Here is a 72,089-nt window from a genome sequence, read left to right as displayed (position 1 = left end):
CTCAGGTTATTGTTCAATCCCCATAATTAAAATATATAGATATATATTATTAAGTTGAGTATTCTAGCATGAATACTTGAATTTATATAGGCAATAATGTTAGCAGTAGGTCATTGGGATTGAACTCACTCACACACTCCTCCCGGTACAGTTAAAAAATGGGCTACAACAACATAAAACATCAAATTGTTGTTTCAGTTTTTAGGCCAAATAATAGATTTGTTTTGAAAGTATTCTGGTACTGTTGAAAATGAAACAAATTGGCCCAAACATATTTTGTTTTCAAAATGGGCTATTGTAGCGGGCCTGGAACATTACAAAACATATAGAAACACTTTCCAAATAGGCCCGTTGAGTATGCTTACACGATCTAATAATTTTAGCACTCAGGTTATTGTTCAATCCCAATAATTAAAATATATAGATATATATTATTAAGTTGAGTATTCTAGCATGAAAACTTGAATTTATATAGGCAATAATGTTAGCAGTAGGTCATTGGGATTGAACTCACTCACACACTCAATTTGCCTAGAAAACTTGATTTCTGGACCTTTTAATAATGTAAAAATCAGATCATTGTTAAATCTCGCTAATTGAAAAGATTGATTAATTTGGTGCGTTTAGTATTCTAACATGATGACTAAAAATAAAGAATAATTGATAAAAATAATAATGATTTGTTAAAAATGATTTGTTCCGTTGAGTATGCTAACATGACCTAATAATGTCAAAAATAGGTCATTGTTCAATCTTAATAATGGAGAAAAATGATTTGTTGGGTTCAATATGCTAACATGGCCTAATAATATTAGAAATTAGGTCATTGTTCAATCTTACTAATTGAAAATAAAAAATTGTGAAAATTAGACAACTGAACTAAATAGGTTCGTATTAATGAATAAAATAGTTAGCACTCTTTTTGCGTGTAATTTCGGCTATTTGTCTAGATCAAAATAGCATGATTATAGCAATTGGGATCAACACCGCCTAATCAAATCACCCAATTGTTACTAATTTAGTAATTTTACAAATAAAGTTGGACATATGAAACCATATAGGATGTAGTCTAATACTTTATCACCTTTCAAAAATAGAAGGTGTTCAAGTACTCTTAGTCCTAACGGCTAGGCCTCACCATGTTTTGCAGAAATTTAAAAATAAACTATTTCATGAAATTCTTTTGAAAAATATATAAGATAAAAGGAAGACAACAACTATATAGTTAAAAATCTAAAAAATCGTGGAAAAAATGAGAACAAGAAAATAATAATTATTAGGGATGCATACAACTACTCAAAGTGGGTTCAAAATAAGCTGGATTTTTTTAGGTTGCGTTTACTAACCGAAAACGTTTTTTGTTTTATGTTGTCAGCCCCTAAAAAGACAAAACAAAAACAAAAAACATGTTTAATAATATGTTTTTGTTTTCCCGTAACAGAAAACGTTTTCTATTTTTGTGAAGAAATGAGAAAACATAAAAAGGTGTTTCTCATGTTTTTGACACTGTTGAGCAAAAACGTTTTCACTATTATTATTACATATATACATTGTTCATTTCAAATAAAATGTATGTTATTCATTTTATATACTAATGCTACATATTAAATACTAATAAAAATATATTTTTAATATATAATTATATATATATATATATATATATATCAGTGTAAATTATTTTTTATTTAACAAAAATATATTTTTAAAATATAATATATTATATAATAGTGTAAATTATTTTTTGGGACAAAAAAAAATGATATATTATATATTTATTATTTATTTTATATAATATTATTAAATTATTATGTAACAGATCTAATATATTATTATATACCATATCTATATTATATTATAATATAGTTATATTATTTAATATTTTTATTTATTATAATATAATATATGTTAAATATATTGTATATTTTATAACAAATGTATAAATGATGCATATGCATGCACTTATATACATAATTGGTGAGATTGTTTTTGTCCTAATATATCTTATTTTGTATTTATGTATTGGTTATTATTAAGATTCATGATTTTAAATTGAATATTATATTTTATTATCATGTATTATATATTTTTAATATTTGTGAATTAATTGAATTGCATACATATTTAACATTTTTTTGTATTAATGAAAAAATTAAAAGTAAAATAAAATAATTAAAAAATGTTATGTAAATTTATAACAAATATGTATTATTAAACACTATTATTATTTCTTACTTTCAAAATTGTGACAACAACAAATGTTAATAAACGTTATTTTTACTTTTTATTGTCACTCAAGAAAACAAAATTATGTTTCTGCTTTCTTTAGATTACAAAAGCAAAAAAAGGAAATGTTAGTAAACACATTAGTATTTTTCCTAAGATAGGTCTAATCACTCAATTAGCATACACTAAAAAAAAAAAAAAAAAAAACAAAATCCACCTAATATAGATGATGGGTAAAGTGCAAAAAACCTCCTGAATTACGTTTGAATTTACAAATAACCCCCCTGAACTATATTTTGTGTATAAAACCCCCTAAACTATTTTATTTTGTTACAACATACCCCAAAGGCTATATTATATTTTATTAAATAATCATAATGCCCCTTCTTATTGAATTACATTTAATATTTTTTTATCTAAATAAATTATGAAAAAATTCATACTAATTTTGATGAGATATTTTTCATTAAATTTGCATAAAATTTATCTTTAATTTTAAATTAATTATTTAATTTTTTTAAAAAAATTTAATTAATTTTTTTATTTTTAATGAATACATTACATGAAAATAAAGTATTTTTCAAAAGTACTTTATTAATTTTCCATCAATATATTGTATGAAAAAGATGATATTTTTTTTTTTTGTACAAGAAAACGTTTAAATTGGTTATAATACATTTTATTATAAATAATAAAATTTTAATAATAAATTAATCAATTTGGAAAATAGTAGTTACAAATTTATTTATCTATTTAATTTTTTAATTTTTATTTTTATGATAAATTGATACGAATAATAAAATTAAGGTAAATAGTATAATTAATATTTACACAAGAGAAAAGATAATAAAAATGATTTAATAAGAAATGAAAATTTTAAGAGAAAGGGTAAAAATAGTCTTTTGTAATAAATTTGTCCTTAATTACAACAAATCAATAGTTCATGGGGGCATTTTTTAGTTCAAAGGTTATTTGCAAAAAAGCAATAGTTTAAGGAATTTTTTTGCACTTCATAGTTAAGATGGAAAGGGCAGTGCTGGCATCTTAGATGTTTTCATAAATATGTTTATTTCTAATTCATGAATTCAGGAGATTCATTCATTCCAAGTCCCAACTATGAACTTGAATAAATTTATTCATCTATCACATCATAGGAAGCAAGAAACATCACATAATTTTAGAACCTTTCAGAGAATTAAAATGCTTATATATATGTCAACGCATTCTTCGTGTGTACATGTAGTTTTTAAATTCGAAGAGTTATGAATCAGAATTATTTGTAGTATGCATATAAATACTTGTAAAGTACTTATGAATGTAAAAATTAAAAGGTTCTAACAATTGAAAGAAATATAAAGAATTTTATTAACAACAGATTTGCCTCCACAACAAAGGGTAGTTGTTCTACATCGGATCCGGATGGAAAGTAAAATGAGTATAAATGAGTGGGTATGCAGCACAACCCAATAACTTAAATTTTTGAATAAATAGATAAACGGCCACCTATTAAAGTTGGTATCAGAACCAGATTCAGTCCTTGATCCATTATCACCCCAAATCTCAGGCCTGGAGACATCCAGGTGAGCCCACCCGAGTAGCCATATAGAGCTAACATACCATTTTCATTCACCTTCTTTTCCCCAACTTCCTTTAATTATTTAAGTTCACAAAAGGAGTGATCATCACAGAAGCTACAAAAATAACACCCAACTGTAGCATCCAAAACCCAAACAAGATACGCACCACAGCTGGGAATAACATTAACACCCCAAAGCATATATTACAAACACTTCTAGCATGCTACCACATCTCTGCCTAAGAACTGATCTCGGCAACAACCACTCAGCTGCAATTTAACAAGCCACAGAAGATCTCCAAACCAGCAAGCTGTACAGATATTTTTCACTAATGTACGGATTATAATTTATCAAGTTCACTTGCTTACGAGGACATTACCCAGTGGCCTAGTTGGTAGAGCACCCATCTCTCCGATCAGGTGCCCGTGTTCGAGTCCCTGCGCTTCACTACTAATAGGTGTTGTGTACATATGAATGGATGTCTTCCAAACATTTCACTGGTAAAAAAGTCCGAGTTGGTTCAATCCCTAATCAAATTACAAAATTAGATTATAAGGGAACTAGATAGAAAATAGGTTAGCAGCAACCATTCAAAAATCAAGAACTGTATAGTCTGTAGTGCCGGCAATTTTCCAGTATGGTTGCTGTAGAAGCAAGCTCGGTTAAATTATTTTGTTTATATAAATGACGAAACCACATCTAATAATACCAAAACAAACAATATCAAGTATATGAGAATAATTAAAATATAGTGCAAGAAAAAAATAGAAAAGACTTACTGAGATTAATGAATAGGATAACAAATAATTAGTGACTCTTCAAGGGTCATTTTCTCCGTGCATCATCTTATTTAGCAATTCCAAACGCCGGTCAAATGGAACACCAAAAAATGCGCTTTTGTGCTGAGAACATTTGAGAAGGAACGAAAATGCATCCGACTGAATACAATCAGGAACTCCAATGTTTATCAGTTCCGCAAATACTTCTTCGTCTGAATGATAATCAGCTCGTGCTTTCTCAGCTATTGCAACTATCTTTGCTGCAATTTCGAGTCCCCTCTCAGCAACAAGATTTCTTTTTTCAATTGCCTCAGCTACCTTGTTAATTCCAGATTCAATGACTTCAATCTCTTTCCCAAATAAATCAACCATTAGATCATTTCTTTTTGTACCTTTTGAAGACTCCCCACACTCTGAATTTGACTCATAGTTGTCTAAATTACAACCAGTTGAGGTGCCAGTATCCATTGCCCATTTGAGAACTTTTTCCTTTGCACTAACAAAACCTTGACCATTAGCTCTATCTTTTGCAAAAAGTTCATACAACTTACCATAATGGTTTATTTTGGTATGCCTCCATTTTGAAGCTGATGGTTTCTCCTAGAAAAGTAAGAAACGTATAATAGGCATTCAAATATATATAAATATATATAAAACGATTAAATGAACTAACAATAAAATAATTAAAATAGAAGTCTAACAAAATTCCTACGTACCTCTATGAGGGCCTTCCATACTTCTGGCTCAGCCTCAAACAATTTTGTTTCTGGACTCCATGATATCCCACTTAAATTTTTGAATAATTCAAAACATGTGTTAAATTTCGTTTTCAAATAATAAATACGATTTTTCAACTGACGTTTAGTAAACGGATAGGCAAGTTTTTGAGAGCATATCTTCATAGCATTTAAATATGCAACAGAATACAAAGTTCCATCAACTATATTCCCATTTTCTTGTTGCTCCAGTAGTGCATCAAATAATACGTCATCCATTTCTTCAGTCCATTTTACTGCATTGTTCTTAATTTCATCCACATTCATATCTTTATTTGATTTCTTCATTTCCACAACCTGTAATTTTTTAATATCAGATAACAATAAATTTTCTATACCATCACCCCCTTTTTTTTAAAAAGGGTAGAAATATAAGCCCACAAATGACAGAAATTTTTAATTTGAAATATGCATCTAATATAATAAAACAAAGTAATTACAAATAAAATGTCATAATTATTCAGTAAGTTAAAGACATGAAAGTACTGTTACAAATAGAAAAAGGAAAAAGAAACATTATGGTTCCTAATCCTCCCACATGTTAGCTGCTATGGCATTCCCTAAAATCGATCCTTGCTTAGCCTCATCATCATTAGCAAGTGTGTCTCTCTCCTCGTCAATATGTATATCAATGTTCATGAGGTCTCGATCAACTTGTTCAATCAATATTTCATCACGTTCTACACCCATTAGATAATTATGCAAGATACAACATGCTACAATCTTTTAAACTGTATCAAATGGGTAATGAGCCTCTGCACCAGTTGAAATAATTGGAAATCGTTTTTTAACCACATCAAATACTCTTTCAATTACATTGTGCAAGGAAGAATGTCGGAGATTAAATAATACTTCAGCATTTTCTCTCCTCGGCAATATGTATATCAATGTTCATGAGGTCTCAATCAACTTGTTCAATCAATATTTCATCACATTCTACACCCATTAGATAATTATGCAAGATACAACATGCTAAAATCTTTGTAACTGTATCAAATGGGTACTGAGCCTCTGCACCAGTTGAAATAATTGGAAATCGTTTTTTAACCACATCAAATACCTTTCAATTACATTGTGCAAGGAAGAATGTCGGAGATTAAATAATACTTCAGCATTTTCTAGTGCACGTGTTGTGTATTCTTTCAGATGGTAGCGATTAGTGAACACCTCTATATGGAGTTATTAGCCCATTCTTTAACATATAACCTCCATCCACTAGATAATATTTACCTAGAAGAAATAAGAAAATTATTTGTTACTCTTTTTAACTTATGAAATCACAAACTTGATAGAAATTACTATAAGTTACCTTTAGGGATTATTACTTTATTTTCTCGATCTAAAAGAATTTTTTTTATTACCCTTGAATCAGATGCAGATCCTTCCAATCCCACCGAGGCAAAACATATGTAAATTTCATGTGAAATGAGCATGCCGCGAAGACATTTTTGTGTTGGATAGTCTTTTCTTCATAGATATCTTGGTGTATCTATTTTAGACACTTTCATACGAATATGAGTCCCATCAAATTGATCCTACACAATCCTGAAATTTATAAGAAGTGTATTATTATTGTTTTATATGTAGAAAATATTTAAAAAATAATATTAATGGTATAAGATTTATTTTTACCTTGAAATATAGATAGAATCTTACTATTGCGTATTTGTGGAGGGTCTTCCGAAGCACTTGGTTGTTTTAGGTATAAAGTTTCTAAACTGATTGTTGCTTTTAGCACATCATGAAAATGGTAACAAACAGTCCCGCCAGATTGAACAAAGAAGAACTGGATGGCACGGTTTTTCACGTTATGCGCTCAGACATAAAGAAACTTACTTTCTCCTCAACCAAAGCATTTCTATTGTCCTTGCAATGACCGGTAAAATGAAGTAAGTTACACAATTTAGTAAATGCATATGGTCCCATACGTTATATGTCACTATAATTCTCACCAGAAGCAAGTTTTTTCATTAGTTGTTCATGTACACTAAGTTTTTCCCCATCAATGTCATCTATTGCCCTTTTCACATAGTGTCAATGCAATGTCATTCCCATCATCTAAAGTACGTGAACATAATAAATAAGTTGAACCACCTCCATTTTTCATCTCCATTTCCAACTATTTAAATATTCTACAATATTTTTGCACAAAGTTTCTTCTTCACAGTCTTCCAGTTCATCTGCATCATTCTTATCCCAACTATCATTTAAATCTCCGACTATTTCCATCTAGCAAATCTATGTAATCAATAAATAATTTGTAACACAAATGATGAGAAACTAAAGTTATTACGTAGTAACTAACGGGTCTCCAAAATTTTTAGCTAATTATTATTCGGTATATATATATATACACACACACACACACACATATTAACTCACTAAACCATATTTGACATAATGGTAAAAGTGTAGCATGAGAGCTTTTTTGCCATTTAATCATCTCCAGGGTACTACTTAAGAAGGCATTCGGGCCTAGCCTTCTTGACTTTCATTAAGTGCCAAATTGGAGAGGAAAGGTGGTCGACCTTTGTCTATGTGGAAGCTGGCGTGGCTAAAATGCTATGAGCTTATATATGCAACCCACTAAACCGCTAAACAAATAAAGTTCTAGAGTTCTTAAAGTACACACATTCACCCTTATTCAAAATCACAAAAATGAAGGTGGTAGATAGATTGGTATTAAATTCCTTAAATGATTCCATTGGAGGTAGGCAGATTTTGGATCTGACACTGAAACAAACGAACATGTGACTTTGAGAATCAGAAAAAATTGTTGTTACAAGTAAGCTTCAATCTCGAGAAGGTACATGTTCATGTGCTCTAAGGGACCTCACGATGAATTATTGATGTAGGACAAGAGAGCAACCTTAAATAGCTAAGAACTCAAAGAATTCAGAGTCTGAAAGTTCTAACAACTAGGGCTGAAATTTGGAGGTTCGATGGTAGAAATGTAGAAAAACAAAGGAGAAGTGGCTGGAAATTCAAATAAACAGAGCTATGGTAGTAGAGAGAGGATTGAAAACAACAAAAACCTATTGAAATCACACGAACAAGGCCTAGGCATCACACCCCTAAAGAAGGCCTCACACCCTCAGAATTTGTGAATCACTCACAAAAAAATCTCCAAGATTTTTATTCATTCATTGACTGCCTCACCAAGTTTATATCATACCCTTCTTATAACAACTTATGACCCTCAGATTACCCCATGATTGAGGTAATCAGAAGTTGACTCTATAGCATAATAAAAGTAATCACCCCGTAATTGAGGTAATCAATATTTGACTCTATGATTACCCCATAATTGAGGTAATCAATATTTGACTCTAGCAAAATAAAAGTAATTACTATGGACGGATGCAATTTGACTGAAATTGATGCAAGCTACAATAATTATGCAATTTGACCAAATCCCCCTAATTATGAACGACTCCAAGTGGACCCCCCATCATCTAGCATGTGCCAAATTAAGGCTTGAGCCATGTAACTTTCCTTTTTGCGCCTTTTGTATATCCTTAAAGATGTCTGCAATTGATCTCTATCACTATCAATTCTCCCAGGCTTGGGAAAACTCGAACCCAACGAGTTAAAAGGATAAAATTGCTTATAAAGGTAAGGAGGTAGGCATTGGAACTCATTGTCGTTAATCCAAGTACAATAAAAAAGTGGACATCCCCTCCCGTTACCAAGGAACGTTTGATAACCACATCCGCTTGTTGAAACAAGTTGGTGATCAAATAACTGATTAACAATTGCATCGAGGAAAAGGAAGCGCCTTCCAGTATGAAGTTTGAAAATCAGCGTCCAGGCAATATTCATAACAGCACCCATAAGGTATTCCAAGGAACCATTATGGACCATCTGTTTTGCTTTCATAGCAGCATCAACCTCTGAGAAAACACATGCCGATTGGTTGACCTCTGCAAGCAAATCAATCTTCAAGTTAGGAGTAGAAAAATTAGAAAGCCTCATATTGCGTAGATGTGCGCCCAAGAAGATTTTTTGAATCTGGATGCAGCCGGAAGGTATGACATCACAAAAGCTGAAATGACAATCGCAAAGGAACCCTAGGAAATCATAAAGTAGAACTAGCAACACCTCGAGTGTAACTTTATAAAGAAAATGAACCGGCTCCCTGAGTTCAGCATTTCTCAGGAATGGTTCCAGAAATTGGAACAAATTTACCAGCGAGCCTTGAAAATAAGGCCACCCCTTTTGAGAGTTTCCTGGCAACAATTTTGACATGAAATTTTTGTGCCTCACCAGCTCAAGCCACGCAAAGCTGAATGCATGAACTGTAAGGGGCTACAAAGCGTGGAATGCACTAGAAAAAGCAGTCAAAACCTGAAATTTTCCACCATCAAAGACAGGTTCAAGGGAACCCTGGTCCAGCAGCCAGTTCAGGAACAACCTAAAATATGGCCTTGGATTAACAAATGCTTTCTTCTTCTCTGCATCTTCCTGAATAAATTTTACGGTTATTATCAAAACCTTAGGTAGAATAGAGAGTTTAATAGGTCCATGGTCGACAGAGCAGAACTTGAGGATTGCAAAGACCAGTTTTGCATATCTATCAAAGGCAAGGAAAGACAGCGGCTGTACTTGTTGAGATGATTGCAAAGCATGTGATACGGAAAGTTCCAAGAGGTGGCGAAAAAAATGGTCTGGCATATCATCCCCTTTCAGAAATCCACTGTGCTGCAATTGCAAGACATAATGGGCACAACCAGCAGCATTTGCACCAGGAAGTTCACATATCTGATACCACTTTGCAAACAACATGGACACCTGCTCACAAAAGCCAGCAGGATCTGGTTCCACTGGCTCAGGGACAGTATATTCTTCCCTACCAGCTGCTGAATGATCAACAACCTTTTTGTCTCTCGGTGGTCTGTATATCCTCCTTTTTGACAATTACACAAGCCAATGCGATAGCAATGGCAGAAGGATTCCTTGCATCCTTAACCATCCGTAGAAATGACTTCGGAGACCCAGGTCTAGCCACAAGTGTTGCCAGTGCATGAACGAGATTATGAGGTTCCGAAATGACGCTGGAATCATTGATCACCAACGCCTGAATAAGGGAGACTGCAAACTCAGTAGCAGACTTATTCCTTTCAACATTAATAAGCTTTGCTATGGGCATGTTATATTCCGACATGTATAGCAAGTCTTGGCGAATAAGACTGTTAGAAGTTTTATATATATATGTTGGGTCATTATGTAATTACATTTAGTTAATAGGACCCTCGTGTTATTATGCAAAACTTGTACCCTTTATATATAAGCCTACACAGGCTTATTAGGTTATTGTGTTGAATATACAATTTTAGTGTTTTGCTCTCTCTCTCTCTCTCTCGATTCTGAACATGGTATTAGAGCAAAATGATTATGGGTGTGAGAGTCAGTAGGTGGGTTGTTTTGTATAAGATCTGAGTTCTTGTATACGATCTGAATTGCAATTGGAATCACGATTGTGTTTTTGGTGTCTCTACCGGCAACTTCTCCTTCGTCGTCGTCGGCAATTCCTTGTTCACCGTAGTCGGATCTGAAGCTTGTTCGTCGTCGTCTCTGCTTTCTTCGTTGTCGCCGGCAGCTCTTCTTTGGTTGTCAGCGAGCTCGCCGACATCTGCCGTCTCGATTTGCAGAGGTGAGGTTGGTTTTTTGGCCGGAAGTTGCAGCCGCTGCTTGTGATTGGGTTGCCGTCGCTTCCGCCGTGTTGTACACCGGTGTTTGTGAAGGTGTGAAGAAGAAGACCCGTGTTTGGCTACACGGTTATGCTATTCCTACCCAGGTTTAGTAAACCTGGGATAGCTATTCCAATTCCGGTTTACTAAACCAGGGATAGCCCAGATCCAGCCTGTTTGCCCAGGATCCGACCCGTTTGCCCAGATCCGACTCGTTCCCAGGTTCGGTCAGAATACAAATTCTGCATTTTTTTTTTCCCCTCTTCTTCTCTGTTTTCCTGGATTAAATATGGCGTCCAGTTCAGATTTGCTTTCTCCCACATTAAGTCTTCATTCTCCCATGACTTCAGTTAAACTCAATGGGAAGAACTACATACTGTGGGCTAAATCTGTTGCCATTTTTCTCAAAGGCAGAGGTCTGGGCAATCATCTGACTAAAGATAAACCCAAGGAAACTGATACTTCTTTTGATACATGGGAAAAGGAAGATGCTCAGATCATCTCTCTACTGTTAAACAGTATTGAATCCTAAATTAGTTCAACTTTACTTTACTTGGATACTGCCAAGGAGATATGGAACAGATTGCAGCAATTGTATTCTGGGACAGGTAATATCACTCGTGTTTATGAGCTATGTAAGCAGTACTTGCATCTTGAACAAGGTAATCATAGTATAGAGGCGTATTATTCCACAGTTATGGGAGTCTGTGAGGAGCTGAATATGTATTAGCCCATTACTGCTGATGTTCGCAGTATGCAACAACAACGTGAGGACTTTAATGTTGTCCGTTTTCTCATCGGTCTGTCATCAACATATGAGCCTTTTCGTGCACAGATTATGGGCAGTCCCACCCTTCCCTCTCTTGCTGAGGTGTTCTCCCGACTTCAACGCGCTACACTTGCCAATGACACCTCAAATTTGAATTCTGGGCAGAGTGGTAAAAGTTTAGCTTTGGTAGTGTCAAAGGGAGAACATAATGCTTACCATGGAGGTCGTGGGGGACGCTTCACCCGTGGTGGTCTTGATTCACAGGGAGGACGTGGTCGTGGTAGGGAACCACGAAAATGTACTCATTGTGGCTTTCTAATCATACTGTGAACTATTGTTGGGACCTTCATGGCAAACCATCTAGTTATGCCAATCAAGTTTCCTCCTCTCCGAATGATGTTGCTTCTCCATCTCACAATGTATCTGAATCAGCAACAGTCCCGGTTCCACGGGATGAGTATAATCAGTTTTTGTCTTATAAGCAAGCATCTAATTCATCTTCCACGTCTACCTTTGCCCAATCAGGTAATGCGCCCACGTGTCTATTGTCTTCCACTAACAGTCCTTGGATCATAGACACTGGAGCATCCAATCATATGACTGGATGTTCTTCTCGTCTATCTGATTTTAATTATGTACCTTCTTCTCAACGTGTTACTCTTGCTAATGGTTCATCCACTCAGGTTTCAGGTTTGAGGACTACTCAGCTTAGTGATTCCTTGTCTCTCTCATCTGTTTTATATGTTCCGCAGTTTCCCTTTAATTTAATGTCTATCAGTAAGCTTACTAAATCTCTCCAGTGCTCTGTTACATTTGATCCTACTTCTTGTGTGTTTCAGGATCTCAAGACGAAGAAGAAGATTGGTACGGGGCATGAAGCCAGTGGCTTATATTATTTTGATTTGGAACCTTATCTTATGGCTCTTCAGTCTTCTCTGTCTCCATTCCAGTTGCATTATTGTCTTGGTCACCCGTCACTTCAAGTTTTGAAGCGTCAAGTTCCTAGTCTTCGTCATTTGAAATTCTTGTCATGTGAAGTTTGTCAACTTAGTAAGCACCATCGCGTGTCTTTCAAGTCTAGGGTTAATAATCGTGTCTCTAGTCCTTTTCATTTGGTTCATTCAGATGTATGGGGTCCAATAAAGCATTCTTCAATTAATAAATTTCATTATTTTGTGACTTTTGTGGATGATTATTCTTGCCTGACTTGGTTGTTTCTATTAAAAGATCGTTCTGAGTTATTTTTAATTTTTCAAAAATTTCGCAAAGAAGTCAAAACTCAATTTGGATGCCCAATTCGTATTCTACGTTCTGATAATGCTAAGGAATATTCCTCAAACCCCTTTGATACATATCTTAGTGATAAAGGAATTATTCACCAAAATTCATGTGTTTATACTCCTTAACAAAATGGAGTTGCAGAACGTAAGAATCGACACCTCTTAGAAGTAACCCGTGCTCTTTTGTTTCATATGCGTATGCCTAAACGGTTTTGGGGTGATGCTGTTCTTACTGCCTGTCATCTTATTAACCGTATGCCATCATCTGTATTAGATGGCAAATCTCCATATTCTTTTCTCTTCCTCCTAGAGTTTTTGGATGTGTATGTTATGTCCACAATCTTGGTCCTGGTTTTGATAAACTAGACCCTCGTGCCACAAAATGTGTCTTTCCTGGCTACTCTCGTTCTCATAAAGGTTATTGCTGCTATAGTCCTGTTTCTCAATGATACTTTATTAGCGCGGATGTCACCTTTTGTGAGTCCATCCCATATTTTTCAGCTAATGATTCATTTCTTGATATCACTCCTGAGTCGCCTCTTCCTGCGGTTCCTCTTCCCTCACTTTCTCTTCAACCCAGCTCTCCTTCACCTGCCCCGTTACAGGTGTACAAAAGAAGACCAAAGCTATCTGCTGTCGTGCCTCCTCCATCATCTTCAGAGTCTTTGGATCTTACACCTTCCAATGTGTCTAATTCCTTGCCGATTGCACTTCGTAAAGCTCCTCGCTCGTGTGTTACTAAACATCCCATTGCTCATTATGTCTATTATAATTCCTTGTCGCCATCATTCTCATGTTTTTCCTCTAAGTTGTCTACTACATTTGTTCCTGAGACTGTGCAGGATGCTTTGTCTGATTCAGGCTGGAGGAAAGCCATGCAAGATGAAATGGATGCTTTGCATAAGAATGGCACATGGACTCTTGTTCCATTCCCTCCAGGTGCCAAACCTGTTGGTTGTCGCTGGGTATATACTGTGAAGTATCTTCCAGATGGGTCTGTTGAGCGTTTAAAAGCCCGTCTTGTTGCCAAAGGTTATACCCAAACTTATGGTATTGGCTATGATGAGACGTTTGCCCCTGTTGCTAAGATTTCTTCTATTCGTGTTTTGATTTCTCTTACTGCAAATAGACATTGGCCTCTGTTTCAGTTAGACGTTAAAAATGCCTTTTTGCATGGTGACTTAGCAGAAGAGGTTTATATGGAGCAACCACCTGGGTTTGTTGCTCAAGGGGAGTATCTTCACACTGTTTGTCGCCTTAAAAAGGCCTTGTATGGATTGAAACAATCTCCACGGGCTTGGTTTGGAAAATTCTCTGAGGCAGCATTAAAGTTTGGTCTTCACAGGTGTCAGACTGACCATTCGGTATTTCACCAGCGCACTAAGCTGGCTTCATAATTCTTGTGGTGCATGTAGATGATATTGTGATCACAGGTGATGATTCTGAAGGCATTGCTAAGTTGAAGTTGTTTCTGCAATATCGAATCCACACTAAAGACTTGGGTAAACTTAGGTATTTCTTGGGTATTGAAGTTGCTAGATCCAAGATAGGTATAAGTTTATCCCAACGAAAGTATGTGTTGGACTAATTAGAAGAAACAGGTATGTTAGGTGGTCGTCCGGTTGATACTCCTATGGATTCAAATACAAAACTTGTAGCTGATGTGGGTGATCTATTTAATGACCCAGGCAGATTTCGTCGCCTTGTTGGGAAATTAATTTATCTCACTATCACTCTACCTGATATTTCATATGCTGTTAGTGTTGTAAGTCAGTTCATGGGAGCTCCTAAAATGCCATATTGGATTGCTATTCTTCGGATTCTCCGATATCTCAAGTAAGCTCCGGGTTTTAGGTTACTATATAAACCAAATGGTCATCTCAGGGTGGAAGGTTTTACAGATGCCGACTGGGCCGGTTCTCCTTTAGATAGGAGATCTACTACAGGCTACTGCACATTTGTAGGAGGAAATCTAGTTATATGGCGAAGTAAAAAGCAAACGGTGGTAGCTCGATCTAGTGCTGAAGCTGAGTATAGGGCAATGGCCCATACCACTAGCGAGTTGACATGGATACAACATTTTCTAAAAGAACTTGGGTTGACAGTTGAAGCTCCTACTCCATTGTTCTGCGATAATCAAGCAGCAGTTCACATTGCATCGAATCCTGTGTTTCATGAGAGGACCAAACATATTAAAGTTGATTGTCACTTCATTCGAGAAAAAATATTGCTTCTCTACTCCATTTGTTAAATCTGAAGATCAATTAGCTGATATGTTTACCAAAGCATTGGGTCATAATCGGCTAAGAACTATCTGTTTCAAGTTGGGACTATTTGATATATATTCTCCAGCTTGAGGGGGAGTGTTAGAAGTTTTATATATATATGTTGGGTCATTATGTAATTACATTTAGTTAATAGGAACCTTGTGTTATTATGCAAGACTTGTACCCTTTATATATAAGCCTACACAGGCTTATTAGGTTATTGTGTTGAATATACAATTTTAGTGTTTTGCTCTCTCTCTCTCTCTCTCGATTCTGAACAAAGACCAAGAATTATAACCTTGTTAAACTTCCTCTCCTCACCTGAATAAATCCTTGGAATATAAGTACGATCAATCCAAGCCACTTTGAACGGTTGTGGATATGGTTGGATGGAAAGTTTGAGACGCTTAACCGTGGTTGTGAAGACAACACTTGGGCTGCCACTGCCATCAATAATAGGCTTCCGAGCTTGGTTTCCGCAATGAACTTGCATCTGAAAATTAGAGGTGAGCCACCCATCTTCGTCTTCAACATTAGGGGATGCAAGGATGTGCCTCCCAATAGACATGGATGGAACATTCTCTTCATCCTCTTCCGGATAATCAGTGTTGTAGGTTCCATGATGAAGCAGGTTCTCATTAACCTTGCTAGCCATAGTACTCTTTCCTTCAGGATCATCTATGTTAGATAAAGATGGTTTTGATCCCTCATTTGGCTCCATTATTGCTGTCCAAGTGCTGCAATTTCCATCACTCAACTTCTTCGTAATCTCTCCAGCAGTATCATGTGTCTCATGATGATTTACCTCTAACCGCTTTTTTGGAAACTCTAGCATGGGATGTAGTGGTGGGTCAGCCTTCAAATCACGCCTTTGCTGGGAGTGTAAAGGCTGTTGTTGCTCGCGGTTTCTGCCATCATTAGTACCAAATGCATATTCTTCTTTAAGGGCTACCGATTTGTTAAAAGGCTGCGAAATTCGAGCTACTATCTTATCGCATCGAGCATTCAGCCCTTTAAGTTGTTCCACAATATGAGACAACAATTCAATCTCCTGATTATTATCCAATGTTTCATTGCCCGATTGAGTAAACATAACATCTACTTAGGCTCTGATACCAAAAACTGATATAGGACAAGAGAGTAGCCTTAAATAGCTAAGAACTCAAAGAATTCAGAGTCTGAAAGTTCTAACAACTAGGGCAGAAATTTGGAGGTTCGATAGTATAAATGTAGAAAAACAAAGGAGAAGTGGTTGGAAATTAAAATAAACAGAGCTATGATTCAAGATATTAGTAGAGAGAAATGATTGAAAACAACAAAAACCTATTGGAATCACACCAACATGGTCCAGGCAACACACCTAGAGAAGGCCTCACACCCTCACAAATTGTGAATCACTCACAAAGAAATCTCAAAGATATTTTTATTCATTCATTGACTGCCTCACCAAGTGTACATCATACCTTCTTATAGCAACTTATGACCCTGAGATTACTCCATGATTGAGGTAATCAAAAGTTGACTCTGTAGCTTTATAAAAGTAATCACCACGTAATCGAGGTAATCAATATTTGACTCTAGCATAATAAAAGTAATTACTACTAACGGATGCAATTTGATCATAATTGATGCAAGCTACTACCATAATTATGCAATTTGACCAAATCCCCCAATTATGCAAGACTCCAAGTGGACCCCCCATCATCTAGCATGTGCTGAATTAAGGCTTGAGCCTTGTAACATTCCTTTTTGCGCCTTTTGTATATCCTTAAAGATGTCTGCCATTGATCTCTATCAATTATAGATGGGAGGATTTGGTGTCAGACTGCTGGTGGTACAATAATATGGAGCTGGCACATTAGTAAATTCGTCGTATAAATTGGTCAGATATCACAATGTCAACACAACATGCTCGAGCTTTCAATAATCACAATTTTTTCATGTCGAGAAAATGTGGTAATGAAGGTTGTACTCTAACAAGATTTAGAAACAAACCTTGATGACAACATCAACATACAAACCTAAAAATAGAATTATAGATGCATGATCTCAAAGTATACATTGAATGGTATTATGATGCACAATCTTAAATTTTTTCAATGCTTGACAAATAAATGACATCTTGATTTGGATTGATGACAGACTTCAGCAATCTTGCTCAATCTGAAATATGTTTTTAGATTTCAGTTAAAGGAACCAAAGAGAACAAGATTCTCAATTTGGTTTGAAGCATTGGGTTTCAACATGTTAATCCCCTTCCTACCAACACAAAACCCCACCCCCCCCCCCCCCCCCCAAAATATATATATATGTGCGCGCGCGCGCCTGTGTGTGTGTACATACACAATCTGAGTATATTTTGATATTGTCACTCAAAATATGATGATTTGATTGATAAATGTACTTTTAAGGGTGGTCAAATTTGACCTATTTGGAATTACAAGGTCAACACCTGACCTGACGTAAAAAAATATATATATATTTATAGGGCAAAATGTTGGGGGCAGCGGAAGCGCACAAATACAAGATCCAATGAAAGGTAAACAAAACAATCACAAACACAAGATATACATGGTTCAGCCAAAACCGGCTTACGTCCATGGATGAGAAGAGATTTCACTATGATTCGTAGAGATATTACAACAATAAAGTACCAATACCACCACTCCACGAGCCTATTTCCTCGCTACCAGCGTCACCGGTGTTTTTCCTACTCTAACAACCCGCGTACTACCTCTATCCATCAACTCCCTCATGAGACTACATCGCTCTCAATCTCATAAATATCAACCCAAAGTCTATGTATCTATTAATAGAGTTCCAAATCCAATTCCTTGTTGGACAAGGATTACAATTTCTTAGAGGCCAAGACTTGCCAAACAAGAAATTACCAAACATAATACAACTCTAAAATAAAAACATAATTAGAATATGAATTTGAGACACAATTTCCAACACAAAACAAATGTCTAGAAGACTCGGATAGCTAGCAGACTAGCACCAAATGTCTGAAAACAGGACTTCTACCATAGCTTTTAAGTAGCACTGCAGCATTTTCTAAGAAATAAAAACATTTTTCAGTAGGCTTGACTCATTAATTGAACGAGCCTAAAAGGTGAGGTCAAGCTCTAATAATTTATTTAATGATTGAACATGATCTAAGCCTTTAACGAGTCAAAACTGAATTCTTCTTCAATAGTTTGGTTCATTTGTAGTCCTATTAGCAACACCTTTTTCAAGAAATCGAGAAAACCTATAATCTTGACATTCAAATTTTGTCATTGGAATGATGTATCATAAACAATGCACCAAAGCGGTCATATACTCTTCAAAAAACATGTTATGTATGATAATTGATAAATAAGAGTTCAGAGGACAAACAGCTTGGAGCATTTAAGAAAGCAAATTTAACTACAAGGAAGAGGGTATACCAAAAATAAAAAATAACTACCTCATCACGCAGCGGTTCCAACTCCAAACTCTTTTCTGTAATTTCTCTCTTGTGCTTAATCTTTGGGATCTGATTCATGCTTCCATAGGTTGACTTACCATCTGCAAAGGCCTGAAACCAAAGGGCCGCACTTGAAAAGGGGAATCTCAAATAAAATAAAGAGTCTGAATGTTAATGCATAAAATGAAAACTAAAAACAACAGAAAGTTACCCGTATACTACCCTTCCATCCACAATTTGCCCCAAAACAATTCCAAACTGCTGAACTCCTGCACATATTTAAATAACCAGAATAGATATTACTGGCATAAGGACAAGTAATAAGACAAAAAAATAGAGTGGCTTACCAATTTGGAGAGATCAAAAGGGCTACGCTCTTCTCGCTGGAATCCCCACCTTTGCACTATGGAAAAAAAAAAAAAAAAAAACAACAACAACATATTTTGCATTGGAAAACCAAGGTTTTAATTTTATCCCAAAAACCAAAATGCTTAAATGAGTTGGTAAATTTTTTTTTTTTTTACATGTAAGTATTTCTTTTGACAAGTTTTTTTACATGTAAATATACTACTACATAGTCGTATTTATAAATGATATATACACATATGAATTCAATATAACATCTTTAATATAGAATAATATGTGTTTATCAATTTTTTTATGCACTGGATGTGTTAACAATTTCCATTTGCTGCACTTAGATGTCACAACATGATCCCATCTGATTCCAGGCACCTGGAAGCATTTCAAACCACAATATGCAAGTCCGAACACTTAAACGTGAAAATTTTAGACAACACACAAACGTGAAAATTTTAGACAACACACAACTTGCGAGAATCTTAATATTGTTGAAGATGAGGCATTCCCATTTCAAGCAGCATAAATATTAAAAGTCTCCTGCTGGACAAGCGCAGCATAAAATAAAAAACTCTGAATATATCAATCGATGGAACCCAATAAAAAAGAAAAATGGTACCATGGAAGAAGATTGTTGACCCTGATTTTAAGCTTATGTACCACGAGGTTTAACATTTCAAAATTTTTGGGACGGACAAGCATCCATATTGATTAGGCTATATTTCAAACTTCATTTGCGCATAAACGAACATTGTAAGAGCCTTTCTAACTGACACCCCAGTCATAATGCCACCCACATCTTCTTCTTCTTCTTCTTCTTTTTCTTTTTTCTCTTTTGTACAAGCCTGAAAATTCCTTGCACAATCAAACATATTTTTAAAGAGCATAATCGAATCATAATTTAAGTTCCTAAAATTCCTTGAATATTTTATTAGGCATACACTTGAAGATGCAAATCATTATCAAAGGGGTGTTTTATGCACTTCATAAATGGCTTAAAAGACATGCATGACTCATGTTTTATCAATTACGACTTTTAATTATTTCTCATCTCTAGTAACCAATCACATCCATTCCATTATTTCGTTATACACATTTCAGTTTACGCGAGGCAACTTGAAGAATGGAAGAGCTCCGACGAATTACAAATGACACAGTAATTACATAACCATATATATATCTACGCAAAGACATGCATAATTTTTATGGAAAATTATTGTCTTGTTCAACAGATGCCTTGAGTATCGGTATCATTGACACGAGTTTGAGCCTCAGAGCAGCCACTTTCTGAAATAATAAATGTTAGGTCAATCTTAAGTCATATCTCCCCAGGACAGGCTACAGCAGGACTAAAACTGGGTAATACCCTTTTTACATGCACACTTGTTATATTCAATAACATTTCCTAATTGATCCACTGCTGCTCTCTCTGTGTGTAATCTTTCTATAATTAAAAAAGTGGTGGAATATTAAGTATTTTCTTTGCTTAATTATGCTAATAAGCTTCTACAATGTCTATATAAAAATTATAGATTAGGCATTATTTTATAATCATTTCGAATATAAAAATAAATTAATCAAAAGGCTCACCAAGGATGCCTTACACCTTAACTTGCAAATTGTTTTATACTATCACCTTTAAAGTTGGTTCTTACCACCAGTTGTTTGCTTAAGTAGTATCTCCTACCACAACCAAAAGGGAAGTGAGTGCGTGTTTAATCACCAAAAGAAAAGAACAAAAGGAATAACTTGGTCTCTGACTCTCTGTTAAAATAATTATTTATATTCCTTACATTTGCAAATTCAAATTTCATAAATTTTACACCTCAGTGCCTAGAAACTACCTATTACTTATAAAGTAAAAGGCCTCACTCATGCTTGCACTTCGAAAATTATGAATGAAACGGACCCAAAATATAGCTATTTTTTTCTTGGTAAGTTAGTTTTGCATTAAATAAATCCAGACTAATTTAGATTGAATTTCACTTTTATAAATTTACATTATTTTGTAACAACAGTTCTTACTACCTGGGCTGCAGAAGCAGCACCCTTTTGCAGTAAGACAATAGTAAAGCATGAGCCATGTAAAACTCGGAAAATGATCCACTTAAGCAAAAGTGTCTAAAGTTTACCGGCTAAAACACCACCAAATACTGGGTGAATGTCATGATATACTCTGCACAAGTGGAACAAAATTATTTGACATATAGAAAGAGTTCAGATGGAAGTGGATTACGGTTACCCAAAGCTCTGAATTATCCAGTACAAAACTAATCATACTCACCCCTTAAAGCTCTGAATTTTAATATGGCATGGGTTACACATTTACCCATCATATGAAAACAAATATTGATATTTAAAAATTAATTTTTTGTTTATAAAATTGATATTGTATTAAAGATTTCATATAGATATAACCAAACTACCACAATTTACTCAAAGTATACATACCTCAGGACAAAGTAAGCTATACTCCCCAGGTTCACAAAAATCATTATCAAATCCAAACTCCTCCAGCTTCCGCCTCATAACCCCCATTTGAACCGAATCGAACCCTTGATCTTTTGGGTTCTCCAAATACACTTCAGAAAACAATGTAAAATTAAAAAACAGTACCATGTATAAGCCTTAACATAAAAAAGCATTACACAATACAAGAAAAGTGTAAAGGGAAATACCTGGTTGAGGAATACTGACATGAGAGTCAGATGAAATCCAAGAAGTTCTGAGAGCTAAAGGGTGAATCTTGGAGGTGGGTTTTGAAGGGAGAGGAGAGAAGAGGAGTCTATTGGTGGGTGAAGAAGGGGTTTTTGGTAGTACTGTGAAAGGTGTGGATTCGAGAAATTGTTTGGAACCCCTGGGAACTTTTGAGTTGAAGAGTTTCTGGAGAGGGCTGTGATGAGGAAAACGCATGTCTGATAAACGAAAGAGGTTGGTGCTTCCGTTAACAACCTTCGAAGGCTTTAGGTGAGCTAGAGAAAGTGCAAGGGTTTAAGGTCTGTCTCTTAGAAACGGGGGCAACACGATATAAGTTTTTCTTTGTGGGTCTAAAATATGATATAAAAGGGACTTCATTTGGACGGACTTTTAGATATATATATATATATTGATTAATTTCACTCACACTTCCACTTCAGGTTTGGTTAAGTGACACCCTCAAAATTTTTTCAAAAATACCCATTCTGTATCATTTATATATTGTTTGAATATAGGTATGTATATATATATATGTATGTGTATATATCTTTAAGGATATTTTAGTCTTTTTATTTAATTTTTTTTTTTTTTTAAGACTAAAGAGTTGTTTTTGACAAAGTTATAGAATATTTAAATTATAATATATATATATATATATAGATACATATCCATTTTGTTTAAGTCCATAATAGGACCAAGAAGTTCTATTTTTAAATTTGCTTCCAAATTAGTTTAAATATATATATATATTTCCAAAAATACCCTTATTATTACTGTTCAATCATCTTCTCCCTTAAACATGCCGCCGCCACCTCCCCCACCACCATGAACACTACCCATCCCTCCATCACCCACCGCCCAGCTCCACCCCAGTTCGCAAACCCCACATACCAAAGTCTGCATCACTTAAATCTAACCAAACAACCACAAAACCCACTAACCCAACACCACTCACATCACCAAAATCATAACCACAGACCACCATCCAAACGACTCCTAACTGGTGCCACTCATCACCACCTATACAAATTACAACCAAGTTCACCATATTTATTGAACAACCCCACAATCAATTTTTCCAAGCTAAAAGCACAAAAGAGCAGCCCCAATTTCAGTTCTAAAGCACCAACCTGAACCATCAATTAACTGTTTCCCGCACATAAACCCAATATCTAAGCATCCAAACCAAAACCAAACCCCACCACCGCAAAAACCAAACTGCCACCATCTACACGGAGACTCAACCCAGTCATAACCAAATCGCCCTCAACCCCAAATGGAGCTAACGCCGCAGTTTAGGTGGCGATATATATTTGCGATTAATATATATATATACACACACGGTATTTTGGAATAAATAGGATTAAAAAATAAGGGATAAAGTTGTCTTTTTATATTTATTAACGGAAAAATAAAAATAAATCTAAATAATAATTATTTTCGAAACATAAATGAAAATGATATTTGGTCAAATTTAAAAGAATGTCAATAAAATTAATCCTATATTTTGTCATTGTCAAAAAATGAAAAAACACCCGTTTGTTCTTTTAGACGCTTAAACTCAGAGAAAAAATCACCGGCTCTATTGTCATTTATATTCATTAGTAAAAGACAGTTGTTTGTAATATTAAGTTTAAATTTTTTTTTTTAATTTATAGAATAATAAAAAATAAAATATTCTTTTATAAATAATTAACTACTTATTTTGAGTAATTAAATTTTAAATACTTATGAAGTCAATTGTAATGTCTTCTTATATATGAGTATTTAGAATCCACTACAAAAGGTTAATTAAAATTTACTCTTTCTAGTTATTTTTTTAATAATAAAATAATAAACTCCAAATTACATAAGGTAGCTTTTTTAAAAAATAATAAAAACTCTTTGTAAAAATAAATAATAATAACTCCAAATTATATAAGGCAGCTCTTTTTAAAAAATAAAACTCTTGTTTTAAAAATAAATATCTAAATAAAAACTCAGATTTTTTAATAATAATAACTTCAAATTACATTAGGCAACTCTTTTATAAAAATAATAAAATTCTGTTTTAAAATATAAATATTTAAATGAAAACTCTTTTGAAAAAATAAAGATCTAAATATATGACTTCTAAAAACTCTTTTAAAAAAGAGTTTTTTTAACAAAAATAAATATATAAATATACCATAGAGTTTTAAAGAAACTCATCTAAATAAACTCTTTTTAAAAAATAAATATGTAAATATGTGATAAAGAAATTCAAAATTGGATATAAACCTTTATACTTTTTCTAATATATAGTATAGATCTTTTTCTTTTTCTTTTTTCTTTTTTTAAATCTAATGCCCTTTGACTCCCCTTTTGGTTCTATCCAAATGCCTGTCCCATATAGTGTATTAAAAGGTCCTTAAGCTGTTTGTTACCAAAGAAAGAAAATTGTATGGCAAAAAGAGAAAACAAGATATCTCTAGGGAAGAAATTGTGCCTGTTTCTTTTTTTATTTAATTGGATGAAAGAAAATAAAATAATACCTTATTTTATTTGTTAAGAGAGAAGAAAGAGAGAATGTGGTAGTTATAAGGAATGTTTTATAATTTAAAAACTTTCATTAGTCGCTTGTCTTTTTTCCTTCATGTCTTTCACCCATATTTAAAGGGACAAAAATTTGTAAAGAAAGAATACTCATCCATCCTCTTATTTTTTCTCTCATTACCTTCTTTCTACCAAACAAATAAAATTTATTTATTCCTTCCTATCTTTCCTCCACACTTCTTCCTTCGTTCCTACCAAGCGAAAGCGGTCCCCCATCAAACAAAACACTCATACATACACCAATACAAAAATGCACGCTGAATTCCGTGATCATAAGTGATTATAATTGAAATCTTAATAGTTAATACAAATAATATTGCATTTATCCATTGTAACATCTAAAAAGAACTTTTTATCCCCCTTTTCAGGACCTCTTTAGCCATCTTTACTGAAGAAACCGCAAGGGTTGGAACGAAACCGAGTTGAAGGGTCATGAGAGGGCCATATTTTGTGGAGAGTTGCCATAGGTACTGATGTGGAGCTGAGTTATCAAGCTCGCGTAGGTTACAGTAACAGGATTTGCTCCATGTTTCTTTCTGTAATATTTTTTATGAAGAAACAAGAGCAGACTGAGAGTTAGAAGAAAGAGAAACAATGGCAAGTGGCAAGAGCTTCCTCCCTGTGGAGAATGTGGTCACCATTATCATTCACCTTTTTTTTCCCTAGCTTCTTTAATTATTTAAGTTCACAAAAGGAGTGGTCATCACAGAAGCTACAAAAATAACCCCCAATTGTAGCATGCAAAACCCAATCAAGATATGCACCGTAGCTGGGAAAAACAGCCCCCTCATACGGAGAAGGAACAAACATAAACACACCAACTTAGAGCATATATTACAAATACTGCTAGCATGCTACCATATCTATGCCTAAGAACTCGGCTAAAATTTGACGACCCATGGCAGAAACCACATTCTCCATAGGGAGGAAGCTCTGAAAAAAGGTACAATGTCTCTGCTGAGGCCCAGAAACTTGTTGGTCAGCACCAAGATTGCTTCTAAGAGTATTGAATTATCTCATCCTACAAAAGAAGCAAAAGAAAACAATTAAACTAACTCATGCTACAAGCATCGGAGGCAAAAAGTTAAATAAATTAACTCATTCGACAAGGACAAAACAAAACAATGTAACCACGTCTAGAATCAAATTTAATGAGCCCTATAAATGCGACCAATTTATTTTATTTATATGAATGAAGAAACCAAATCTGAAACCAAAACAAACAATATAAAGTATATGGAATAATTAAAATATAGCCCAAGAGAAAAATAAAAAAGACTTCATGAGAATAATGAATAGGAAACAAACAATTAGCGACTATTCAAGAGTCATTTCCTTCCTACATCATCTTATATAGCAATTCCAGACGCCGCTCAGACGGAACACCAAAAAATGCGCTTTTGTGCTGAGAAGAATTGAGAAGGAATAGAAGTGCATCCAATTGAATATAATCAGGAACTCCAATGTTTATTAGTTCCGCATATACTTCTTTGTCTGAATGACAATCAGCTCGTGCTTTCTCAGCTATTGCAACCATCTTTGCTGCAATTTCGAGTCCCCGCTCAGAAACAAGATTTCCCTTTTCAATTGCCTCTGCTACTTTGTTAATTCCAGATCCAATAGCTTCAATGTCTTTCTCAAATAAATCAATCATTAGATCCTTTCTTTTTGTACCCTTTGAAGACCCCCCACATTGTGAATTTGACTCATCCTTAATTAATTTCTTCATTTCCACAACCTGTAATTTTTTAATATCATATAATAATAAATTTTAAAATCATCACACAGGTTTCAAAAAAAGAAAAAAGAAAATAGTAGAAATATAAACATAGAAATTTTAATGTGAAATAAGCATCTAACATAATAAAACATAAATGTCATAATTATTCAGTAAGTTAAAGACACAAAAGTACTGATACAAATAGAAAAAGGAAAAATAAACAGTATGGTCTGTAGTCCTCCCACATGTTAGATGCTATGGCATTCCTTACAATTAATCATCACTTAGCCTCGTCATCATTAGTAAGTGTATCTTACTCCTCGTCGATATGTATATCAATGATCACGAGGTCTCGATCAACTTCTTCAATCAATCTTTCATCAGGTTCTACACCCAGTGGATATATATGCAAGATACAACACATTAACACAATCTTTGTAACTGTATCAACTGGGTAATGAGCCTCTGCACCAGTTGAAATAATGGAAATCTTTTTTTACCCACACTAAATACTCATACAATTACATTGCGCAAGGAAGAATGTCGTTCAAATAATTCTTCAACATATTCTAGTGCATGTGATGAGTATTCTTTCAAATGATAGCGAACACCTCTATATGGAGTTATTAGTCCACTCTTTAACATGTAACCTCCATCCACCAGATGATATTTACCTAGAAGAAATATGAATATTATAAGTAACTCTTTTTAATTTACAAAATCATAAACTTGATATGACTATAAGTTACTTTCAGGGATTATTAGTTTATCTTCTCGTTCTAAAAGAGCATTTTTTTATTACCCTTGAATCACATGCAGATCCTTCCCACCTAGGCAAAACTAACGTAAATTTCATGTCAAACGAGAATGCCGCTAAGACATTTTGTTGGATAGTCTTTTCTTCCTCAATATGCTGGTGCATCTTTTTAGACACTTTCACACGAATACGAGTCCATCAATGACTTATAAAAATTTATTATTATTATTTTTAATTTTTTTTTTACCTTGAAATATAGATAGAATCTGTTACTATTGCGCATTTGTGGAGGGACTTCGGAACCGCTTGGTTGTTGTAGGTATAAATTTTCTAAACTGATTATTGCTTTTAGCACATCATGAAAATGACCACTAATAGTCTCGCCAGATCGAACAAAGAAGAATTGAATGGCATGGTTCTTCACGTTATGCTCCAAGACATTTGGAAACTTGGCTACTTTCTCCTCAACCACAACATTTCTATTGTACCGACCAGTAGAACGAAGTATGTTACATAATGTAGCAAAATGCATATGGTCCTATATGTTATATATTACGACAATTCTCACTAGAAGCAAGTTTTTTCATTAGTTGTTCACGTACGCTAAGTTTTTCCCCATCGATGTCATTTATTGCTCTATTCACATAGTGTGAATGGAATGTCATACCCATTATGTAAACTATGTGAACACCATAACAAATAAGTTGAGCCACCTGGCGTAGCCCTCTAGGCATCCTGCATGATAGCCCCAACAGAGACACCTCTCTAAGCCTCGATCAACCCCTCAGGAGTAACAAGGCATAACCCAAGAGACACCAAATAAACCAAGCATCAAATCCCAACAGTCTCTGGCTAAGCTACAATGCAAAAGAAGGTGATCAACTGTCTCCTCATCGCACAAGCACATATAGCATCGATTGATCACCACTTGATTCCTTCTCCTCAAATTATCCTGGGTTAAAATCTTACCCAGGACGGAAGTCCAAGCACATAAGGCTACTTTAAGGGGAGCCTTAGAACGCCAAAGAGACTTCCAGGGGAAAGGGCCTCCGGTGCCGACCGAAAGACACCTAAAAAAGGACCTAACCTTGAAATGGCCCTGAGAGTAGGAACCCAAAACCAATTCTACAACATTCTTCCACAAAGTTTCTTCTCCACAGAGTCTTCCAGTTCATCTACCTCATTCTTATCCCAACTCTCATTTAAATCTCCTTCTATTTCAATCTTGCAAATGTATTTAATCAATAGCTAATTAGTAACACAAATGAATTAAAAACTAAAGTAATTAAGTAGTAACGGTCTCCTAAATTTTGAGCTAATCATCATTCAAAATATATATATATATATATATATATATATATATATTTTAACCCACTAAACCATATTTGACATAATGGTAAAAGTGTAGCATGAGAGCTTTTTTACAATTAATAGAATTTCTGTTTGTCTTCTTGAACATTAGTTTATTCTATACTTTTAAAAACCTTCATCACTTTTCCAAGTGTCAACTTTATAGGACCCACGTCTATTGAGTTGGTGCAAGCACAACACCATCCTCGATGGTCATATTCCATCCATACCACTACTAATTATATTCCGAAACAAATTAAGAAATGAAAAACCTCAAGCTAAATGTGGATTACAGACTCAAATTACAAATTTTTTAAAACATTACAATAATATATGAACTTTTGGGTTGGGGGAGAAAGAAAAAACATAATATTGATTCACAAATTTGATCACAAAAATTGACGACCGGTAGCAATTTGCCAATATCTCCTTGACCACACTTCTCGTACCATGCTTCATCACTCAATTACTCCAAGATGCCATTTAATCAATATTCCCTTTTAAATGAAAGAAAGAACAAAAGGGAGCTAAAGAAATGAGTTGAAAATTCAAGGCAAAAAGCCAAACATACTTACATTTCAATGATGATATGCATCAATCTCATCAGAGTCATCTTTAAAGTTGAACAATCCCCTTATAGGATATAACTCAGCCTTCTCAATGACTTTTTTCAGCGCATCAGGTCCCATAAACATGAGCACCTATGAGCATACATTTAACATATAGACACAGTTACAACAATAGTCTCAGCAAAAATTGATGAAGATTTGACAATGCAAAAGGTCTTCAGGACAAAACTTACATGGGCAGACCACCTATGAGACTGGTATAACTGTTTTATGCTAATGAGTTGCATGGCAGGATGAATGGAAATAAATCACAAAGAGTGATAAAATGACAAACAAGTTTTCATAAGTCAGATGTGTAAATGTATACTGAACCTCATTTGCATCTTTGAAATTCTTTGGCCAACTGACTTGCCAGCATCTACAAACCCAAAAAAGTATGGTTAGCAAATATATCTTTATAAGGGCATGAAGATTTTCCAAAGGGAATGTCAGTAAATAGTATCATCGGGAGAAAATAATGTGAACCTTTCTCTTCCAAGACGGCGTGCAAGCTCTTCAGCTAAGGCTTGACCAGGTCGATCCCCATCAGTGGCAAGAATTATGCGAGATGCCTATCAAATTTTCAAACAACCAAGGCGTTTGTTTTCTGCAATAACTCTACAATTAAAGAAGGGGTCAAAAAAACCAACCTTCTCAAGGTACTCTTTGCAGTTCCACAGATACTGATACTTTGTGTCCTAGCTTTACAAAATACATAAAAGGAGCATTAGATTCAAGATTTGAACCAGATATGACAATCATGCAATGATAAGAGGACAGTTCTGCAATTCTCCATTTTTCGCTTGTGATCAACAATAAAACTATTACTAAAGCCTACCCAAGTCTTAATGTGGGCACAAGCAACTAAAAAGGTGAGGGAATATTGCAGAGATACGAGGGAAAAAAGAAACATGCCATATATTGAAATTACAGTAGAAAAAGGAACTAAATTACAGAAAATTTCAGCCAAGAGAAAATGACAAACCATGATAAAGAATGCATTTAATTAATCATCAGAGAAAAATGTAAAGCTGATGACCATTTCCGTTGCAGCAAAGATCAACCAAGCCTTTGAGTCTTAAATTTTGATTTTTGGCTCTCATTTTTAGTTTGTTTTGGGTAACTTCAGTTGTTCAACATGTTCATTATTGTTCTTTTTTATGTTATTGGTTTTAAATTTTTTATTTTCGGGGCTTGTTCAGTCGTTCCTTCTTGTTCTGACAGTTCTGTAACTACTGAATCCGTTCTTGATTTGCTAATTTTTTTCAGACTTCCGCATTTAATGCTTCTGTGAAATTACAAGGGCTGGCCTTCAACTTGATATATAAAGCTTTAGAGCAATAAACTCCAAGCTTTTCTATACAAGAATTAGCTAATTAAAGCTTATTTCAGTTACGCCTATTAATTAGGTTGTTCAAATTTATTGTAGGTATTTTGGAGTGCAGATGTGTTTGAATAAAAGCAATTGGTCACTCACTAGTCGGTATCCTTGTTTTGTAATTTGAGAGAGAATAATTATGTGTCCTTATTTCATTAAGGTTGTGTAATTCTGGTTACCAATTTAAGCGCAAATTTAGATTTCTTTCCACAAAAACATTTTTTTGCCTTTTTTATTTCACATGAATTAGCTTGAGCACTTGCATAGCTGTCATAAGAGCTCTACCTTTTGAGCCATATTCTCTTTTATATTATATTTCGACTTTGGAGTGGTACTTTTATACTTTTTTTGTGTTTTGGACTTATTATTGCTATACTTTAGAGATATTATTGTTTAAGAAATAGTTTTTTTACTAGTTTGGTAGAATCTTACGATTCTGAATCCAATTCTACGATTTTGATTCTATGGAGCCCAAAACGATCCTCCATAGAATCCCGATTTTAAAAACCTTGCTTAAAAATCGTTTGTAGGTTACACATTCATGCGTGTGTGCTTATAACTTGCAATTTGTAATCCAAGGAGATGGAACTCTCTATTCATGTAAAGAACATCATTGTCATGCAGTTTAATACAAAACACCATCGAAACTATTGAGCATCACTAAAAATGTATTATAGTTTTTTTATGACAAAAAAATTTACAACATGGACATATAAATTTTAAAGAAATTGAAATTTCAATAATTCATAAGTTGACAAAGACCTGGTCTGCAGATTGAAAAAATTCTTTAGTGGAAACTGGAGGTGCTGCACCATCAGGGACCGACACACAATTCCGGAAACCAGCTTCTTCCATTGCAAGTTTGTCTACTTCACCCTCAACCTACAACCAGAATTATAAAAAACATCAGATAGAAACAAAATTTCAAGGAATATTCCATAGACAGCAGAACACTAAGAAGGTATGACATTATGAGTGCAGTACAATGATTATATCACTCGTGTTGCTTATATCATCAAGTCCATAGAATATCTTTTCAGTATCCTTTTCCTGCAAATTAACAAGAGAGTAGTGACAAGAGTGATATCAGAGTGGTATTAAAATTTAATTACATTTTAACAATTAAAGTAGAAACAAATATAATAAGAGTTCACTGCAAGGACTGTTTACTAAAAGAACAAAAGTATAGACACAACACAAATATATACATCCACAGCCAATTGACTTAAAGGTCAATGAAAGGCACAGCCACAAAAATGGCATTTATCTAAAAGAACAGGACCTACACTTCAATTATTATGTTGGAGACATTTCTCTTAGAAATCCCTCTGATCAGAATATCAGTGTCAATAGATTAATTTCACAGATCTTTGGCACAATTTAAGGTCTAATCATCCAATCAAGAAATTTCTGTGCAAGTTTAATCACCCGCAATGGGTTGAGGATTCAACTGAAGGATTTAAAAGACAGTTAATGAAAAAATCATTGCCATTGTTTCCAGCTTCGCTTGTTAATTACTTAATTTAAATTTCTACAGTAACATTAATCATAAGAACCTGCCAAAACTTTTTGTTGACATCACGGTATTTGCAACTCACAAGTGCTCCATTTTGTCGATAAGTAAATGCAATGACAATCTGTCAATAGAATTTCAATAGTTAGTTAAGGCAAAACTAACATTCACGTTCATACTTAAGAACTGAAACAGAAAATGCACAAAAAGGGAAATAATCCTTGCACTGTTAAACTTAATAAAGGAGCTTACTTTACTACTTCGCATGACTGAGAAGAAGTGAAGCACCACACAGTTTAAGATGGGTAGTAGATGTCAATTTAAACATTTTTCTTTCCAATTTTTTAATTGTTTGCATAGGAATCAATTTTGTTTCACAATAATATAATGGATAACAAAATCTCAAGGTTCAAGACATTTAATGTTCACCAGATGTTCATCAAGACATTTAACTTTTTTAAGTCATTTTTAATAACCTCATCCCACGTTATCTTTTGGTCACTCTCTCCTTGTCTTACCTTCTATTACAACTAGTCTCCCCATGATTGAATAATAAAAATAGGTAGTGGTAGTAGTACTTAAGGATTCAGAATGGTTGTTGACCTTATCATCCAATTTTCTTTGCATTACACAATTTCTTCTCAATGTTTCCCCTGATATCTTTCTTTCAGCAAAATAGTCAAGTATCTGAAACAACATCAAAAACAAAACATTAATAATGCTAATTAACAATATAAATGTGTGGAGGATATCCCTCAAACTTGAATGAAAACAGCATGATAAGGAAATGATTTTTTATTTTTATTTTTCAAGCGGGAAAAAAATCTTGGTTTTCGCGTTCAGCAACATGCATGCAGCACAGTCTTGTTAGTGAAAGCGGTAGAATTCATAAGCTTCCTAAACATGACATATTACAAAAACTAAAGTGATCAGAGTACATCAATTTTGATGGGGGAAAAAAAATCAGCTTGACATGATACACAATTTGCCCATCCACAATGTGCAATTTTATAAGGCTTTCAGGCTTAGGATGCAGTTCTCAAGACGCGTCTAATAAGTGTATCATTTTCACTTATCAAAAAAAAAAAAAAAAAAAGGTGTGCATCATTTTCTTTTATTTTAAGAACGAAAGTTTTGCCTCCCACTGCCACCAAATATAGGGGATTTTAAGCCTTTTATTACAAAACTGGCACTTATTACTGTTTAAACTCTTTCATTTATTCTTCTTTCTTTCATTTTTTATTATTATTTTTTTTTTACTTTTTTATTTATTTATTTATTTTTTGTGATAAGTAAGATTGTTTTAGAACTCGAAAGCATTCAAACAGGGAACACATCCCGGAAACCCCTCAAAGAGTCCAAAAAATCAACTATCTCCCCCGTGGATTTACAATTTCTCCCAAGAACCCAACAAAAAAAAGAACTAAGAATAGGGAACTTCGGCACCCCAATAAGAGTATCCTCTCCATCAAAGAATCTCCTATTCTGTTCTGTCCATAAGCTATAGGGAACTTCCGCACCCCAATAAGAGTATCCTCTCCATCAGAGGATCTCCTATTCTGTTCTGTCCATAAGCACCACCAGACACACAAGGGCGCTACCCTCCAAAAGTCACAGGCTTGGGCACCCACTGTAGACCCTCTCCAAGCCTCAATTAACCCTCTCGAGGACCTAGGCATAACCCACTGGACACGAAACAAACCCAACAATAAGTCCCGACTGTTTTGGGTCACTGGGTAATGCAACACAAGATGATCTACAATCTCCTCATCTCTCTTGCACACGCAGCACCAATTGACAACAACCTGTCTCCTCCTTGTCAGGTTAACCAATTGACAAAAAGATTAACCAACGCATAAAGGAGATATCTCATATTAGAATAATTGTTATTGAAGAGGGAGTTAGAGGTGAGGGTAAATCAGTGTATGTATTGTGCAATAGTACATAACACAGTATTTGGATATTGGTGTATCGAACTAGGCATTAAGAAGATGACAAAGAAATGGTTATGTGTCCTTTATATGAGGATTTTTTCGTCTTTATAAAGTTATCTTACTTAGCAAACAAACAAGCAAGCAAGCAAACAAACAAACAAAAGGAGAAAAGGAAATTCCTTTATATGAGGATAATTTGATGAAAGCTTTGAGTAGTTTAAATAGGGAAAAAGCTCCAAGTATGGGATGACTAATGCTTGCTTCCAAGAATGTTGTGGGATTGTCTGTAAGGATGTTTCTAAGTCACTTCATCGTCTCCAAGCCACTGCTAAACTTGAGAGGAATTTAAGTGATGGTAACTTCATTTTTGTGATTTTGAAGAAGGGAGAAGTGACTCTAGAACTCTATTTGTTTAGCGGGTTGCACATATAAGCTCATAGCATTTTGAAGGTGGTTGATAGAATGGTATCAGATTCCTTAACTGATTCCTTTGGAGGTAGGCAGATTTTGAATCCGATACTTGAACAAACGAACATGTGACTTTGAGAATCAGACAAATTCATTGTTGTAAGTAAAGCTTCAATATCCAGAAGGTACACATTCATGTACTCTAAGGGACCCCACAATGTATTATAGATGGGAGGATTTGGTGTCAAACTGCAGGTGGTACAATAATATGGACCTGGCGCATTGGTAAATTCATTGTATACATTGGTCACATATCACAATGTAAACACAACATGCCTGAGCTTTCATTAATCACAATATTTTCATGTCCCGGAAGAAGAGAGAATATGTGGTATTGAAGGTGGTACATTAACAAGATTTAGAAATAAAGCTTGATGACAACAGCAACGTACAAACCAAAATATAGAATTATAGATGCATGATCTCAAATTATACATTGTAAGCTATTACAACGCACAATCTCATACTTTTTCATTCTTGATTTGGATTGATGAGACTTGTTTGTTAATTTGTTGGTTTCTGTGACAAAATAAATTGTTGGTTACTGTGACCAAAAAAAAAAAAAAAAACCCACTATGCTTTCATCTAGTTATGTGATTGTCTTGTTGCAAAAACAAAAAAATTTGGTGCCATGAGATTTTATTGTTTCATGCCTATTGCGATGTGTATATTCAAAGGGTTGAATATTTACTACTTGGCAACCGTGCTAATTAAATATGTTTTTAGATTTGAGTTAAAAGGAACCAAAGAGAACAAGATTCTCAAATTGGTTTGAAGTTTCAAGTTTCAACGTGTTATTCCCCTCCCCACCACCACCACCCCAATATATATATATATATATATATATATATACATATATATATATACAAACTGAGTATATTTTGATATTGTTAATCAAAATATGATGATTTGGTTTTTTGGAATATTATGTGAGATTTTTTTTAAAGAATTTCATTAACATAATGCTATATACTCATGGACATTCAGACTTTATCATGTATATTTTGTTCTGATTTTGTGATGAAAAATGGTAGTGTGCCTGTAGATTTAAGCGTGGTCAAATTTGACCCATTTGGAATTACAAGGTCGACACCTGAAATAAAAAACTAAATTTATTTATACTGCAAAGCAAGTTGGAGCTTTTTAGAAGACTCAAATAGATAGCACCAAATGACCGTAGCTGTACTGCAGAGCATTTTCTAAGAAATAAAAACATTTTCAGTAGGCTTGAATCATTAATTAAACGAGCTCATATTGAATGAGCCTAAAAAGTGAGGTCAAGATCTAACAATTTACTTAATGGTTGAAAATGATCTGAGCCTTTAACGAGTCAAAACCGAAATATTTCATCAATAGTTTGGTTCATTTGCAGTCCTATCAATAACACTTTTTTCAAGTAATCTAGGAAGACTGTAACATGGAGATCCAAATCTTGTTAAACATCGAATTGATGTAACATACACAACACGCCAATGCAGTAATGTACTCTTCCAAAAAAAATTATGTATGATAAATAAGAGTTAAGAGGGCAAACTGCTTAGAGCATTTAAGAAAGCAAATTTAACAAGAAGGAAGAGGGTATACAAAAAATATAAATAAACTACCTCAGCACATAGTGGTTCCAACTCCAAACTCTTTTCTGTGATTTCTCTCTTGTGCTTAACTTTTGGGTTCTGAATCATGCTTCCTGACTTACTATCTGCATACTGAAACCAAAGGGTGAAACTTGAAAAGGAGAATCTCAAATAAAATAGAGTCTGAATGAAAACTAAAAGAAAACAAAAAGTTACCTGTGTACAGCCCTTCCATCCACAATTTGTCCGAAAACAATTCCAAACTGCTGAATTACTACACATATTGAAATGACCAGAATAGATATTACTGGCATAATGACAAGTAATAAGAGAAAAAAATAGAGTGGCTTACCAATTTGAAGTGATTAAAAGGGCTAAGGTCTTCTCGCAAGAATCACCACCTTTGCACTATGGAAACAAGAAAAAAAAAAAAAAAAAAAAAACCTAGATACATATTTTGCATTGGAAAACCAAGGTTTAAATTTAAACCCAGAAACCAAAATGCTTAAATGAGTTGATCTTCTTCTTTTTTTTAACTTGTTAATATTTCTTTTAATAAGTTTTTTTACAGGTAAATATGCTACTACAGAGTTGTATTTATAAATGATATAAGCATATACGTATTATATATAACATGTTTAATATCTAATAATATGTATTTATCAAAAGATTTATGCACTGGATGTGTTACCAAGTCCGAACACTTCAACGCATAAAATTTTATACAACACAGCATACGAGAATCTCAATATTGTTGAAGATGAGGCATTCCCATTTCAAGCAGCATAAATATTTAATAACAGTGCAAAATCCAATAAAACAATGACCATAGAACTTCCAATCCAGTTATGCAAAAATGAAGTTCAAAATATCGCCCAATCAATATGGATGCTTGTCCATGTCAAAAAATTACACATGTTAAACCTCATCGTACATGAGCTTAAAACCAGGATCAACAATTTTCTTCCATGGTAGCTTATTTCTTTTTTATTTGGTTCCATAGGTCAATATATTCAGAGTTTTTTATTTTATGCTGCGCTTGTCCAGCACAAGAAGTTGAGAACACAGTTCAAGTTAAGCAGCCACTCTGTGAAAACAATACGAAAAGTTCAACCCATACCCAAATCTACCCCACCTAGCACTTTGTATTCACTGGGATGACCAATGGCTTCATTTTGTGTTCATTTAAACTTTTTCCAGTCGGTCCTAGAATAGCTTCTGCTTCTTCACCTTTGTCATTATTTGAAGAGGGAATTGCTAATGACTCTGGCCAGCTCTGTAGATTTGCAACTTGCGTTTGCACAGGAATTGCGATCAAATCATCATATAATAGTTGCTAGACATAATAACCTTACAAGGCAGCATAGCTACTTCAAGAAGCAAAATTAGGTCTTGGTTAATTGAATTTTCTTACAAATTAATTTCAGTTGCTTGAGTTCCCATTTACATCGAGTCTGATAGACCATCATTAGGATTTTAATATAAAATCCAATACATCACAAAAAGACTTTAATTACTTTGTAGAATCGAACATATTTTTAAACAGCAGAATCAAATTATCATTTAAGTTCATAAAATTCCTTGAATATTTTATTAGGCATACAGTTGAAGATGCAAGTCATTGTCAAAGGTGTGTTTTATGCACTGCATAAATGTCTTTTAAGACATTTATGACTCATGTTTTATCAGTTATCACTTTTCATTATTTCTTATCTTTAGTAACCAATCACATCCATTCCATTATTTGGTTATATATAGTAATTACATAACCTTATATATCTACGCACATAATTTTTATAGGAAGCTGTTGTCTGGTTCAACAGATGCCTTGAATATCGGCGTCATTGACACGAGTTTGAGCCTCAGAGCAGCCACTTTCTTAAATAATAAATGTTAGGTTTATTTTGAGTCATCTCTTCCCAGGACAACGCTACAGCAGGAGTAAAACTGAGTAATACCCTTTTTGCATGTTATATTCCATAACATTTTCTAATTGATCCACTGTTGCTCTCTGTGCGTGTAATATTTCTATAATTAAAATAGTGGTGGAATATTAAGTATTTTCTTTGCTTAATTACGCTAATATGCTTCTATGATGTCTATACAAAATTATAGATTATTATTATATAATCATTTCAAATATAAAAATAAATTAATCAAAGGCTCACCAAGTATGCCATACACCTCAACTTGCAAGTTGTTTTATACTATCACCTTTAAAGTTGGTTTTTCTTTTTTTATTTATAAACCTTTATAGTTCGCTCACACCACCGGTTGTTTGCTTAAGTAGTATCTCCTACCACACCCAAAAGGGGAGTGAGTATGTGTTTTATCACAAAAAAGAAAAGAACAAAAGGAATAACTTGGTCTCTCACTCAATGTTAAAATAATTATATATATTTCTCACATTTGCAAATTCAAATTGATAAATTTTAAACCTCAGTGCCTATAAACAACCTATTACTTACAAAGTAAAAGGCCTCGCTCATGCTTGCACTTGGAAAACTATGAATGAAACTGACCCAAATTACAGCTAATTCTTTTCTTGTTAAGTTAGTTTTGCATTAAATAAATCCAGCCTCATTTAGATTGAATTTTACTTTTAGAAAATCATTTTTTAGATTATTATAAATTTCCATTATTTTGTAACAACAGTTCTTACTACCTGGGCTGCAGAAGCAGTACCCTTTGCAATAAGACAATAGTAAAGCATGAGCCAGGTCAAACTTGAAAAATGAGCCACTTAAGCAAAAATGTCTAAAATTTAGCGGCTGAAACACCACCAAGTACTGGGTGAAAGTCATGAGATACTCTACATAAGTAGAAGAAAACTATTTGACGCATAGAAAGAGTTCTGATGGGAGTGGATTGTGGATTACCCAACTTCTCCACGGTATTATAAATCATTTTCTTTTCCTACACATTCAGTACAAAACTAACCATACCCACCCCTTAAAGCTCTGAAATTTACTATGGCATGGAAGATTTCACATAGATATGACCAAACTAACACAATTTACTCAAAGTATGCAAATTACATGCCTGGGGACAAAGAATGCGATGCTGCCCAGGTGTACAAAAATCATTATAAATTCCAAACTCCTCCAGTTTCCGCCTCAAAACCTCCATTTGAACCGAATTGTGTGGGCTGTACAAGTGCACTTCAGAAAATAATGAAAATAAAAAACAGTGTTACGCATAAGCCTTAACACAGATATGTACACAATACATGAAAACGTTGGTGCAAAGGGAAATACCTGATGGAGCTGCACCGACATAAATCCAAGTTGTTCTGATATCCAAAGGGTGAATTCTGGAGATGGGTTTTGAAGGGCGAGCAGAAAAGAGGAGTCTATGGGTGGGTGAAGATGGGGTTTTTGGTACTGCTGTGAAAGGTGTGGATTTGAGAAATTGTTTTGAGTTGAAGAGTTTATGGAGAGGTCTGCGATGAGGTATGCGCATGTTGAGAAAACAAAGAGTTTAGTGCTTCCTTTATCAAGCTTCGAAGGGTTTAGGTGAGAGGGAGACTGTGCAAGGGTTTAATGTCTCTCTCACGGAAGGCAATGTCAAATGTCAATGCGATTCAAGGCTACTACTACTACAGTACTACCCACTTATGTTGAGAATTAGCGGGTTTGCTTGAATTTTGAAAAAAAAAAAAACAAAACAAAAGATAAATAATTGTGATTTGACCTAGGTTGAATATAAATATTTAACATATTATATATACTCGTGTGTGAAGTCTAGCTATTAGAGATGGTTCAATGTTCAATTTCAATAATTGGGCCTAGAGATTTGGCGTAGCGGTACGGCCCGTGCGGCACCAAGACGTTGCTTCAGGTCGCGCAAGCGCCCTGGTCGACCACTACGACTCTCCCAATGATACCTGCTAATTAGTTTCGACCTGCCTTGACCTCGTCAGGGGAATGACTCTAGCTCCCAACCAGTTTATGTAGGGATGGCCAACTCCATTCTTCATAGTCAAGTCTACTACCGGTGACAAGCTCCTCGTATTCAATCGAGTCGACCTGCCTGAACTCTGAAGAGGTACCATCCTGTGCTCCTGCACGCCCCTAGTCTAACTATATTCTTTGCCAACCAACATGCGTGTCTTCCATCCTCCAAGCGTCTTAGGAGTCACTTCATGACATTATGCACATGGCGACCCGCATGTGCAGGACTGATCTTCACATGGCGACCCATTCTATGACCCAATATTTTGGCCCACTGATTGGCGACCCCCATTGGACCCTCATGAGTCGCTAAAATCATATTGCGTTCGCGGAAACATCGGAGTAGGCCTTATAATTGGAAAATGTATTTTGTTAAAAAAAACAAAAAAAAAAAAAAAAACGGGAACCAAATAGGACCTACATCACACAGCCCAGTTTGGAAAGGTACCGGGTCTTGAACCCATTGTTTTGCACAAATTTGAAAATAATTTATTTTTAAATGAACAATTTCATGACATTTTTTTGAAAAAATATTAAGTACAAAGAAAGACAACTATATGGTTAAAAATCTAAAACCTCATGAACAAAATGAATAATTATTGACTAATATATATACAAGTATATATACAGGATTTCATTTTAGGGGCACAATGTAATTGATAAAAAAACAAGAAAAAATATCATTGCAAAAGAATATGATAACCAATGGTAGTAGAATTAACAAAGATAAATATCTGACAAATATATGAAGCAAAATATTAATTGGTAATATATCCATTGAATTTGGTTGTAAGACCTTGTATTTTGATACCGATGCATGAAATCAGGCCAATTGAGTTCATAAAATTACAATAATAAACTAGAAAAAAAATACAATAATAAATTTAAATAATAAGAAAAGAAATAAAAAGAATTATAAGAGATAAAAAGGTTACATACTACATGCATCATACATAACTGCGAAAAGAAGAATTTTAGGAAGTAAAAAAAAAATAAAAAATAAAAAATAAAAAAAAAGGGCAAAAAAAATGAGAGACCTTTGAAGAAAAAAATATAGTTTGATTGATGAAGGGAAATTAAACTTTTATTTTTATATAAAGAAAATTGAAGAGTAAGAGATAAAAGAAAGAAAAAAGTAAGAGAATTTTAGCAACCGAAAATTTTAGAGGGGGCATTATACAACTCTGTTGGTGGATAGTAATCGTGTAATATATTTTATGAAGAAAGAAGAGCAGACCTTGTGTATGTTCCAGCCATAAATATATTCTGAAAACAAAAATAAATTAGTATGTGAAATACGTTAGTTTGATTCAACCCCATCATCATTGGTTTTCAGGACCTCTTTAGCCATCTTGGCTGAAGAAACCACAAGAATTGGAACGAAATCGAGTTGGATGGTCATGAGAGGGCCATATTTTCTTGGAAAGTTGCCATATGTAGTTATGTGGAGCTGATTTAGCAAGCTCGTGTAGGTTACCGATGATTGGAAGTCCCGGAGGACCCAAGGAAGAGGATATGCTCCATATTTCTTTCTGTAATATATTTATGAAGAAAGAAGAGCAGACTGAGAGTCAAAAGAAAAAGAAACAATGACATAATGGTTTTAGCCTGGCCTGCGGATAGGGATAGACCCAGGAAATTGCATGAGGGGGAGGGGTGCAATATTAAGATTTTATTTTATTTTATTTTTTGGTAATTTCAGAGGGGATAATATGAATATTTAATAGTCACGCGACTCATGTAATTCTATATATATATATATCAGGGTGCCTGAGAGAGATAAAATGAGAATTTATCATGTGATCAGGGTGAGATGTGAATTTATCCGCATGTATTTTTAAGAAGGATTGTTGTTTTTGTTTTTAATATAAAAAAAAAAAATTACAAATGTTATCAATTTTTCTTATTACCACCTCCATAATAGAATGTTTGTAAGTATTCCTTTCGCCACATTATTGCTACGAGAATTATAATAAATAATTTATCTCACTAAGACTACCCAACCCTCTCTTTGAAAAGTACACCACCACTATGTCATTGGGCTAAGTAGGCTGAGTCATGTTGAATAGTCAAAATTGTATTTTTATATTAGTGAAATATAGACAAACTGTCCATTTCAAATTATTTAATTGATTTTTTATTTTGTACACTCTGATCCAATGTTACAAAAAAAATATTGCTCGCCTTTTTTTCTCCAGTGGGCAACTAGAAAGAACTAGTCTCAACTTGGACTTGTCTTGGTGCAAACAGTTTTTTGAAAGGAGTGCATGAGTAGTAAGAAGGAAAAAAAAAGTTGCCCTTCTTTTCATTCTAATCCTTGTTCTCAAGCAAAAAATTAGTAAACTTATTTTCTTTAATACCATTATCATTCACAATTTTTTCCCTAGCTTCTTTAGTTATTTAAGTTCACAAAAGGAGTGATGATGAAGCTCCAAAAATGACCATACAATACCCAAACACACCACAACTGGTCATAACAGAAACAGGCCAACTTAGAGCGCATATCTCTGCCTAAGAATTGAACTCTGCAACCAACCACCACTCAGCAGCAATTTGACAAGCCATGGCAGAATCCAACTTCATTGAGATCTCCAAACCAGCAAGCTGTACAAATATTTTTTACTCATGCTCGGATTATGATTTATCAAGTTCACTTGCTTGCAATACAAGTAGAGTCTCCTTCCTACATTCACAAAAAAAAAACACACATTTTGATATGCCATGGAGCGCTGCAGTTATGCATATACTGTTGCTCTTCACTACCAATAGGTGTTGTGCTCCAGGAACACCGGAGCACTCACATTTTGTTTATGTTGTTTGCTCCAGGAACACCGGAGCACTCTCCTCTAATTCTTCTTTATACATAATACATAGGTCGTCAATTCAGCATTGGACAGAACGATTCCCCCCCTGCTCCACTAATTGATCTCGCTTCGCATTCTCTACCATATTTGCGACAATTACATGTGCACCCATGAGCAAGGGAAGACACCCATATAGTTTCGGAGCGTGTAAAACAAAAAGATACGCTGATGGGGGCGGGCATACTATGTGTAATGATTCCATTATTCACCAGAATACAACTGGTAAGGTATGATCCAACTATTAGTCCTTTCCTAGTCTATTACTAGCGGAATGACAGGGATGCGATCAAACTTCCATGGAGTGCAGACCGCGCGGAGGAAGAGGGATTGCTGGTGGTGGATTGTATCCTGCTTGACTCTTCTTGGGATTTTTTCCTCGCAGGACTTCCCTTCAACACAATAAGAGTTAAATATCAGTTGGAGAAAAGTATTCCAGGTGAACTCCACGACCAACCTTGCTTCACATAATGATGACTCTGGCCTCAAAAGGTTGGAGCTATGAAGGGCGGCCAGAACAAAAGACGCGCAAGGATCTTCGGGTGTGGAATCAAACTCTATTTTGAAGAAAAATGGCGCCAAGATAACACATTTTGTTTTGCTCTGCCACTGTGAATGGGATTGGGAAGAGAGATTGATCAGTTAGAGGTGTTCCTGGAGCAAACAATATAAAATATATGAGAATAATAAAAATATAGCGCAACAGAAAAATAGAGAAGACTTCATGAGAATAATGACTAGGAAAACAAATAATTAGTGACTCTTCAGGAGTCATTTTCTCCATACATCATCTTATATAGCAATTCCAGACGCCGCTCAGATGGAACACCAAAAAATGCGCTTTTGTGCTGGGAACATTTGAGAAGGAACAAAAATGCATCCAACTGAATACAATCAGGAACTCCAATGTTTACCAGTTCCGCAAATACTTCTTCGTCTGAATGATAATCAGCTCGTGCTTTCTCAGCTATTGCAACTATCTTTGCTGCAATTTCGAGTCCCCTCTCAGCGACAAGATTTCTTTTTTCAATTGTCTCGGCTACTTTGTTAATTCCAGATCCAATTACTTCAATTTCTTTCCCAAATAAACCAACCATTAGACCCTTTCTTTTTGTACCCTTTGAAGACTCCCCACAATCTGAATTTGACTCATAGTTGTCCAAATTACTATCAGTTGAGGTACCATTATCCGTTGCCCATGTGCAAACTTTTTCGTTTGCACATACAAACCCTTGATCATTAGCTCTATCTTTTGCAAAAAGTTCATACAACTTACCATAATTGTTTATTTTGGTGTGCCTCCATTTTGAAGCTGATGGTTTGGCCTAGAAAAAAGCAAGAAACATATATTATGCATCATTCAAATATACACACACACACACACACACATATATACAAGGATTAAATGAACTAAAAATAAAATAATTAAAATAAAAGTCTAATAAAATGCATACCTCTACGAGGGCCTTCCATACTTCTGGTTCAGCCTCAAACAATTTTGTTTCTGGACTCCATGATATCCCACTTAAATTTTTGAATAATTTGAAACACGTGTTAAAATTCATTTTCAATGTTATCATACGATTTTTCACGTCATGTTTATCGACCGGATAGCCAAGTTTTTGAGAGCATATCTTCACAACATTTGAATTTGCAACAGGAGATGCTAAAGTTCCATCAACTCTATTCCCATTTTCTTGTTGCTCCAGTAGTGCATCAAGTAGTATGTCATCCATTTCTTCAGACCATTCTCTTCTCTTAATTTCATTCACATTCACATCCTTATTTGATTTCTTCATTTCCACAACCTGTAATTTTTTAATATCATATAACAATATATTTTTAATATCGTCACACACATTTCAATAAAAAAAAAAAGTACAAATATAAAGGCAGAAATTTTAATGTGAAATATGCATCTAACATAATAAAACATAGTAATAACAAATAGAATGTCATAATTATTCGGTAAAAAGACAAGAAAATACTGATGCAAATAGAAAAAGGAAAAAGAAACAATATGGTTCGTAGCCCTCCCACATGTTAGCTGCGATGGCATTCCTTACAATTGATCCACACTTAGCCTCATCATCATTAGTAATTGTCTCTCTCTCCTCGTCAATATGTATATCAATGTTCATGAGGTCTGGATCAACTTCTTCAATCAATCTTTCATTAGGTTCTACACCCATTAGATAATTATCCAAGATACAACACATTAACACAATCTTTGAAACCGTATCAACTGGGTAATGGCCTCTGCACCAGTTGAAATAATTGGTCATATCATTTTGAAGGTGGTAAATAGAGTGGTATCAGATTCCTTAAATGTTTCCTTTGGAGGTAGGCAGATTTTGGATCTGATACTTAAACAAACGAACATGCGACTTTGAGAATCAGACAAATTCATTGTTATAAGTAAGCTTCAATCTCAAGAAGGCACATGTTCATGTGCTCTAAGGGACCCCACAATGTATTATAGACGGGAGGATTTGCAGTCAAACTGCAGGTGGTGCAATAATATGGACCTGGCGCATTATTAAATTCATTGTATAAATTGGTCAGATATCACAATGTAAAACAGAACATGCTGAGCTTTCAATAATCACAATTTTTTCATGTCCAGTAAGAAGAGAGAAATAAACTTTGATGACAACAGCTACGTATAAACGTGAATATAGAATTATAGATGCATGATCTCAAATTATACAGTGTGAGGTATTACAATGCACGATCTCAAATTTTTTTTGTACTTGACACACATATGACAGCTTGATGTGGATTGATGAGACTTATTAATTTGTTGGTTTCTGCGACAAAAGATAAATTGTTGGTTACTGTGAAAAAAATAAAAATAAAAAATAAAAAACCACTGTTGCAAACTGAAATTTTTGGTGCATGAGATTTTACCGTTTTATGCCTATTGCGATGTGTATATTAGAAACAACTCAGCAATTGTATCCTTCTTAAATAGATTTTTAGATTTGAATTAAAGGAATCAAAGTGAGCAAGATTCACAATTTGGTTTGAAGTTTCGAGTTTCAATATGTTATTATCCTATCAACACCACTTTTTTCAAGTAATCTACGAAGACTATAATATGGAGATCCAAATCTTGTTAAACATTGAATTGATGTATCATACACAACACACCATTGGAGCAATATACTCTTCCAAAAATTATTATGTATGATAAATGAGAGTTAAGAGGGCAAAGTGCTTAAGAGCATTTAAGAAAGCAAATTTAACAAGAAGTAAAAGGGTATACAAAAAATCTAAATTAACTACCGAGTACCGAATCACAGAGCGGTTCCAACTCCAAACTCTCTTCTGTAATTTCTCTCTCGTGCTTAACTTTTGGGCTCCGAATCATGCTTCCTGACTTAGTATCTGCATAGGCCTGAAACCAAAGAGCCACACTTCAAAAGGGGAATCTCAAATAAAATAGAGTATGAATGAAAACTAAAAGAAAACAAAAAGTTACCTGTGTACTGCCCTTCAATCCACAATTTGCCCGAAAACAATTCCAAACTGCTGAACTCCTACACATATTGAAAGGATCAGAATAGATATTACCGGCATAAGGACAAGTAATGAGAGAAAAAAAATAGGGAGGCTTACCAATCTGGAAGAATGAAAAGTGTTAAGCTCTTCTTGCTAGAGTCCCCACCTTTGCACTATGGAAACAAGGGAAAAAAAACCTAAATACATATTTTGGATTGGAAAACCAGGGTTTTAATTTTATCCCAAAAAACAAAATGCTTAAATGAGTTCGTCTTTTATGCTATCACCTTTGACCTTGGCTCTAACCACCAGTTGTTTGCTTAAGTAGTATCTCCTACCACACCCAAAAGGGAAGTCATAGCAATCATGTTTCGGTAGGGAAGCTGTAATACCCCTAATTTTAAAAGAATAGTCTCGGTATTTTTCTTTTATGGTTTTAATTGCAATTTTAAATTCTTTATTTGATTACTTGGCTATTTGTTAATTGGTTAATTGTCTAATTGATTTATTGTTTAATTGTTTTAAATTGATTATGTTGAATATAATTATTTGTTTAACTTGATTTATTTGGTTTAATTGAATTATATGCTTATGTGGAAATTGAATGTTAAATTAAATGTATTATTTTTATTTTAAACGGAGTTGGGCTTGGATAGGATCAACGGACTATTTGGATAGTGTAAATGGGTATAGTTTTTACCCATGAATGGATATACATGTATATTGGGTTAGGTTAATTATTATTAATTGTTAATAATTAAATTAGTATCATTATTTTTATATATGTAATACAAAGTTTTAGGGTTTTAAAAATATCCATTAAAAATTGTCGACTTTTATACATATACGTATTTTATATTTTATTTCTGTGTTTTCTTTGCCGACTCCTCACATGAATAGAATTAGATTAAAACTATTTTTGCCTATATATATATATATCGCATTATGTCTGCTTAGGGTTTAAAACACAAACCCTATTCACGAACAGTGAGGTTTGAGAGAAAACAGAGAGAACGAGTTAGGGTTTGGCCAAGAACAAGGACTGAACCGAGGAAGGATATTGGAAGCTTGCTTGTGGGTTGAACCAGGAGCAATAAAGGAGTTCAGAACAGTCTTGGATTTGCCGAAAAATTTAGGAAGACGACGTTAAAGTTTCAAAACTGAAATCAGAGGCAAGTTCTATTTCTTACTCTTTCCCTTTGACCTGTGTTCTGTGCATGCCTAAATAATCTCCAGAATTCAATCGGACTTTAAAAACTGATATTGTATGCATATTAATTCAGACTTTAAACCATATTATGTGTTGATTAAGTGAAATTGATTTGTCGTTCAAATTGTTTCATATTCTGTTTTAAATTCTTGTAGCGATGCATACTGGGTTTATATGATTTTTTTGGATGATTTGGGACTTAGTCGGACCTCTAGGAACTTAAACTAAAGATTTCAGAGGGATTTTAACATCATCGGAGACGAAGACAATGACAGGAAGCAAGGGCAGAGCCGGCTCCCAAGGGGATGGAGCTGGCTCCCTAATTTTTTTTTTTTTGGCCAGGGCTCTTTGTGAGGAGAGAGCCGGCTCCATGGTTTTAGGGAGCCGGCTCCCTAAGGCACAGAGTCGGCTCTAAGGCTAGGGGTCTCATTGGTACAGAGCTGGCTCTCAACTTTTGAGAGCTTGCTCTCATGCCTAAATGCATACTGGAACTGATTTTAAAGCACGGTTTTGATATTTTTGGGGTTCCCGAATTGTTTTGGGTTAATATTGAGGATTCTAAATATTATTTCATGTTGTATTAAAACCCCATATGGCATAATTAATATCTATATGCTAATGAATTGAACAGTATGAAAGTTTAAATAATTTTTGCATACTATTAACGGATATAAATGATTTAATTGCTTAGTTTTATGTTAGCAACTTAAATGACTGGAACATGATTTTTAAATCTTGTATTGGATGCATAAAATGGTCATATACATATTAGACTTTATTTATACTTATTTTGGAGTATGATTGATGAACTGTTATTCCTGTTTTGTCAATTATATGGATTTTGTGGATTGTATGCACCGGTATGAGATAGTGGCATACTAGGGACGGATTAATTCAAAATACTAAGTCCTACCTACTCTGAAATAAGGGAATGGATTAACTATAAAGTTAAATCCTACTTATATGTCGTGTCAAGACAACGAATAGTTGAGCGACACTACTTTGGATGTGGATGGACTTTAAATATATATTCATGGTACCACGATATGGACTTGAGTATCAGGATCGTTGGTTAGGGAGCGTATATGCATTGGGATGCATAACTGGCTATGATGGTAGGGATGTACCCTGTTAGGTCTAGGTACTCATGCCCACTTCAGGTGCGTTTTGCATGTTGCCTACTAGTCAGGTTGAGATCGCCTTGTAGTCCATTGAGAGTCCTTTAGTGTGGATATATATATTTATGGACTAGATAGTTATTGTTGAGTTATCTAGGATGTATCTGCGTATCGGGTCTCTATTTGAACTGTAGTTAGAGTATAACTTGTTCGTGGGCCTGACCCACTATTATTCTTTTCAGGTATCGGACGGATCCAGCCTTAGAGTTTGTTCGTGCTGAGCAGAGACAGTTACTCATTCTTCCGATTACGTAGGCCTGCTGTTTATGTTTATGCTTTAGTTTTGGATTCCTTCTTTAGTTCAATTTCTCAGTTGGATTTTGATTAGGGGTCCACTTGATGGATTCCCGAGTTATTTAGTTATTGGAGGTTTTGGATTATTGGATTTAAATTATTTAATCTTAAGGATTTATATTTTAGATTTCTTCCAGCCTTTATTATTTATTTCTTAATTCTTTTTGTAATCTGTGTTTATTTAAGTATTAATTGTCTAATATCCCTCGGATCTGTGCTCGGACTTGAGCACCCGTGGCTCTAGAATCGAGGGATATCACAGAAGTGACTGTGCATTTTATCACCAAAAAGAAAAGAACAAAAGATATTACTTGGTCTCTGACTCTGTGTTATAATTATTTATATTTCTCACATTTACAAATTCAAGTTTCACAAAGTTTACACCTCAGTGCCTAGAAACAACCCATTACTTATAAAGTAGAAGGCCTCGCTCATGCTTGCACTTGGAAAACTATGAATGAAACTGACCCAAGTTATAGTTAATTTTTTTCTTGATAAGTTAGTTATGCAATAAAAAAATCTACACTCATTTAGATTGAACTTCACTTTTAGAAAATCAATTTTTAGATGATTATAGATTTCCATTATTTTGTAACAACATCTCTTACTACCTGGGATGCAGAAGCAGCACCCTTTTGCAATAAGACAATAGTAAAGCATAAGCCGTGTCAAACTCAGAAAATGAGCCACGTAAGCAAAAATGTCTAAAGATTTTAGCGGCTGAAATACAACCAAGTATTGAGGGAAAGTCATCAGATACTCTGCACAAGTGGAACAAAATTATTTGTCACATAGAAAGAGTTCAGATGGAAGTGGATTGTGGGTTACCCAACTTCTCCACATTTTTATATATCATTTTCTTTTTATACACATCCAATATTGTACTAACCATACCAACCCTTAAAGCTCTGAAATTTACTATGACATGGGTCACACATTACCCATCATATGAAAACAAATATTGATATATTTTTTTTAAAAAAAAAAAAATTGTTTTTAAAATTGATATTGCATTAAAGATTTTACATAGATATGACCAAAATAACACAATTTACTAAAAGTATGCAAATTACATACCTGAGGACAAATTAAGCGATGCTGCCCAGGTTTACAAAAATCATTATCAAATCTAAACTTCTTCAGCTTCCGCCTCATAACCCCCATTTGAACAGAATCGCGTGGGTTGTCCGAGTGCACTTCAGAAAATAATGAAAATAAAAAACAGTGTTATGTATAAGCCCTAACACAGATATGCACACAATACATGAAAACGTTGGTGTAAAGGGAAATACCTGATGGAGGAACACTGATATAAGAGGCATATGGAGTCCAAGAAGTTCTGAGATCCAAAGGGTGAATTCTGGAGATGGGTTTTGAAGGGAGAGCAGAAAAGGGGATTCTATGGGTGGGTGAAGATGGGGTTTTTGGTAGTGCTGTGAAAGGTGTGGATTTGAGAAATTGTTCTGAATTGAAGAGTTTGTGGAGAGGGCTGCGATGAGGAATACGCATGTTGAGAAACAAAATTGGTCAGTGCTTCCTTAATTCAAACTTCGAAGGGTTTAGGTGAGATAGAGAGAGTGCAAGGGTTCAAGGTTTTTTGGCTCATAGAAAAATGGGGTAATGCGATATGAGGTTACTATTTTCTTTTTTTGAAAATAAGAATAAGAATTATAGTACTTGATTTGTTGCAGGTCAATAATTGAAAGAGGTGATTTGTTGGGTTTAGTATCCTATTGTATTTAAAAGGTTAGCTTGGTTTGTTATTCTTACAGCAGTTCTAAAAAAAATTAAAAATAAAAAATTATTCTGAGAAAAGAATTTTTTATAATTTTATAAAAACATATATTTTTATAATTGAATTTTTAAAAAATTCAACAAAGCAGATGAATTTTTTTGTACTATTTTTTATTTTTAATTTTATGAAAATAGAAGTCTATTTCCATAGTTATAAATTAAGTATAACCTAACCCACTGATAAATCTTAATAATCAGAAAAAGTGATTTGTTGGGTTTAGTATGCTAACATGGCCTAAAATGTTAGAAACTAAGCCACTGTTGAATTTTAATAATTGGAAAAAGTGCACGAACTAAAATGCTAGCAAATTGTAGTAGATTATTTATTCAATTTAAATTAGAAAAAAAGTATATATATATTTTTGGATTGAGTCTGCTAACATGACTGATGACTCTCACAAAATTTGTTTGGTTGAGTACACTAACTTGACCTGATAACGTTAGAAATAGGTAATTGAAAACACGATTTGTTGGATTGAGTATGCTAATAGGTCATTGTCCAATTTTAATATTTAGAAAAAATGTTTAGTTAAAAAACAAACAACCGGAACTAAATATGTCTCATATTAATAAATCAACAGCTAGAACTCTTCTGTGTAGCTTCGACGAATTGGGTTCAGTATGACAGAGATGGCAATCTGAAAAGGTACTCCTCTTGAACACGTGAAGAAAACTTTTTCTCAAACTAAAATTATCAAATTATCCTTCCTCGGCTTGGGATTTGGGGCTCCATGTTTTGCACAAATTTAAAAATGAAACTAATAATTGATTAAAAAAAACTAAAAAACAAGAAAAAATTTATTGCACAATAATATGCTAATCAACGAATAGTATAAGAAATATAAATATTTGACAAACTTTGAAGGAAAAAAAAAAAAAAAATTAGAGTTCTATTGATGAAGGAAAAATATATATATTTTTTTATAAAGAAAATTAAAAGAATTATTAAAAAAAAAAAAAAAAAAAAAGATAGCAACTGAGAGTTTTAGAGGGGCCATTATACAAACTTATTTATTTTATAAGTCTGATCATTTGAAATTAAATTGAACCTCTTCTACAAGGGAAACAAAATTTTCAAATGGTAAAACCATGGTTCAAAGGTGTGGAACAGCTCAATCTTTGGAGTTCACAGTACTGAATTTTGAAGAGAATAACGATAGTCAAAATGCAACTGAAACAAAATACTCCTTACATAACTTATCTAAACACAATATTTCATAATTTTTCACAACTACTTAAATTCACCTACACAGTCTCTCATTCTGTAACATAAGATATATAATTAAACCATCTGCACTACGGATCCTCTGTGGTACAAAACCCGTACTGCAACATGCGAGCACGATTGTTAATTTGCATATATCATTCATTCATATACATGCCCATGATTTCTTTGCCAGAAGGCAAAGTGCATTTTTCTTATGCATAGTAATACCAGGTAAAGCATCCATGTCAATGTTTTCCTTCTTCATACCAGGAGGTAGTTCCCAATCAAAAGAGTTGAGCAGATTAGCGAGTGCAAGCTCCACAGTCAGAGCTCCGAGATAAATCCAGGGGCAACCTCTTCGACCCGCACCAAATGGAATGAATTCGAAATATTGTCCCTTGTAGCCAATACAACTATCCATGAATCTCTCAGGCAAGAATTCTTCTGGATTTTCCCAAGATTCAGGATCTCTTCCAACGGCCCACACGTTCACGTAGACACAAGTTTTGGGTGGAATCTCATACCCATTTATGTTGCATTTTTTCGTTGTTTCGTGTGGAAGCAGCAATGGAGATGGAGGGTGCAGTCTCAGTGTCTCCTTCACCACTGCCTTCAGAAAAGGTAGTTTATGAAGATCATCTTCTTTAACCATGCCTTTCTCTACACTTGCATTTCTAATTTCTTCTTGCACTCTCTTCATAGCTCTAGGATGTTTCATTAGCCCTGTCATCGCCCAAACCAAAGTGGCAGCACTAGTGTCTGTTCCAGCCATAAATATGTTCTGAAAACAAAAACAAAATAAAAATACTATGAAAAATACGTCTAAAAGGTTGTAAGTGCGTCAATGCTCTCTCAAATGTCCTCTCAAACTCAAAATATAAAAGAATTTGTTTTCTGATACACTCCAATGGTGTGCTATACAACCTCTCAAAATACGAGATTCTCAAAATTTCTCATATATTGCATGTTGCTATAAGTTGTGAACTTCATATGCTCAGCTTTTTTTTGGATTTTTGTCTAAGACATGGGCTGAAAAGTCACATGAAAAAGTAAGAATAATGCATTGGAAAAAATAATGGTTAAAGTGCTAGCACAATTGGAACATAATTATTAAAATATAGCATTTTGGATGAAATGCACCTGAAGATGCAAGAAACTCCTACTATTCTTTCTCTCTCTAGAATTCTTACACCTCCACCCCCAAAAAGATCCCTCTCCTCTTCATTCCAACTCCTATTTATAGATACTTACAAGATATTTACAAGATATTTACAAGATATTTACTAATTGCTGGACCTGGGCCTATTCCTCTGTAAGCCCTGGTCACCCTTGATGGGCTTACTCCCGCTCGGCCCATATGGCAGTGTCTTTCTATGGGCTGACCCAGCTGTTCGGACTGAAGGTTGTGTTTTGCGAGTCGGACCTGGCCCATGTCATCCGGGGCCTCCTCAACTGCCCCCATAATTGCCCCTTATTTAATAAGGGGTAATTATTGATGGCGTCTCATCATGACGCTGACGGCTCGAGATAACCACGTGGGGGAGCGAACGGTCAGATCCAGAATCAATGTTCCGGGGCTCGAGGGATTTCTTGCCTTCCCGACGCTTCGGCCCTCGGGCCCCCTTGCCTTTATAATGCTCTAGAATTCCACTTCACTTCCCTTTACCGTCTCCATCATCAGCCAAGTCTCCCTCTTTCTAGAACTGTGCTAAGCCTTTTCCGGTGAAATCCTTCGAGAGTCATTCTCCTAGCGATCTTGCAGTCCTCCGAGGTTAGTTTCGTTCTTTTTACTTTCGGCAGGCTTCCATTTTCCCTCTTTTAGATTCTTCTAGCACTTCCACCATGGTTGTAGATCTGGGTGTTCTTCGTATGAGACTTAGACTTCCTGACAACATCGAAGTTAGGGTTTGCCCCCAAGACGTTAATATTACGACCGGCGCCGGCCTCCTGCCCGGCGAAGTCTTATTCACGAACCTTCAATTGAATGTTGTTAGGTTCCCTCTGCACCCTTTCTTTAGTTATGTCTTCAATAGATTGGGGATATCCCCTCTGCAGGTCAACCCCAACTTCTTTAGGATCATATCTGTTATGCTCTTATTGATGCGTGACAGAAATCTGGACCTTGACCTCATAGACCTCCTTCTGTGCTATAAGGTCAGTAAGATCCGTACTAACGAGCCCTTCTACCACCTCTACCCGTTCGAGAAGATGTCCATATGCACTGACACAATAAAATCTGAAAAGGGTTGGAGGGATAGCATAGTGGGCATTAGTGGGGCTTGGTCTTCGCCGGCTGCAGAGGATTACCCAATCCCGAGCGCCTTTGGTGTCTGCTCTGTCTCCTCCTATAAAAAATTCAAATCCCATAAACATGACTGCCCCTGTGAAACATGCGTTCCTCGTTTTTGCACTTACTTATGCCGCTCCTTGGGAATACCTTGTGATGACTTGAGCTATAGTGTTTGCAGGGATAGGAGTAACTACTTGAAGAGATACGTTCTGAACGATATTCCTTCCTGCTCAGATCTCCTCACTTCAGACAACCTCTTTACGCTCTCATCACTCGGCTACAATATGAGCAGACTGCAGATTCCCTCTTTTGGCAGGAGGAAAAATACTCCCCCAGCCACTCCTGCTGCTGGGGCGACCTCCTCTCCAGCGTCGGCTTCTTCTTCAGCCACCATATCTGACACTGTCCCGAGCGCAGTGGCTACTAACCCTGTTGCCAGCGCCCCTGCTGCCAACCAGAACGCGCCCTCCCCAGCTACCATAGCTCCTGCTGCTGCGGGGGGCGGTCGGGACAAAGAGCGAGGCAAAAGGCCTCATCCTGACAGTGAAATCGATCCGGAGGAGGAGCCTCTCATTAGAAGGACCCGGGTCTCTGGGCCGGGTACTCTCTTGCACCGAGCGATCAGAGCTCCTTCTCCCTCTGGGCCTCCCGCAGCTGGTGGTTCTGCTTCTGCTTCCGGCCCCCCTTCTATCCCCAGCTTACCGCCATGGGCCCCTCGGTACACCCGAACGGACGGGACGTTCGTGAAACCGAACGAGACCATGCTGAAGGATGGCCAGACCGCTATGGCCTACTACAGGAGCATGTGGACTCCGAAGGACCTTGAGGCGGTAAAGGGTCTTTCCCAGAAGGACGTGTTCAGTCGCTTTCCCCAATCTGCTATGGAGGTGACTTTTATTTTCTAACTCATGAATTCTCTCATATTACTTGGTCCTGCCTTCGCCCGTTCTGACTATTGGTTTAACCGTTTTTAATGTGCACCTATGCAGACGTTGTTCGGGATGATGGCCATGCAGAAGCAGGTGGAGATGGGGAACGCCAGGGCCCGAAAGTATTCTGACAGCCTGGAGGTGGCTAATAAAGAAAACGACCTCCTTGCCATGAAGAATACCGAGGTGCTGGTTCGGCTTGACAAAGCCGAGCAAGAGAGAGATGTCCTGAAGAAGGAGAATGACTCCCTTCAGGATGAGAAGGACGCCCTCCAGCTTGAGAAGAGCGTCTGGCAGACTGAGCGGGAATCAATCAGAGAAGAGAAGGCAGAACTCCAGCGCCTTCTAGCTGATGAACAGTCTGCTCGGATGGCTTTTGAAAAAAGAGCTCTGGACGAGCGTACCGCTCTGATCGACGCTATCAGCAGAGTGGGTGGTGGGATGTTGGCCCTTCACGCTCGGTTCTCCAGGGTCGGTGCTCTTCGGTATGCTCAAGGATTCCGGGAAGGTTTCGCCGACCGGGTTCCGGATGAGGGACAGACCAGCTCCACTCCGGATGAGGTAGACAAGGATCTGGGGATCGAACCTCTGGGGGTCTATGTCGACCCAGAACCCACCGAAGCGGAACGTATATTTGATGAGTGCCAGGACATCGCATCCTCAAGGATCATCACAGCTCCTCCTACCGCTCTGCCACTGACCGCTCCCCAATCGTCAACCGTGGCTCCCTCTGTAGCCACTGCTGACGCCGAACCCCAGCCGAACGACTCAGTTATTCACCTGGATTCCCCACCTCATGAAGGTGAGGCGGCTGATGGGGCCGAGGAGGCGAGTCGGCAAGACCAGGATGCTGTTGGTACTGAGGCGTCTAGCTAGGGCTCCTTCGAATTCTTCTAGTTCATATCTTCTTGTAATGATGGACATCTCTCTTTTGTAAACTAAATGTTCAATATTAATGAAATGGCCGAACTCTTTTTCTCTATGTGTTGTGCTCTGTTTACCTTATCTTCAGTACATACATATCTTTTCTCTCTTTTTCTTTTTATATTAGCTTCGCCGTGTGTTTGTATGGCAAGTGCCTGGCGCTCGGCTAGAATGCCACTTGCCACTTGGCTTTAAATTTTTAGCAAGTGTCTGGCGTTCGGCTTATAGTGCCAGCTGCCACTTATCTTGATTAAGTGCCTGGCGCTCGGCTAGAATGCCACTTGCCACTTGGCTTTAAATTTTTAGCAAGTGTCTGGCGTTCGGCTTATAGTGCCAGCTGCCACTTATCTTGCTTAAGTGCCTGGCGCTCGGCTAGAATGCCACTTGCCACTTGGCTTTAAATTTTTAGCAAGTGTCTGGCGTTCGGCTTATAGTGCCAGCTGCCACTTATCTTGCTTAAGTGCCTGGCGCTCGGCTAAAATGCCACTTGCCACTTGGCTTTAAATTTTTAGCAAGTGTCTGGCGTTCGGCTTATAGTGCCAGCTGCCACTTATCTTGCTTAAGTGCCTGGCGCTCGGCTAGAATGCCACTTGCCACTTGGCTTTAAATTTTTAGCAAGTGTCTGGCGTTCGGCTTATAGTGCCAGCTGCCACTTATCTTGCTTAAGTGCCTGGCGCTCGGCTAGAATGCCACTTGCCACTTGGCTTTAAATTTTTATAGTAGACCATTGGAAAAGAAAATTCTTTTTTTTGTAAATTCCAGTAACTTGCTCATTCATACGTATTTGATTGACAACAAATAACATCCAATTAAAGCCAGAACTTAGCTTCTATTGGTAGTACCTCTTCAGAGACGTGGCGTTCCAGGGCTTGCTGACCAACTTTCCCGCCATGGTTTCCAACGTATATGCCCCTTTGCCAATGACTTCTGCAATTCTGTATGGGCCTTCCCAGGGTGGCATCATTTTTTTGACCATCCCCACCTTTCTTTTCAGAACCAGATCGCCCGGGGCAAAATCCCTGTGTTTTACTCTCTTATTGTGACTATTCGCCAGCACTTGCTGATACGATGCTAGCCTTATAGCCGCTGCGTCCCTCCTTTCGTCTATCATATCGAGGTTCAGTCTTAACATCTTGTCGTTCTGATCTCGACTCCATGCTAAGCTTCTGATAGTGGGGACTAAATGCTCAACCGGTATAACTGCTTCGGTACCATACGCCATTGCGAACGGGCTCTCCCCAGTCGGCCGCCTTGGGGTGGTTCTGTAAGCCCATAGAACGTTCGGGAGTTCATCCAACCACTTCCCCTTATGATCTTCCAGCTTCTTCTTAATGCAGGCGAAAATGGTTCTGTTTGTGATTTCTGCTTGTCCGTTAGCCTGAGGATGACTTACTGCAGCCAACTTCTGGTTGATTCCATACTCCTCCAGCAGCTTTCTTACTTGCCTGCTGTCGAGGTTTGTGCCATTGTCCATGACTATTGTTCTGGGAACACCGAAGCGGCAGATAATGTTGTTCCAGATAAATCGTCTCACCTGAGTCTGAGTCACGCTAGGATACGGTTCTGCCTCCACCCATTTAGTGAAATAATCCGTGGCCAGTAACACATACTTGTTCTGAGCTCTTGCAGTTGGCAGAGGACCGACCACATCCATCCCCCATTGCGCGAAAGGCCACGGCGAGGCCATTACGTGCAATTCCTCAGGTGGTTGGTGGATCATTGGTCCATATCGTTGGCACTTATCGCACCTTCGAGAGAACTCCTCCGCATCTCTTGACATGTTTGGCCAGAAATACCCTTGTGTCATTGCTTTATGCGCTAACGATCTTCCCCCAGAATGATTGCCACACACACCCTCATGAATAGCTCGCAATACCTGCTGCGACTCCGCGGGGGTGACACATTTCAAGTACGGGCCAGAATAGGACCTTCTGTACAGCTGGTTCCGCACGATGGCGTACTTGGCAGCATTCTTTTTGAGTTTCCTAGCTTCATCCCTTTGCATAGGCAAAACGCCATCTCGAATATAGGTAATGATTGGGTCAATCCAACTCGGTTCATACGGTATGACGTTGACTTGCCAAGGGTCCGAGTCCATCGGTTCTTCGAAAATGGACGGCTGGGTCACTATTCCCACTGGAATCACCCTCGCCAATGTTTCACTGCAACTCGAAGCACTGCATGCTAAACGGTCTGCATCTGCATTCTGTTCCCTCGGCAACTGTATGAATTCAATCTTTGCAAAGTCCTTGGCTCTACGCAGAACGGCAGAACGATATGCCCCCATCATGTCATCCTTGGTTGCGTACTCACCATTTACCTGCCGAACAATCAGCTGCGAGTCACTATACACTGTCAAACTTTTGATCTGTAGCTCTCTGGCCAACTTTAATCCATTTAGCAACGCCTCGTATTCCGCTTCATTATTGGTGGCTCGGAACTCAAGTCTGAGTGCTTGGCTCAAGGAAGTACCCTCCGGGGTTTGCAGTTTGATCCCAATCCCAGCCCCCATTTGGTTAGAGGAGCCATCCACAAAAAGTTTCCAAGAGCCGCTTCTAAGGTCCTCTTCCGTATCTTCGGCATCACATTCTAGTAGGAAATCGGCCACCGCTTGCCCTTTAATAGCTGTTCTCGGCTCGTACGTTATGTCAAATGAACTCAACTCTATGGCCCACTTTGTCATTCTGCCCGAGAGCTCTGGCTTGTGCATGAGCGTTCTGATTGGGAAAGTTGTTAGAACAGCTATGGGGTGGGATTCAAAATAATGCCTTAACTTTCTTTTTGCATTTACAAGTGCAAGTACCACCCGTTCGGCCTTTGAGTATCTTTTTTCTGCCTCCATCAGTGTTTTGCTTACATAAAATACCGGGTATTGCACCCCTTCCTTGCAACGAATCAGAACGGCACTCGTCGCGACACCAGATACTCCAAGATATAGAAATAACTTTTCTTCCGGTTCTGGGGCTGACAGGACTGGTGGATTCTGCATATATTGCTTCAAATGAGTCAATGCCTGTCGTTGCTCATCCCCCCAGACCTGCCTTCCATGGCTCCGAATCGTGTCAAAGAATGGTTTGCAGTGGTCTGACAACTTTGAAATAAATCGACTTAATGCAGCTACTCGTCCTGTTAGGGCTTGCACCTCTCTGATCGTCTTTGGCTCGACATTCTTAATCAAAGCCTCTGCTTGAGCGGGGCTAACTTCGATGCCCCTGCGGTTGACCACGTGTCCCAGAAACTGCCCGGAACTCACACCGAACGAGCACTTGGTCGGATTGAGCCTCATCCCATATCGCTTTAGTACATCAAATACCTCTTGCAGATGCTTCAGATGATCATCCTTTTTCCTACTCTTTACCACCATATCATCAATATAGGCTTCGACAGTCTTACCCATTTGATTCTTAAAAACTTTGCTAACAAGTCGTTGATAAGTTGCTCCCGCATTCTTTAATCCAAAAGGCATAACTTTGTAGCAGTATGTTCCTCGCTCGGTGACAAAAGAAGTTTTTTCTTCATCTGCGGGGTCCATAGGAATCTGATTATAACCTGAATATGCGTCCAGAAAGGTTAAACGCTCATACCCAGTGGTGGCGTCCACCATTTGATCAATCTTAGGCAACGGGAAGCTGTCCTTCGGACAGGCTTTGTTCAAATTGGTGAAATCAATGCATACTCGCCATTTCCCATTTTTCTTCTGCACCACAACGACGTTGGACAACCACTCAGGGTAGTGCACCTCTCTGATAAATCCCGCATCAAGCAGCCTATCGACTTCTTCCGCTATGATCTGATTACGTTCTGGAGCAAATCTTCGCTGCTTCTGTTTCACTGGTTTGAAATTGGGATTGACATTCAGGGAATGACAGGATACGGAAGGACTAATTCCAGGCATGTCTAGGTGACTCCATGCAAATACGTCGACATTGTGGGACAAGAAATCCACTAGCTCTTGCTGCTCTTCTCTGGTCAGTCTTATACCTACTCTGGTAGTTCGTTCTGGCCTGGACTGATCGATCTGCACATCCAGAAGGGGCTCCTCGGTCAAGTCGGCTGACTCCTCCACCCTATTCTGCTCGAGTGGAGGTTCCTGTAATTGCTATCTGGGGCTTGTCGAACGGACGGGCGCCTTTCCTTTCCCAGCATGCTTTAGTGTGACGGAATAACACTCTTTGGCTGCGACTTGATCCCCCCGAATGTCTATCACTTTATCTCCATCAGGCCCGAGGCACCTCATGACCTGATGCAGAGTTGAAGGTACACCTCGGACTCTGTGAATCCATCCTCTTCCCATCAGGAGATTATACGAGGGGTGAATTTCCACAACCACAAAAGTTTCCATAAGAGCTCGTTCTGCAGCTTGAACTTCTACTTCCACCATCCCGACGGGTTCCACCCTCTTCCCATCGAACCCTAATAAGGGATTTCCGGTGGGCTTGAGCCTCTCTGGTTTAATGTCGAGCCTGTCAAATGTGTCCCTCGGCATAACATTCGCACTGCTCCCAGGATCGATCAGAACTCTGCGCACCAAGCAATCTGCCACTGTCAAACTGACTACCAACGGGTCGTCATGAGGCAGTTGAACACGCTGCAGGTCTGTCCAGTCGAACTTTATCTGTATTGACGGGCTCTGCTGGTGTAGAGTGGTCACATTGCCGACCCTTTTCTTCATCTGCGCCTGCCGCAGGCGCACCCGTAGCAGCTCATCTGACTCTTCACTAGGCTCGGGTCGACCATGGATAGCATTGATTATACGAACTGGTTGCGAATTGTGGGAGCTTTGTTTATGACTCCTTTTTATTTGTTCCACTGGTCGATTCTGCTCCATCGCCGAGCCTTGAACATAACTCGCAAACTCCCCTCTAGCTATCAACATCTCCACTTGCCTCCTCAGGTTCCTGCATTCGTTAGTCTGATGTCCGAAATCAGAATGAAAAGCACAATGTTTAGTTTGATCCCTCTGTTCGAGGGGTTGTCTAATTGGCAGTGGTGGATGAAACTTGTCCTTGTTCTCCTGATACAACCTCGCCAGAGTGACCTTCAGCGGAGTAATCAACTCTTCCTCCCTGGACCTTTTTTCGGCCTTCCAAGTGGTCTGACGTTGCGGCTGAGCCTGCTTCTGCCTGATCTTTGCCTTGGACTTTTCCTCGGTCGACACAAGCGACGTTGTCCGAGCATTAGCTGCCTCCTCTTCTTCGAGGCGCACAAAGCCATCGGCTCTCTCATTGAGTTCATCCATGGTAGCTGGCGTATTCACTACCAGACTGGTGTGAAACGGAGTTCCGCGTGTCATGGCTAACTTGAAGGCTTGAACTGCCGTAGAAGGATGGCATTCGATCACCATACTCTTAGTGAGATTAAACCTGGTAAGAAAGGCCTGGAGCCGTTCATCCTTGTGTTGCCACATCGTGAACAGGCTCGAGATGTCCTTCGGCGGGCGTTTGTTCCCATAGTACTGGCTTATGAACCGATCGCACAGGTCCCTGAAACTGCCAATGGAGCTCCTAGGCAAGTTTTTGAACCAGCTGAGCGCCGGTCCGGCCAGGCTTGTAGGGAAACACTTGCACATTAAAGAGTCGTTTTCCGTATTCAGGGCCATTTTCAACTGGATATGATACACATGATCGATCGGATCGGTTGTTCCGTCAAACAGAATAAAGACTGGCATAGCAAACTTCCTTGGATGCGGCGCATTCAAGATCTCGTCGGTGAATGGTGAATCCACCGTCCGAGCTGCGGATCGGAGAGCTTCATTCTCTCTCTGGAGTCCAGCGGTAGCTCTGTGAGTTACGGTTCTGCCCTCCGAACCGTGATGAGTGACAGTAACCATGGAGGGCCGGTAAGACGGATCGAACGACCGTTCCTCTATGAACTCTCTCTGCCAAGGCGACGCTACTCGACGGCGATCTACCTCCATCACTTCCTCTCGGTCAAACCTTTCCCGCTGCGGATCAACGTGAGTCGATCCTTCGTGATCTTCAACTCGACGAACATTTGGCGGCAAATTGTCCATCATCCTTTCATCACGGTGGTGAGCTGACTGATTGTTCTCGTCCTGATCGCCTTGATGCGCGATATTAGATGGAACACCTCCTTCTCCGACCGGAAGCGGATGCGAAACTGCAGGTATTTGCCGATGCTGCAGTCCAGCTTTCAATTCTGCATTTTCTTTTCTGAGAGCTTCAATCAAGTTCATCAACTCTTCAAGCTTTGTTTGCTGGACAGCCTCCATCGGATTGGAGCTTTCACCTATCATTATTCCCGAACGGAGTAAAGGCATTAATCTCAAGTTCGCGAGTAGATCTGAGCTTCGTGAGTAGGAATTTTTAGATCTGGCTTCTAATTCTCCGAATTATGCTCACTGTTTACTAGATCTGAATTGTCTGAACTCTAAATCCGTCAGATCCTGCCACAATCGAGCAACTCGTGGTTGCGTAGATCTGAAGTCACTCCTGCCAAAGCTTCAAGAATCGTAATTCCTCCAGAGTAGGTCACAATCGCTCAGATCTGGATTCAAATCCCCAAGATCGAGTCTCGATCAACCGAATTGGTTTGAATCCATTCGATACTCCTCATTGATCAACCAAACTTTCATGCGGTTCCCACAGACGGCGCCAATTGAAGATGCAAGAAACTCCTACTATTCTTTCTCTCTCTAGAATTCTTACACCTCCACCCCCAAAAAGATCCCTCTCCTCTTCATTCCAACTCCTATTTATAGATACTTACAAGATATTTACAAGATATTTACAAGATATTTACTAATTGCTGGACCTGGGCCTATTCCTCTGTAAGCCCTGGTCACCCTTGATGGGCTTACTCCCGCTCGGCCCATATGGCAGTGTCTTTCTATGGGCTGACCCAGCTGTTCGGACTGAAGGTTGTGTTTTGCGAGTCGGACCTGGCCCATGTCATCCGGGGCCTCCTCAGCACCGTTAGAGCATAATTGTTAAAATATAACATTTTGGCATTATAGCTCCTCTTAAAATATAACTTTACTATATATAAATAATATTTTGCATTGGAGATGCTCAACCTAGTGTTACTTCTATACTTTCCAAAGTAGAAACTCGAGGATTCAATTATAAAAAAACAAAATTTTAAAACTCTAGAGTGTAGAACATAAAGACTGTTTTCTATGGTAAATACTTTTGGGGTTTTTGAGTTGTTAACCCTATTTTGATAAAACTTAAATTAGGTTGTGGGAGTGTGTAAACCAAGAAAAGTAAAGAAAAAAAATTACCATGAGCACTGCCTTAATATGATCTAAAGTGAGATCAATTGTAAACGAGTGACCCTTCTGCAGCTGTAGTAAGACATCAAGAATATCCTCTTGCTCGGACTTGCTGCTCTCTAATTCTTGCAAGCGCTCATCGATGATTTCTTGGTAGAACAAATCCATTTCCCTGAAAATTTTATCGGCCCTGCTTGACATGCCATTGAGTTTATCTACCCAACCAAGAAAAGGAAAATAATCTGAGACGAAGAAGCTTGCTAGCACGGCCTGAGCTTCATGAAGGAGGCCATGAAACTTACTCCTTTCGCAACCTTCATCGTCACCTCTTACCAAAAGCAATTCTACAAATCATGGCACTAGTGAGAGAAAGTAGTATCTCGCTTAAGTTGATGAGTTTAGAAGCAGAAGCGAAGTTGGAGATCTTTCTGATCATTCGCGAAACCTCATCCTCCCTAATGAAGCAAAAGGAATCAACCCTCTTGGAGTTGAGGAGATGAAGAACACAAATCTTTCTCATTTCTCTCCAGTACTCACTGTAAGGCGCACAGACCACATCTGAGCAACTGTAAGACAGCTTTCTCAGGCCAAGTAAAGATGGTCTACTAGCAAATTCAAGATCATAGGTTTTCAGGACCACTTTAGCCATCTTTGCTGAAGAAACCACAAGGGTTGGAACGAAACCGAGTTGGATGGTCATGAGAGGGCCATATTTTTTGGAGAGTTGCCATAGGTAGTGATGTGGAGCTGAGTTCGCAAGCTCGTGTAGGTTACCGATGATTGGAAGTCCCGGAGGACCCGGGGGAAGAGGATTTGCACCATACCTGTTTCTGTATTTTTGATGAAGAAAGAAGAGCAGACTGAGAGTTAAAAGAAAAAGAAGCAATATTGTCATCATGGTCCTGGGAGATAAAATGAGTTTGTATTGTGTTATCAGGGTGAGATATGAGTCTCTGTCACATATATAGAACTTTTAACAAGGGTTTCCATATTATATTATCTTGGTGGGCTGCAGCATGATGTTGATTAATCATTTTTTAACTGAAATAAAGACAAAAAGTCCATTTCAAATTTTTAGTAAAAAGATTCTGATTATTTTATATTTGATTTTATTTTATATTCGGGTTTGATTTACTTAGATGTAAGGAGATGCATTGGGTCAATTGATTGAGACCTATCACATTTAATTAGTAAAACTTATTCGTGATATGGACTTATTCAATTAAGTTATGACGACTCTGTGGACGGGTGTGTCATGAGTGGATGTGAGACACTGATAGATTACCACATTGACTAGTTATGGATGCGCAATTTCACATCGTCTAGGTAAAAGAAAGGTGAAGTGCTTATATATAGTGATATCACTCCAACTAGTATGAGACCTTTTGGGGTAAAACCCAAGAGCAAAACCGTGCGGGCTCAGGTCCAAAGCAGACAATATCATACCATGTGGTGGAATGAGTCGTTACAAATGGTATCAGAGCCTGATCTAACCGGAAGTGTGCCGATGGGGATGTCGAGCCTCCAAGGGGGTGGATTGTGATGACCCTATGAGTAGGTGTGCCGCGGATGGGTGCGAGACACTGGCAGACAACCACACTAGCGAGCTGCAGGTGCACAATTCCACATCGTCTGGGTAAGGGAAATGTGTAAAGCTTAAGAGCAAAACTATAATACCCCCAATTTAAAAGGACAGTCTTGGAATTTTATTATTTTATTTAATTACATTTTTATTTAGTTAATTGTTTTAATTACTTGTTAAATTGCTCGTTTTTGTGAATTAATTGTTTTATTTTAATTATTTATTTAAATTGTGTTTTGGGTTGTTTTATTATCTAAATTATTTTCTTAAATTTTAGTATGTACGTGCTTATGTGGCTTTGTGATTTAAATGTAATTTAGCTGTTTCATTTTTAGGGTTTCTGGTTGTCTTTAATTAAATCACGTCACTGATTTTAGCCGACATAGGGATGGTTTTATATTAGAATTAGGATTGTGGTGTGAAGCCTATATATATAAATATTATACGTTGATTTAGGGTTATAAACAAAACCCTAGTCACTATAGTCACGACTGTAAAACAGAGAGATACACAGAGAGCAACAGAGAGAGAATTATGAGAGTTTAAAAGGGAGCTTTAAGGAAAAAGGAACGGGGGTTGCTTCTGGGTTGAACCAAGAGCACCGGTGGAGTGGAACAGCAGTATAGGACGTTGTCGGAAACTTTAGAGACGGTGGATTATAGTTTCAAAATCTGAAACTGCAGGCAAGTCTCTGTTCTTCTCTTTCCCGTTAATTCGTGTTCTGTGCATGCCTAATTAAGACTCTAGGAGTTAATCAAAGATTAAAATAGATGAAACGAATGTTATGATTCATCCTGTATGCATGTTTAAATCAGTTTTTAGTTCCATCGTATTAATCTATCTTGGTGTTGCTTAAAAGTATTAACTGAAATCTTGTTGCCGATTGTTTTCAAATCTGGTGTTAAATTCTTATTGTGATCGTATATCTATGTTGAAGGATTAGTCTGAGACATTGAACGAGCTCTAGAATAAGTACATAAAACAGTACGTGCTCAAATTCACCAAATTAATCTGTTGTGGGTTGCTTATAATTTCAGACTAAGTTTCTGTGATCAGTCCTTCTAAACCTATGTTCAATGCATGCTATCATTGCATATCAGTGATTTAAAATTTATCTAGGACTAAGTTTGAACCTAGAACAAAGATTTAAAAACATCACAGAGGTTCCGTTAATCACCGGAGTTGGAGGAGAAGACACATAAACAGTTGACGGCATCTAAGGAGAGAAGAGCAGGCTCCAAAGGAGAAGGAGCCGCCTCTTCCTAACCTTAGAGCCGGCTCCCTAAGGTGTGGAGCTGGCTCTACCTTGCTAGGATCCGGCTCCTAAGGGGTTGGAGCCGGCTCTTGTTGAAGAATAGCAGGCTCTGCATTTTTCAAGAGCCTGCTCTCACCTACAGTCTTCCAGTTTTGTTTTTTGGGCACTGTTTGACTGCGTGGGGTGTTTTGATCAGTTTAAATTGGTTTAAAGGATAGGGATGACTACTGTAGACCTGTAAAAATAATGGTGAAAATTTAGTTTGTAGTTGGATTAAGGGATGAAGCAATACAAAGTTAAAGAAAAACTAAGGTGTTGCTCACTGTTTTGTAAATTTTGTGCACTGGAACTTAGTAAGATTTTGTGACATGATTTAAGTATATATATAAATCATATTTCCATAATATTATAAGCATAGGGAATTAACTAAACTTACCTATGCTTAGCTTGAGTTAGATTGATACTTAAATTTCCATTAACTATATCAATTCGTGGACTGTATTGGAGGATTTGCTAGGGTTATATACCGGAGCTTGGCAAGGTTGTTGTGTATGATTTAAATATATATATAAATCATAATTCTATAGTATTTGAAGTATAGTGAATTAACTAAATTTTCCTATGCTTAACTTGGGTGTATTTGATACTTAAATTGTACTAAATTATATCAATTCATGGATTATGTTAGAAAATGTAAATGTGTGCAAATTGTGTAGCAAATTACATTATTGGAGTTGGATTTTAGGCTCGGTATTGAATGCCTAATATTTATGTATATAGATTAACTTATCTTGTACATACTGTGGAATGTGGTTGATGACTATTTAATATTATTTTGTTAACTATGTTAACTGGAGGATTGTATGTACCGGTATGGGACGGTGACATACTAGGTATGGATTAGTTCAAGCACTAAATCCTACCTAATTTGGAATGAGTTGGATTAACCATAAAAAGCTTAAGTCCTACTTATATGGATATATATGAACCGGTATGAGACGGTGTCATATTAGGGCTGGCTTAGTTGAAAACACTAAGACCTACCTATATTGGGAATGAATTAGTTCAAAACACTAAGTCCTACCTAATTTGGATTAAGGCATGGATTAACCATAAAGGTTAATTCCATCACCTACTTGTGTCATGTCAATCAAATAAATTGAATGACCTATTATGGTTTCAGGATGGATTTGTTATACATATATCAGACCACTATACAGATGGATGATATTTTGTATTAGGAGTACGGACTTTATATATTTATTATATATGCCATGGTATGAGCTTGAGTCTTAGGACCATGGTTAGGGCGCGTATATCGCCTAGGATGGATAACTGGACATAGGTGTTGTTCCCTAGTAGGTCTAGGTACTCATGCCCACCTTCAGGTGCGTATTCGCATGTTGCCTTCTATTCAGGCTGAGATAGACCTACTGGACTGGCGAGCGTCCTATAGTGTGTACTATATATATATATAGACTACTCTAGATATTGTTGAATCTTTCTAGGATGTATCTGCGTATCGGATTATTGTTTGGATCGTAGTAGATCAGGACTTGCATGTGGGCCTGACCCACTCCTTTATTTTTCAGGTGCTCGGCAGTTCCAGAATTAGAGGTTGATTGTGCAGAGCAGATACAGACTTCCATTCCACCGACTACGTAGGACCATTTTCTATGTTTAGCTTTATGCTTTATTTCCAGTTCGAGACCTTTTTATTAAGGGTCCTCTAGAAGGATTCCCGAGTTGTATGGATTGGTGGTTTGGATTATCGGATTTAAAATATTTATAATTCAAGGTTTATTAATTTAGTTTCTTCCAGCTATTGAATTTTATTTCTTATTTCACTTTGTATTCCGTATTCGATTTAAAATACTTTAATTTTTCGATATCCCTCGGGTTTAGGCCTGGGCCTGATCAACCCGTGTCTCAGATCCGAGGGGTATCACAGTTGGTATCAGAGCACTCCAAGTTTAAGTGTCTCTAGGATTCTATCGTATAAGACTTTCGCATAGCGTTCTCTATTGTTTAGAGCTTAAGTTTAGGATTTATAGTATTCCTTTACAGTTCGTTTAGAAAGTACTAATGTCAAGTTTATTCTGAAATTTCAGAATGTTTGGCACTAGGAAGAGGATGAGGGCTGCGATGAAGCAAAGAAGGGCCCAAGGCCGAGGAAGGTTACTCCGACGATTCCCCTGCGAAGGCCGACCAAAAAGGCAAAGCTGGAGACCAAGGACTTGTATCCAGTCAGTGTTGTCTCGGAGTATAAGGCAATAAAGGTTTCTTGTGTGCGGGATTGGCCACCATACTGTGGACTGAACACAACTTCGATGGTGCTCGAAGCTGAGCCAAGCGGAGAGGAAGACCCCAAAGAAGATCAGGATGGAGATGATACCGGAGTGTCCAAGATGGAGGTTACCGGGGTTCAAGAATGAATGTTCTTCTAGGAGTAATATGATTTTCATTACTAGTAGGAGTGGGAGTGTTATTTAAAAAGTAGTATTGTTTCGATGGCATACACTAGTATTTTAAAGAATATTTGACAATTATTCTTTTGGAGGTTTATGATTTAAAGAAGTTTTTAATAAAGTAAACTGGTGGTTTTACCTATCTCTGTTGTGGATTATGATGGTATTATTGGATTTATACACCTATGGTTTTTTAAACTATAGTGAATTGTGTATGATGTGATAATAACGGAAAATCACAGTAGAGTGATTTGTTTTGAGCAAGCACACAAAGCTTTGCTTATAAGTTCGTTGTGTTAAAACGGAACGATTACCAAGGAGTTTATAAAAGAACTTGTGTAATCAAAATGGTAGGTTTGGTTTCGAAGGCGGAATTCCCAGGATGGAACAATAAATCTACAAGTGGGTAGATGTCTGAATATTGTGTATATGTTCCATGTTTTGCTCTACGCTGTATTTTGAAACGGGGCATTTTTTTTTATTATTTTATAGATTGGTTGGTGACACACATATGCAATAAACCTCAGGATATTTTTACCCGTTGGGCAATACTGCCATTTCTCACGAGAGGATGGGCCTGTGACACTAGATATTGGTAGACTCAGATTTCTAGCAAATCTTTTGGTCCTGGACATGCACACGTATGACGTGATAATTGAGATGGATTGGTTATCACTGCCATACTCAAGTTATTTGTTTTGGAAAGGTCTATTGTGTTCACCATACCTAATCAGGATATTTTACGTCGTTGCTATGCCACGCTCTAGCGGGGACACTAGCACCTATTTGTTTCAGATAGAGTAGGAGACGGAGGAGGGGATTACTGTATCATTGGATAACATACCAATTGTACAAGATTTCCCGGATGTATTTCAGGAGATTCCAGGGATTGCCGCCTAGTCGTGAGATCGAGTTTGTGATCAACTTAGCTCTAGGCACTACGCCTATTGCTAGGGCACCATATAGGATAGTGCCAGTGGAGATGTGAGAGCTGAGGGATCAGATTCAGCAATTACTCAGCCAGGGTTTTATTCGTAGGAGTACTTCACCCTGGGGAGTACCGGTTCTGTTTGTGAAGAAGAAGGATGGTTCGCTTCGTCTGTATATAGATTACAGGAAGTTGAACAAGGTGACTATTCGGAATAAGTACCCTCTACCCAGGATTGATGATTTGTTTGATCAGTTAAGGGGAGCAACATACTTCTCCAAGATTGATTTGCGTTCTGGGTATCATCAACTGAGGGTTAGGGAGCAGGATATTTCCTAAGTCAGCGTTTTCACGAGATATGGTTCTTATGAGTTTTAGGTCATGCCGTTTGGGACGACTAACGCACCAACAGTGTTCATGGATTTAATGGACAAAGCCTTCAGGGCTTATTTGGATCAGTTTGTCATTGTTTTCATTGATGATATCTTGATCTATTCTAGGTCTGAGGACGATCATCCTAGACATCTTTGGATAGTGGTGCAGACGTTTCGTGAGCACCAGTTGTATGCCAAATTCGAGAAGTGTGAATTTTGGCAGCGAGAAGTGAAGTTTCTGGGTCACGTGGTGTCAGAAAGGGGGATCGCAGTAAATCCAGCCAAGGTTTCAGCTGTGGTTGAGTGGGGACAGCCTACTTCACCTACCGAGATTCGGAGTTTCCTTGGTTTGGCGGAATATTATCGGAGATTCATCCAAGGATTTTCCAAGATAGCAGGATCACTCACTCATCTGACTAAGACGGATGTACAGTTCGTTTGGGAGGAGCACTGTCAGCGAGCTTTTGATGAGCTCAAACGGAAGTTGACTTCTGCACCAGTTCTTGCTACTCCACAAAGCGGGATAGAGTATCTGGTCTACACGGATGCTTCGTTGCAGGGTCTTGGGTGTGTTTTGATATAGGAGGAACGACCGATTTCCTATGGATCTCGAAAACTTAAGCCTCATGAGCTTAACTATCCAACACATGATTTGGAATTGGCAGCTGTGGTTTTTGCCTTACGCATTTGGAGGCATTGTCTGTTGGGAGAGTCCTTTAGATTATTTAGTGATCACAAGAATCTGCAGTACTTGTTCACTCAGCGGGAGCTGAATATGAGACAGCGCATATGGTTAGAGTTTTTAAAGGATTATCATTTTTCTATACAGTACCATCCAGGGAAAGCGAATGTGGTGGTAGATGCACTCAGTCGCCAACCTGTTGGTAGTCTTTCTGCTTTATTCACCACAGAGTGGAATGCTTTGAAGAGTGTAGATGAGTTGTCAAACGCTTTTATGGCTTGCATAGTGGTTACACCTTCCATCATTCGTAAGGTTTTGCAAGCACAACTCACTGATCAGTAGTGTATTGACAAAGTTGCCGAGATATTCTCCTCAAAGTGTCGCTTATGAAAGGTGCTATGCGCTTTGGGAAGAAAGGGAAGTGGTCACCGTGGTTTATGGGTCCATTCATGATCACGGATCGCGTTGGAGCTGTTGCTTATCGGTTAGCACTTCCGGATACGTTGGATCGCGTACACAACGTATCCCATGTTTCTATATTGCAAAAATTTTCTGCGAGATGAAGATCGGTATCAACATATCGATGTTGGGGAGATTTAGTTGCAGCCGGATGCAATTTATTTGGAGCCACCGTGTCGTATTGTCGACCGTAGGGATCAAATCATTCGTAACAAGGTTATCCCTTTAGTTCGTGTGCAGTGGAGTCATCACAATGAGGCTGAGTCCATTTGGGAACGGGAGGATGTCATTCGCTCGCAGTTTCATGAATTATGGGAAGAAGGTAAGGGCGAATTCCGAGGACGGAATTCATTTTGTTAGGGGGGAAGAATGTAATACCCCCAATTTAAAAGGACAGTCTTGGAATTTTATTATTTTATTTAATTGCATTTTTATTTAGTTAATTGTTTTAATTACTTGTTAAATTCCTCGTTTTTGTGAATTCATTGTTTTATTTTAATTGTTTATTTAAATTGTGTTTTGGGTTGTTTTATTATCTAAATTGTATTCTTAAATTTTAGTATGTACGTGCTTATGTGGCTTTGTGATTTAAATGTAATTTAGCTGTTTCATTTTTAGGGTTTCTGGTTGTCTTTAATTAAATCACGTCACGGGTTTTAGCCGACTTAGGGATGCTTTTATATTAGAATTAGGATTGTGCTGTGAAGCCTATATATATACATATTATATGTTGGTTTAGGGTTACAAACAAAACCCTAGTCACCATAGTCACGACTATGAAACAGAGAGATACACAGAGAGCAACAGAGAGAGAATTCTGAGAGTTTAAAAGGGAGCTTTAAGGAGAAAGGAACGGGGGTTGCTTCTGGGTTGAACCAAGAGCACCGGAGGAGTGGAACAGCAGTCTAGGACGTTGTCGGAAACTTTAGAGACGGTGGATTATAGTTTCAAAATTTGAAACTGCAGGCAAGTCTCTGTTCTTCTCTTTCCCGTTAATTCGTGTTCTGTGCATGCCTAGTTAAGACTCTAGGGGTTAATCAAAGATTAAAATAGATGAAACGAATGTTATGATTCATCCTGTATGCATGTTTAAATCAGTTTTTAGTTCCATCGTATTAATCTGTCTTGGTGTTGCTTAAAAGTATTAACTGAAATCTTGTTGCCGATTGTTTTCAAATCTGGTGTTAAATTCTTATTGTGATCGTATATCTATGTTGG

At 36.9% G+C, this 72,089-nt stretch overlaps 2 protein-coding genes and 2 pseudogenes across 2 annotated transcripts; all 4 read right to left on the bottom strand.

The window, feature by feature from the left end:
- Nucleotides 1-3,564: 3,564 nt before the first annotated feature.
- LOC132313155 (uncharacterized) lies at nt 3,565-22,251 on the bottom strand. The gene is made up of 8 exons (XM_059811836.1): nt 21,851-22,251; nt 21,624-21,754; nt 19,160-19,215; nt 19,024-19,081; nt 18,813-18,923; nt 5,296-5,652; nt 4,580-5,179; nt 3,565-4,327 (listed from the first exon to the last, which is right to left on the bottom strand). Exons 1-7 carry the CDS (start codon nt 22,083-22,085, stop codon nt 4,619-4,621), a joined length of 1,509 nt encoding a protein of 502 aa, XP_059667819.1. The 5' UTR covers nt 22,086-22,251; the 3' UTR covers nt 3,565-4,327; nt 4,580-4,618.
- Nucleotides 8,779-16,454, bottom strand: LOC132274336 (uncharacterized; annotated as a pseudogene).
- A 2,442-nt stretch (nt 22,252-24,693) lies between the features above and the next one.
- Nucleotides 24,694-50,461, bottom strand: LOC132280134 (uncharacterized). The gene is made up of 20 exons (XM_059782261.1): nt 50,038-50,461; nt 49,823-49,941; nt 46,181-46,236; nt 46,044-46,101; nt 45,855-45,959; nt 44,014-44,367; nt 43,346-43,884; nt 42,872-42,951; nt 35,962-36,092; nt 35,776-35,877; nt 32,373-32,456; nt 31,813-31,893; nt 31,241-31,306; nt 31,019-31,138; nt 29,529-29,576; nt 29,365-29,450; nt 29,212-29,257; nt 28,846-28,971; nt 25,787-26,181; nt 24,694-25,464 (listed from the first exon to the last, which is right to left on the bottom strand). Exons 1-18 carry the CDS (start codon nt 50,252-50,254, stop codon nt 28,849-28,851), a joined length of 2,415 nt encoding a protein of 804 aa, XP_059638244.1. The 5' UTR covers nt 50,255-50,461; the 3' UTR covers nt 24,694-25,464; nt 25,787-26,181; nt 28,846-28,848.
- Nucleotides 50,462-51,909: 1,448 nt separating this feature from the next.
- LOC132313118 (cytochrome P450 71A1-like) lies at nt 51,910-64,021 on the bottom strand (annotated as a pseudogene).
- Nucleotides 64,022-72,089: the final 8,068 nt, after the last annotated feature.

This window comes from Cornus florida, unplaced genomic scaffold, assembly GCF_030987335.1.
Source record: "Cornus florida cultivar Cherokee Brave unplaced genomic scaffold, ASM3098733v1 CherokeeBrave_3.0.0_Hap2_Chr01, whole genome shotgun sequence".
Lineage (NCBI taxonomy): Eukaryota > Viridiplantae > Streptophyta > Magnoliopsida > Cornales > Cornaceae > Cornus > Cornus florida.
This window is presented reverse-complemented; position numbering and strand designations above follow the sequence as displayed.

Excerpts from the sequence above, each read along its gene's own strand:
- LOC132313155 (XM_059811836.1), bottom strand. The coding sequence starts at position 22,085 with ATGCGTTTTCCTCATCACAGCCCTCTCCAGAAACTCTTCAACTCAAAA. Across the intron at positions 5,653-18,812 it reads TGGAACCGCTGCGTGATGAG|GTTGTGGAAATGAAGAAATC; the intron begins GTAGTTATTTTT and ends AAAAAATTACAG. Across the intron at positions 5,180-5,295 it reads TATGGAAGGCCCTCATAGAG|GAGAAACCATCAGCTTCAAA; the intron begins GTACGTAGGAAT and ends TTACTTTTCTAG.
- LOC132280134 (XM_059782261.1), bottom strand. The coding sequence starts at position 50,254 with ATGCGTATTCCTCATCGCAGCCCTCTCCACAAACTCTTCAATTCAGAA. Across the intron at positions 42,952-43,345 it reads GAATTGCTATATAAGATGAT|GGAAGTCCTGCGAGGAAAAA; the intron begins GTATGGAGAAAA and ends ATTGTGTTGAAG. Across the intron at positions 29,451-29,528 it reads GCAAAGAGTACCTTGAGAAG|GCATCTCGCATAATTCTTGC; the intron begins GTTGGTTTTTTT and ends AAAATTTGATAG.